The sequence below is a fragment of the Vulpes vulpes genome, chromosome 1 (genome assembly GCF_048418805.1).
Source record: "Vulpes vulpes isolate BD-2025 chromosome 1, VulVul3, whole genome shotgun sequence".
In the NCBI taxonomy this organism is placed as follows: Eukaryota; Metazoa; Chordata; class Mammalia; order Carnivora; family Canidae; genus Vulpes; species Vulpes vulpes.
The window spans coordinates 46,475,643-46,547,731 of record NC_132780.1 but is presented as its reverse complement, the minus strand read 5'-3'; the positions used below and the strand labels follow the sequence as shown (position 1 = coordinate 46,547,731).

The window sequence follows — 72,089 nt, the reverse complement described above, 5'->3', positions numbered from 1 at the left end:
CTGGGAGTGGGGGTGGGGGACAGGTGGTGTTATGAGTGGGAGCTTAGAAGGGGAGCAAATGAGGGAAGAGTGGACGTTCCTTCCCCTGGCAGAGAGCAGAGCGGGGAGGAGAGACAGGCTCAGGGGAAGCAAGATTAGACAGGGAGATTTTTTATTAAAAAAAAAATTTTTTAAGATTTTATTTATTTATTCATGAGAGACACACAGAGAGGCAGAGGCATTGGCAGTGAGAGAAGCAGGTTCCCTGTGGGGAGTCCGATCCAGGACTCAATCCCAGGACCCCGGGATCATGCTGGTGAGCCAAAGGCAGCTGCTCAACCACTGAGCCCCCCAGGCATCCTCCCCAAAAGATTTCATTGTAAAATATAACATGTAGAAAAACACGCAAAATCAGATGGACAACGTATTATAAAGTGCCATCCACATCAAGAAACAGGACATTGCCATCCCTCAGCTCAAATGCCCCAATCCCACACATCTGTCACAACTGCCCCTCTCCCTTGGGGTGACGATGATTCTAACTTTATAGGAATTACTCCCCTGCTTTGCTTTATGTCTAAACTCATAATTATGAATCCACAAGCACTGCTTTTGCCTGTTTTTAAACTTTATGTAAACAAAATTACAAGAAAATTTTGCTTATTTTAAAACATTTATATGGAATTGGGCAAGATGAATCATTTTGTGTCTGACTTCTTTTGCTCATTTTAGTATTTCTGAGACTCAGCCATGGTGTTGTGTGTAACTAGAGTTCATCCCATTTCATTGATATACAGTATTCTCCATAAACATTACACAATTTATCTCTTTTACTGTTGGTGGACATTTATGTCATTAAGCTTGGAGCTTTTAGGAGCTTCTACAAGCAAACGCAGCTCTAAACACTCTCAGACATGTCCCCTGATGTGTATGTAACAGACTTGTTTGGCATTATATTTAGGAGTAGAATCGCTAGGTCATTGGGAATGAGTATACATTTTCAACGTTAGTGTTAATCAACCTGGTTTCCTAAGTAGTTTTTACCAATTTACACTTCCATCCACAGAGTGTGAGTTCTTTTTACTCCAGAGCCTCACTAATTTATCTATTTATCTGGCTTTTTAATTCCAATGATTCTGGTAGATGTATACTAAGTAGTGTAACACTGAGGTTTCATTTTACTTTTCCTTTGTTATTGGCCACTAGATACCAACTTTATGGAATGCTTGCTCAAGTCTCTCACCTGTTTTCTCTACTGGATTTTGTCTTTTTTCCTACTGATTTGAAATAGTTCTTTTTATGTTCCAAAGACAAGCACTTTTTCAGTTATATGGTTTCCAAATGACTTCTATACTTCTTAAGTTGTCTTTCACCCTTTAATATTTGGATGCACAAAAGTTAATTACATTGTGGTCCCAATTATTTATTAAGTATTTCTGTTTTATATATCCTGTTTAAGACATCTTTTTCTGTCTTGCAAGATCATAAAGATGCCCTTCCATATTTTTCCAAAAACTTGTTGTTGACTTCCACATTGAGGACTCTGGTCATCCTGAAATTAGATCTTATGTATAACATAAGGTAGGAATCAAGTTTTCGTTTTTCTACACAGGCATCCAATTATTTCAGCATCACTTAAAAACAATCTTTTCCCCACGTGACAAATACCACATTTATCAAGCATCCATATTTACACTATGTCTTTTTAGAATAGGGCAACTAAAAGTTTTTTCCAAACTCAAAGATGGGCAAAGGATCCAGAGGAGAGAGAGAGTGGAAAATTGACAGCAAGAGAGATCAGATAAAGCTCAGACTTTCTGACGGTGAAAATTGAGGCAATTTTTAAAGAATACTCTTACTAAAGGGTGTTCTTTAGATACATTGCTGAGGTTTCATCCTGCCTATGAGTCAGCATGATTTTAGGACCTGTGGCCTTCAGAGCCACAGAGCCCATGTTCACTCTGAAGTTAGCTGGGTAGTACCCACTTACAAGAGTCTCAACACAGAATTGGATGGGAAATGTGCCTCTACTCTGCACACACACACACACACACACACACACACACACACACACACAAATTGACCTACTCCTTGAATAGCCTGGTGAGCCGGTCCAGTTTGAAGAATTTGTTAAATGGAGGGGAAAATTTGGGAGGTCATCTAAGTGGAAGAATGTTTGACACAGATAATTTGAATAGAGAAGTTCTGAGGTTGGAAGTAATTATGCAAAGTAAAGAGGAAGAGCACTGTTTCTCTCTAAACCTCTGAGGGAGGTCCACATGAATCACACCAGGTGGTTAAGTAGGTTTCCACTAACTCAGGACAAGCTTGGCCAGAACTATTGAGGGGCTTTTTTCCCCTGCAAGTGAATTAAAACACAGAAAACACATGACAATAATTGCCTTTGTGAAGGAAGTTTAAAAAACCTCTCTCTCCCTTCCTCAAATCAGATGATATCTGACTTGTTTCTAACAACCTAGATGGCTAGAACCCAAGGCACTTCCATGATGCCTCAGTGGGGAAGGATTTAGGGATCTAGTTTTGTCCTTTATTCCACAGTCCCTTACTTTCCTTATCTTTTTTTTACAGTCTCTTAATTTTAAATGAAGTTGGTGGCACCTACTGACTCATTTCATCCAGGGGCAGAGACAGCAGCACTGCAAAGAGGAGATTAGTGGTCAGAAGTGAAGAAAGCAGAGACAGCCTGTTGTTCTCGCTTGATGAGAAGCCGGCCCTGGATGCTAGCTGAACTGTCATTTGTCAAACTGGAAAAAATCAGAAGTGGGAGTATTTGGAATTTTACATAGAACAGATTATTGTGAGTAGGAGCCCCGAGTCTCTATCATGCTACAGAAGTTTGGAATTTTGTCTTCACATGGCAGGTTTAGACAGAGTACAGGATGATTTTTGCTCACAGCCAGGATGTGGATTTGGAGGCATCTAATTCTACTCCACATGTGGGCTAAAAGTATTTGACCCAGAAGCTGCTCATAGCTTTGGCATGCCTCATTGTTCTTTCTTTTTCCTGGAAAGGATAAAAAGAGTTCAAAAAGAAAATTTAAAAGATGGTATGCATGAGTTGTGTCTTCTTGAAGTAAATAAAGATGAAGGTTTCTTAAGAAAAAGCTATGCGTCACACAATTAAAGAGCCTCCTGTGGGTATTTAGGAGCAAAGTAGATGATGACCACTGGGAATCAGGGAAATGTACCTGAAGACTTCTCAATGTTCCTTTCAATCTCCTTGTTCTGTAAATTCAAAGCTGTGTTTGCTTTATCCTCCAAGAACCAAAAACTCTTTGACATAAAGCATGACATTTATTGATTCAACAAAAATTTATTGGCAGTGCCAGGCATTATGCAAAAAGCCATAAACAGCTACCATTTGGTTAAAATTAGTTAACAATGGCAAATCAGCACAACATAGTTTGTAAAAAGCGCTATTCATGACATGAGAAAGTGGTCTCACTAGATTGGGAGAGATGGGGAATATTTCCCAAATGTTCCCAAAGAACACTTACAGAATTTCTTTCATTCATTCATTCAACATTATACATATATATATAAATATTTATTGATTTATCTGTGAGAGGGCACATGTGCAGGGAGGGAGAGGTAGGGGAGGGGGAGAGAGAAACTCAAACAGACTCTCTGCTGAGTATGGAGCCCGGCTCAATCTCACAACCCTGAAATCATGACCTGAGCCAAAATCAAGAGTCAGACACCTAACTGACTGAGCCATCCAGGAGCCCCTCAACAAATATATATTGAGCACCTACTCAGTGGATGCTAGGAAGAAGGAAATACCCAGTAGGACACAAATAATTCCCTAAGCTATATGTCAAAAAAACATTTTTTTTCCATGTTACTCTTTGCCAAAAAGTCAAGGCCCTGATTGGGAAGGTATGAGATGCATGTGCAGGGAGACAGAAAAAGTGGTAGAAAGCCAGACAGGAATAGAGGCCAGTTCTGATTCAACTCAGGGGTCTTCGCTGGTTTCAAAACTTTGATCCCAAAAATCTAAGATCAATTATAAGTTTAGGTTTAAAACTGTTTCTATACTCTGAAGACTGAGGAACATTCTAGAATAAACTATCTGGCCATATTCCAAGAAGTTGTAAAAAAAGTAATGGTATAAACTCCTCCATGAAACATGGTCAGAAAACAACTCCTTAATGTGAGGCAAGGCTTTTTGCACCACGAAAACATGTCATAGTTAAAAAGCATCCATGACAGGCATGTCTGCTCCCCTCTGGACTATCTAGTTGCCTTATTCCCTCCACCTGCTCAACTTTGGGAGTGCAGCTGTTCCCCAATGGGTCCTACTTCCCTGTCACTGTCCCTCCCTTTGAATTATATTACTTCTTACAATTTTTCTAGTTTTTAAAGAATTTTTATTTTTCTAATTCAAATTACTGTATCCGAGTTTCTTCTCCACATGAGACCATTGGTTTAGAAATATTTGCAAGGAGGAAGTGGGTTAAAGAGGTCAAATTTGGGCAGTCAGGAAGGTTTGAAACAGAAATTACTTAACTGAAGGCCAGAGCCATACAGATAGCAGATGAGAGCAAAGGTATTGGTACATGGTCTATTGGATCCAGCAAGGAAGGGAAAGAGAGACAAAGACACACACAAAACCAACAAGTGACATTTCCAGGAGCCAGCAAAATTAGGCTTCCCGTTGATCCACATGGCTACTTCTTCATTCCCCTGCAAAGCATGAGGTCTTGAGGTTAGAGAAGTGGGAAGAAAGAAGTAGGCAGGGAAGAATTTAAAAAGCACAGCTGGAAAAAGAGGTGGTCTGTAATGGTCCAAGAACTGACTGTACTGTATGTGACTTTGACTTTGGCTAGAGACAACAAGGAGCCCCTTCTTATGGGGAAATTGGAGAGGGGAGAAAGGGATGAGCTTTTGAGAAAAGCCACACTGGAGTGGGGTGGGGGGGATAACCACAGATGCTAAGGTTAAAAGTGACATACTGAATCACAATAAGGAGGATAAAACATAGGTTCCTCATAGGGTGAAGAGTTGAGGCTTCAGAGCCAGACTGCCAGGCCTACCATTAAGGCAAGTTACCTAACTCCCATATCTATTTCCTTATCCAAAAAAATATGTCCTAATACCCTACCTCGTAGGACTGTGGGGAGATTAGTGGAAAACTCTAGCACCTAGCCAATGCTCAAGTATCAGCAACTATCAATCAAACCATTTAGTTGGGGATGCTATTTTGGTGCAGAGGCCAAACTACTCTTTGAAATCCAAGTGTGAAGTCTGTGAATCTACTGATAGGAAACTATTAAATCTACTGATAGGAAACTATTAAAGATGCCAAGAGGCAACTTGGAATTGTTTTAATGTCAGCCAAAAGTAAACCTCAAGTCCCTTGGGTCCCTACCAGACCTAGAGACCTTGGCTCCCAGCATCTGTGTCTCTTCAAAAGGACTTTATAAAGTTCTTTGGTTTATCCTGATTGATTTCTTATTTAGTCAAATGCATCTCTTAAAATTTTTTTCTAGACTCTAAGTTCATTCCATGTGTTTCTAATTAATTTACATTCAGTCAGTGCTCTTTGGAAAGATGTGCTTGATAACCAAAGTGATTTTAGGAATCGCCAAAAAGCAACATTTTTCCAAATGTACATAAATTCAAATGCCAGGGATCCCTGGGTGTCTCAGTGGTTTGGCACCTGCCTTCAGCCCAGGGCATGATCCTGGAGTCCCAGGATCGAGTCCCATGTCGGGCTCCTTGCATGGAACCTGCTTCTCCCTCTGCCTGTGTCTCTGCCTCTCTCTCTGTCTCTGTCTCTGTGTCTCTCATGAATAAATGAATAAAATATTTTCTAAAAAAATTTTCAAATGCCTACGGCACGCTGATGTATTTTCTTTAATGCCTCACTATATTGTTCTGGCATGAGATAGTCTGATTCAAGGTAAGACTAATACTTAGGAAGTGACCATGATTTCCCAAAATAGCATGAGAGTAAGGCAGGTCCAAGAAACCAAGACTTCATCCTGGAGGTAATTCAGACTTCGGCATCAAATGCATTTTCATAAAAAAAGAGATCTATTATCAATTTGATCCCTTTAGACAGACTGGAGATTTGCCTGCTAAAAACAAATCAGAGAAGGAAATGAGAATAAGAAGAATTTTAGCTTTAATTAATAGATTCAAAGTGATTATATCCTTGTTTACTTTTTCCTCAACTGTGGGAAGATGTTGCTATTAAGAAGATTTCTGTTTCGATCTTAAAAATGTATTATGAACAACTATATGCCAACAAATGAGACAATCTGGAAGAAATGGATACATTCTTGGAAACCTACAAATTACCAAAACTGAAACAGGAAGAAATAGAAAACCTGTTCAGGCCAATAATCATGGAGGAAATTGAAGCAGTCATCACAAACCTCCCAAGACACAAAGGTCCAGGGCCAGATGGCTTCCCAGGGGAATTCTATCGAACGTTTATAGAAGAAACCATACCTATTCTACTAAAGCTGTTTCAAAGGATAGAAAGGGAGGGAATACTTCCAAACTCGTTTTATGAGGCCAGAAATACCTTGATCCCAAAACAAGACAAAGATCCCACCAAAAATGAGAATTACAGACCAATATTCCTGATGAACATGGATGCAAAAATTCTCACCAAGATACTAGCCAATAGGAACCAACAGTACATTAAGAGGATTATTCACCATGCCAAGTGGGATTCATCCCTGGGATGCAAGGCTGATTCAACATTTGTAAAACAATCAATCTTTTACATCACATCAATAAAAGAAAAGACAAAAACCATATGATCCTCTCAATAGATGCAGAGAAATCATTTGACAAAATACAGCATCCATTCCTGATTAAAACTCTTCGAAGTATAGGGATAAAGGAAACATTCTTCAATATCATAAGTGCATTTTAAAAAGTCCATAGTGAACATCATTATCAATGGGGAAAAATGAGACCCTTTCCCCTAAGATCAGGAACACGACAAGGATGTCCTCTCTCACCACTGCTATTCAACATAGTACTAGAAGTCCTAGTCTCAGCAATCAGACAACAAAAAGAAATAAAAGGCATTCACATCGGCAAAGAAGTCAAACTCTCCCTCTTCAGATGACATGATACTGCATATAGAAAACCCAAAGACTCTACCCCAAGATTGCTAGAACTCATACAGCAAGTCAGCAACGTGGTAGGATACAAAATCAATACACAGAAATCAGTTGTATTTCTGTACACTAACAATGAGACTTAAGAAAGAGAAACTAAAGAATCAATCCCATTTGTAATTGCATCCAAAACTAAAAGATACCTAGGAATAAACACAACCAAAGAGGTAAAGAATGGGAGAGGATATTTGCAAGTGACATATCATATAAAAGGCTAGTATCCAAAAATCTATAAAGGACTTATCAAATTCAACACCCAAGAAACAAAAATTTCAGTCATGAAATGCGCAGAAGACATTAACAGACACTTCCCCAAAGAAGACCTACACATGGCCAACAAGCACATGAGAAAATGCTCCACATCACTTGCCATCGGGAAATACAAATCAAAACCACAGTGAGATACAACCTCTTACCAATGAGAATGGCAAAAATTAACAAGAGAGGAAACAACAAATGTTGGAAAGGATGTGCAGAAGGGGGAACTCTCTTGCACTATTGGTGGGAATGCAAACTGATACAGCCACTCTGGAAAACAGTGTGGAGGTTCCTCAAGAAGTTAAAAAATAGAGCTACCCTACGACCCAGGAATTGCACTATTGGGCATTTACCCCAAAGATACAGATGTAGTGAAATGCCAGGATACCTGCACCTCAATGTTCATAGCAGCAATATCCACAAGAGCCAAACTGTGGAAGGAGCCACAATATCCTTTGACAGATGAATGGATAAAGAAGATGTGGTTTATATATACAATGGAATATTACTCAGCCATCAGAAAGGATGAATACCTACCATTTACATAGACGTGAGTGGAACTGGAGGGTACTATGCTGAGTGAAATAAATCAATTGGAGAAACAATTATCATACAGTTTCACTCATATGTGGAAAATAAGAAGTAGTGAAAGGGACCATAACAGAATGAAGGGAAACTAAGTGGGAAAAATTAGAGAGGGAGACAAACCATGAGAGATTCCTAACTCTGGGAAACAAGCAAAGCATTGCAGAAGGGGAGGAGGGGTGGGCGATGGGGTAACTGGGTGATGGGCACTAAAGAGGGCACTTGATGGGATGAGCACCGGGTGTCATACTACATGTTGGCAAATTGAACTTAAATAAGATATTTTTTAAGTATATTTCTGTTTCCCCCATGACTAAAGGGATTGCATCTTTGGAATTTCAGACATGGCTAAGTTAATTCTAGTTAATCTGTAAAAGCATTACAAAGTGTAAGAGTTGAACTTTTTAAGTCTTTATCATGACTATAGTAAAATAATTAATTGTGTAACTTACGGTTGACAGGTTCTCTTCTAAACTCCCTGAGAACAGGGATAATATATGCAGTTAAAGCGACCAGCATTACCTAGCCCATAGTAGCTTGACCAAAAAATATTTGTTAGAGGACTGAATGAGAATGCCTAAGATCCAAGAAACTGTATGTCACATTAATTGTTGAGAAGAAAGGCTGATATGGAACTGGAAAGTCTGGGTGGTAGGAGGAAATTAGCAACATGTGATATCATAGAAGCCAGGGACAAGAGTTGTTTTAAGGGTGAAGTGGCCCATTGTGTAAGATGAAAACTGGATGGAAGGACATCATCAATGGCTCCACCCTCATGACTTAAGCACCTCCCGAAGGCCCCATCTCCTAACACCATCATCTTTGGGGGTTAGAATTTCAAGATGATGAATTATAGGGGTACACATACATTGACCATAGCAACCCATGAGTTCAGACAGAAGACTGATTTTTAACAGGAGGAAAAATGATGCTTATCCATTAATGCTTGGTTTCATGGTAAAAAAAATGATAAAGATGCAAATATCAGAGAAGCAAAGGAAGGAAGTATTGAGTATGGTTGTGGGGAGAAGGAAGTGCAGAGTCCTGTGTCTGGCTCAGGAAGTAAGGAGTCCAGGTATTGTCATATTATTGCTCTAAGGATAGCAGCTTGTCCAGCTGAAATCAGACATTATCAAATACAAATTATCAATATAAATATCAAAAGCTAAAAATAAGAGTGACAGGCAAACCAGCAGGAGAAGGTCAGTGATACCTTGGAGTGCACAATTCTACATTTATGTGACTTTTAGTTAGCTCTAGGCTCAGGAAACTCTGGACGTGAAAAAAAAATTAAAAATATGCATAAGTGCATTTGCAGACATTTAACTCCACTCTTCTGGTGATGACTTGGTTAGGATGGAGGAGAACACCCCACCACTACCAAGGCATGTTTCCCTGTTTGTAATTAGTAAGCTATCTGTAGAGGTGATATTCAAGGCTATGTGAATATCCAGTTGCCCAACACATTTCACCCAATGGTGTTAGCTTCCCTTCCTTGAATCAGTTATTACCTAGGGAGATGCAAAATGAGGGTTTTCATTGCTTCATTGTTCCTACCCTGACATTCTTCTGAAAAGAATACACCTACCATTTTTTTTTTTAAGAATACACTTACCTTTTTGATCATCTTTCTCTCTCTGGACTAATATTCTCTTTCTTTTATTACATATTTTATAATCAATTCCCAACATTTTTTTATTTCTTGCAACATTTTATGATGAGGATTTTTAAACATAAAGGGAAATTGAAAGACTTGCATAGCAAACATCCCTGTATCCACCATCTGTGCTTCATAATTAATGTTTTACCATACTCAAGTTTCTCACATATTTGTTCATCTACACTCCCCTCTACACACCCATCAGTCCGGCTCATTGTTTGATACAAATAAGTTGCAGGCATTATTCATGCTTTTGGCTTTTTAGTGCTCAACTTGTCCCAAACTTGGCCAGTGATCTCAGAATGCTTTTTGACAAGGACTGAATTTACTTATTAGATGCAACTATCCTAAACAATATATGAAATAGACATTTATGGTATATAAAATTGAGGCCGTGTTTTAGCAAATTGATCCTTTTTTTTTTAAGATTTTATTTATTTTTATTTATTCATGAGAGACACAGAGAGAAAGAGAGGCAGAGACACAAGCAGGCTCCATGGAGGGAGCTTGACGTGGGACTCAATTCCAGGTCTCCGGGATCAGGCCCTGGGCTGAAGGCAGCGCTAAACCAGGGATCCACCCAGGCTGCCCCATATTAATGCTTTTAACCACAGCCAGAATCAGAAGTGAACCACATCTTGGCCTTCAAGACACCTGTATTTAGTGTTAGTGGACTGGCGCCACCAAGTGGACATTTCAAGCATCAACCATTAGTGTCTGGCCTGTATTGAGTATGTTTGGTCTGGTCCCACAATAACATTGGAGGCTAATCTGCATTTCGTCTTCTAAACATAAGCCAAGATTCTAATGAATTCTGATGCAAAAAATGACCAGTTTTAGAAAATCATATGACATCCACCTCGATTAAGCAAGAAGCTTAAGCTTCACTCATTAAATGCTTCTTTCAAGAATCTCTATGAACACGATACCAAAGCCTTTATTCCTGGGCATTATTTGTTATCCTCCACTAGTAGACTTGCTGGATGATAAGATGGACAGACCCGGAAGTAAAACCCAAATATCCAAGTGCAAATAAGAAGGAAAGGTATATAAATCTCCCAGATGTATGATGGTCACTCCTAACTATGAGATCCACCAGGTGGACCTGAGAGGGAGAGAGAAAGTCCCATCCCACAGAGGAAGAGGAAGTAGAACTGCTTGTTTGAAATGGAGGTGAAAGATGCAAAATAACCCTCCCTACACTAAGTTAATATATACAAGTAGAGAAAACACTTGGTATCTGTTGCAAATACCTCCAAATAAAATTTACATATATGGCACTGAAATTAAGATAGTTAATAGAACTTGACACTGGACTTTGTTGGGGTTTTTTTCTTGTTCTTTAGAGTGTTAATAAAGATGCATATGCACTATCACAAATTAATTTTAATATTTTAATAACAAAATTTCAATATAACTAGTTCCCTTTTAGTATTATGTATTTAATTTTATGTATTTTGTCCAAGAGGACAAAACTCAAAGATCAAAACACAGTTTGTAACTAAATGCATATGACTTTCACAGAATCATAAAATGAAAGACATGAAGGAATATGAGTGTATGGTTGTGTTTGTTATTCTATCCACCTCAGTCAAATCCATTGATCTGCCAGATGGGTTTATTTGTTCTGAGCTCCACCCATATTTTATATCCTGCTTTCTAAATATCTTTTCACTGTATGTTTTGCATATATTTTATTTTTGTTTGGTTTCTTCTGAAGGCATCTATTTTGTTTTAGTGGTTCCTTTTACAAGCTTAAGATTATAAGACATCACAAAAATAACATATTTTGTAACTACTATTTTCATTCCTCCTCTTCCACCACTTATCTTAGCTGAATATATATTTTAGCATTTACCTTTCTATCTTAAACACTGCAGTTTATAATCTCATTCAGCTTCTAGAAATCTAAAGATAAAGTTGGCATACTCCCCTTCCTCTAATTTTTCTCATTGGGCATAAAACCCTGCCTTTCTTTACACTCCTATACTTGGGGGTTCCATTTGCCCCTGGCTCAAAAATGTCACAAAGAGAGAATGTTATCAGTGTTTTGTGGTCCTGCCTCCTTGCACCCAACTCAAAACTGCCTTCAGAGCATTCAGAGGTGACAAAGAATTGTGCCAGAGAAGTGGGACCATGAACCACAGGCTGACCAGGTGGTTTCCTTTCACCCTACTGCTGCTCCTTCATTCAATCCATTACCCCACACAGGCCAGCAACAAAAACAGGAACCGCTCAGGGTGGAACAGTCCAGCTAGTGTCCACAAACTGCATTAAGAATTCCCTAAACCTGAGACCTGAGGGAGAAAGCCACGTGCAATATGCAAGGAGCAACAGCTTCTGGGATACCGCCTTTGAAAACACAATCCTTCTAAGGCAAAGCCCGTACAAATGAGAGGATATGTGATAGAGAAAATGGCCTTAAAATGTTTGATATTTGTAGTTTTTAAATGTACGAAATAAATAAATAAGGGGGAGCTACATTCCCAAACAATGCAAACTCACCAAACAGATATTGACCTTTCCATGCCAAATTTCAATGGAGTACAAAGTGACTATAAATGCACAAAAGCAAGTGAGTAAGTAGCAAACTCAACCATAAAATTAATCTAAAAGTCAAATGACAAAATTCAATTACTATATGTGGCACTAGGTAAGTAATGAATGCTATGTTTCTATATAGTGGCAAATATAGCCTCAAGAAATTAAATCTCGATGTGAACCCAGAAATGATGATGGAACACAGCTTTTTATCATAATGCAACACCAATTAATATAGATCATTTGTCAATATTCCTGAAACCAGCCATCCTAAGATTTATAGTGAGCCACTTCCTTTTATCTACTCAAGTTGCATTTTGGAATTTTAAGTCACTGTTTGAAGCAGTTGCTCCAATCTAGTCCCAATCCATGTCCATGGAAATGGATACAGAAATATTAAATGGATCACTTGAAGCTTAAAAAAGAAAGAAGTGTATTTCTGACATCTTCATTTAGGCACCTAATGCTTAGAATATTGGAAAATATAGTAATCTTCTTGGAGGAGTAGAGAAAGCAGTCCTGTACCATTCTGTCTCTACTCAGAGGTAGAGACACTATTTCAGCTGCACTATAATAAGCTCAACTGTCCCCTGGACTATCCTTCCATTGCAAAACAGTTACCAAGCACTCCTGTGCCTACCATTGTGTTATGCATGTGGTATTCAGAAGAGAAGAGGGGACAGAGATCTGGCTTCTCAGCTTAGAGTCTAGGGGTATAATCTAGATTTATACAGATCTACACAGTTCCAAGTTTTTGAAGTGACATCATATTCCCATTTTTGCCACAAGTCTTGAGACTTGGGCATCCATAGCAACTTTTAAGGCATCACTCCTCAGAATGTACCTCACTGACTGCTTCTAGAAATATTGCTTTTTTTTTTTAGTATTTTTAATTTATTTTAGAGATAGAGCGCACATACGAGCAGGGGGAGAGGCAAGTAGGCTCCCCAAGGAGCAGGGAGCATGATGCGGGGCTCTATCCCAAGACCCCGAGACCATAACCTGAGCCAAAGGCAGATGCTTAACCGACTGAGCCACCCAGGCACCCCTAGGTAGATTGGTTGAAAGATGTTCAGAATGTGGAGATAGGTAGGTAGAAGGATAGATAAATACATACATACATACATACATACATAGGCAGACAGACACACATACACACATAATACAATAAATAACTCTGATCACCAATCTAAATTTCTTCTGGTGCTATAAAGCCTTCCAGCCAAGGTATATTAGCAAACACTAAAACAAACTTGCTGTGAAGTGTCAAGCTCTAGAATCAGGTAAATATCTCCATAGCAGCTCCTCAGAGTCCTTTGTGACATCATATTTGCCTGGTAGGCCATTCCCATCTGTCATTAACCAACATCATCTATGTCCCATCAAGGCCAAGATGCAAGTCTCTTCAGGGGTGATGGTGTCCGCTCTTGCTCCAAGCTCACGCCCATCAATGCCTCCTTGTCAAGGTCAGTTATGCAGTCAGAGCACACCAGGCCAGAGCAGCTTCCATAAAGAAGCTCGAAGAAAGTCTCCTCTGGCACAATGATGTTCAGCTTGCAGCAGAGAAACCACAACCACAAAAACTGAGAAATGGACGCCACACAGTGCATCCAGGGCCATCATGGGAGGGAGAGACCAATAAGTGGAGCAGACACAGTTGCAAGAGAAAGCGCCAGACTAATCATGGACACAAGACGTGTTCAGAAAAGCAGGAGTGCCCACTTATGCAAATAAAAGAGAGCATCTACTTAAAACCAGTCTGTGAGGGGGAGGCCCACTATTCTGTTTGAGAAAAAACCACCAAAGCTTAGGTATACTTAGAAAGTGGCCACAAGAAATTTCAAGAATCCTTCACAGTGATACACAATGATACAGTAGTTTCTGGTGTACATATAGTGATTCTGCAAGGTTCTATATTGTGCTATGCTCACGGATGTAGCTACAACCTGCTCCCATAAAATGCTATTATCATACCATCGACTTATGCTGTATCTTTTATGCCTGTGACTTCTTCACTCCATGACTAGAGCCTGTATCTCCCACTCCTCTTCACCCATTTTGCCCATCTCGCCACCCTGCTCCCCTCTGGCAACTGGCAGTTTGTTCGCTGTATTTATGGGTCTGATTTGCTTCTAATTTGTTTACTTATTTGTGGGGTTTTTTGATTCCACATATAAGTGAAATCATCCTGTATTTGTTTTTCTCTGTCTGATTTATTTCATTCCACATAACACCCTCTAGGTCCATCCACATTCGAAATGGCACGATCTCATCCTTTTTATGGCTGTGTAATATTCCATTTGCTATACAGATAGACCCCATCTTCCTTATCTATCCATCTATCAATGAACACTTAGGCTGCTTCCATGTCTAGCTATTATACATAATGCTGCAATAAACATAGGGGTGTGTATATCTTTTTGAGTTAGTGTTTTTGTTTTCTTCAGATAAATAACTAGCAGTCAAATTAATGGATCTTATGGTAGTAGTTTGCTTTTTAATTTTTTGAGGAACTTCTATACTGTCTTCCAGAGTGGCTACACCAACTTACATAACCGTCAACAATGCATAAGGGCTCCTTTTTCTCCACTTCCTTGCCAACACTTGTTATTCCTTGTCTTTTTGATTCTAGCCACTCTGACTGGTCTTTTAATATCCTGAGGTCAAATCAGATATTCTTGATGGAAGCAGAATTTAATCTGTAGGTGTACCACTACCTTTTAGACACTCCTGAGGCCAAAGTGTCCTGGCCCAATATTCAAACTCTATAGGCACAATACAGTTTGGGTTGGACAGTCTGAGTTCACATCCCATCTCGGCTACTGTGGTTATATAACCTGAGTCACATAAATGGCTTATCTTGGCCTTAGTCTCTTCATCTATAAAAATGGAGATCACAGGACTTTAAAGAGATTAACCCTGTGTCTTGTGCCGACTACATATTATATCAACCCAGGTGCAAATAAAAACATAAACCAAAAGTAGCAAGAGAGAAGCTTATTTCCTTCAGCTAAAAATCAGGAAGGAGGTAGTACAGGACTGGAGTGGAAGCACTACTCAAGGTTATCAAGGACCCAAGTACCCCGCAACTCACCACGCTGACATCCTCAGGGTGGGGCTCTTGTGTTCATGGCCCAACTGGAACCATCCACCACAAGGTAGCAGGATGTAGGGAAAAATGGAAAGGACAACGGGCATCTGCCGTCATCTCTGAAGGAACATTCTGAGCTGCCCCACTCAGGGCACCACATGTATTTATATTTCAACTGGCCAGAATCTAGTTATAAGTGGAAATGTAGCCTCTCTTCTGGGTGGCTTCATGTTCAGCTATAATTCTATTAAAGGGAAATGGCACAAATAGCGTTGAGGGGATGATTTCCAGAATGTTTTAGAAGTTGTATAGTTTAGAAACTGAATGAACGGAATAAATTAATCATTTTTAAAAACCTTCTGTCCAACTGTACTCCCCACGACACCCACTGTGGATCTGCAGGTGCTCAAATAGCACGGAAAGTGCAGGATCAAAGTCCAGGCACAAGGGACTCCAGGCTCAAGGATCTGCCCTTGAGAATCTCAAGCCAGGACTGAGTACACCCAGCAAATAACAGTAACTATGGAAATTAAGTGATGTGCCGTCAGCTGCCTAGAATTACTCATACACAACCCCACAACGTGGCCACCCACTCAGTGGAGTGACCAGCTTGCATTTAGAACACAATATTGGTTGTAGTTCAGTGCCCTAAGGTATGTAGTAATCTGTACTAACAGATCTACTTAATCTGAAATGCTGAGTATATGTAAGGAAACAAGGAGCTAAGAAGTACTTATGGACACCCATTCAGGCTTATGACTCCAATTTGAAAAGAAGCGATAAAACAAAGCCAAGAGACGTCTTAAGGGTTATTTTTCTAGCACCGACCAACACCCACAACAGCCCCATTATTCCTGTTGGAAATCCTCAAATGGGAGATATTGTTCTTGAAAATTTTTCTTTAATTTTGTTTATTTATTCATGAGAGACAGAGAGAGAGAGAGGCAGAGACACAGGCAGAGGGAGAAGCAGGCTCCTCGCAGGGACCCTAATGCGGGACTCAATCCCAAGACCCCAGGATCATAAACTGAGCCAAAGGCAGACAGACGCTCAGCCACTGAGCCACCCAGGTGCCCCTTTCTGAAAATGTTAAAAAGCCAAGACAAACACTCTACTGGGGGTAAAACAATCTCACCACATGTCACAAAATCCATCCGGAGGTGCCTCTGTCACCACTTACACCTTCTTTACACCATCCCCAAACACACACACACACACCTTCTCTTTCATGGACTTTAAAATCGCAAGCCCCTTCCTTGTGTTCCCCAACTTCCAGCTTCTGCCACCAGGTGGCAGGAATAATCAAGAATTAGCAGGAATTACCAAGGAGGTTGCCCTGGCTTCTCTGGAAACCAGAAAATGTCAGGTTTCTGGAAGGGATCAGATGAGCAAATCTAAACTGTTAGACTGAGGCTGAGAAGATGTGACCTACCCAGCATCACACATGAAATTGGGGACCCCGAAGACCAGCACCTTCACCCATCTGTGTCCTATATTTCCATCACCTCACGCTGAGTTTTATTTTTAATTTTTGGTTAAGGAAATTTCAGCATCCATGTAAGTGAGAATAATAAAATGAGTCCCGAAGTGCCTACCAGCCAGCTTCTGCAATTAGCAACACTCTGTCATCTTTCCATACCACATACAGTGCCCCCGACTATATTTTTTACCAAATACTCGCATGTACTACATTGCAATACCAGTTAATGCAACATTAAAATCACTGTGGTTCATTCATTCAACAAATAACTGTTAGTGTCTGCTATGTGTGGGGAATTGTGCAAAAGTAAGATACACAGCTGTAACCAAAAGGGCAGTATGGCAACAAGGCTTTCATGCATAAATCATGTGTGTGCTGGAAGTTAGAGGTTCTTTTAAAGTATTTACTTATTTGAGAGAGGGAGTGTGCAAGAGAGAGCACAAGCAGGGGGAGTAGCAGAGGCAGAGGGAGAAGCAGGCTCCCAGGACCCCGGATCATGACCTGAGCTGAAGGCAGACGCTTAACCAAGTGAACTAGATAGAGAATTAACCCATGTTGGAACTGTATTATTTTTATAGATCCTTGAGGCCAGCCTGGGATCTAAAGTTAAAATCAAAGCCATAGACTTGTTTTTCTTTCAAAGACAAGGTCACAGCCAACAGGCCTCACAGAGGACATTTCCTGGAAAGTTACAGGGACTTACCTAACACAGTTTATCTATCTTGTTGCCTTACTCAAAATGAAGTACCTGAGGAAGGAAAGTTGGGATGAGATGGGAGAAAGACTGGACTGCCTCAAAAAGGTAAAAGAGAAATGAGCCAGGTGTCTGTCACATCTCGAAATTACTGCTCCGGGGTGAGGACACTCCTCCAAGAACACAGCTTACTCACGTCCTTAAAGTCAAATCAAGACAGCCTGACAAAAGAAGGCATTTTTCTTATTCTCATTACTACCAGAGTTTGCTTTAAACCAAACAAAACACATTTTAGCATCTCAAAAATCTAACATCTAACAAGAAAACTCTCTGGCCTACATTATGCTTCATTTATAAATTGGAAGCCTGTGTTAACATGATATACCCTAGTCTCAGCTATGCTTATTATAAAGTCACATGACTTAGCTGGGGGCACCTGGTCCTCCTTTCTCTCTTTCTCAAGTTAGACCACACCATTCCTTCTCTCAGAACAGAACAAAACAGAAATCATGTTTCATTACGAGTCCAAGATTCACTGGCCTGTCTTTATTCAGCTGATCCATCTGAATACCTTATCTTTGCCGCCCCATTCCTCAAACGTCTTCTAGGTAATATTTATTGACAGATCATTTGGGGTTTTGCTCTAAGATTGTATTTTTTGCAATCTGTACATTTTTCATAGAATGATGAAGACTTTGATGAAAACCAGAACACATCAGGAAACAACAATTCACTAAGGTGTAGAGTTTCAAAAAGCAGAGAACACGAAAACGCCAGGCAGGTACTCCAGTGATGGTTGAGTGAATCTATTACCACGTAACTGCTGTGCAAAAGAGACTGAGCTATGGCGACAGAAAGCGTGTGCTCAGCTGACACTCAGAGGAATGAATTAAATGGTAATTAGAATGTGTAAGGCAGGGTCATGAAGAAGCCACACATGCTCAAAGAAAGAGATGTTGTGTTTATAAACCTGTCCTCAGAGTTTTCTGCTGTGGAGGGTACAGAGGCTTTCTCCGACACTTTGCTAGTACAGATTCCAAGCCCATTCTAAAGCAAAAAACACTGCTTTGAACCAAGTTCATCAATTACAACAAATGTACCACTCTAGCAGGAGACAGTGATAATGGGGGGAAGCTATGGATGCTTGGGAGCAGCTGGTACACGGGAAATTTCTACTTTCCCCTCAATTTTGCTAGGAACCTGAAACTGCTCTTTTAAAAAATGAAGTCTTTTTTTTTAATTGTTTCACAAAATAATCAAAAACAAAAAATAAGATACTTTACAATTATAAACAAGAATATAAAGAGTGAAGAGGAGCCAACAGATTTGGCATCAATGGTCTTTGGGTGACCTTGGTGGCAGCCATCTCAGTAGAAGTCTGACCACAGTGGGCTGAGTGAATATGATGTGATGGTCACTAAAGTAAAGTAATAATTTCAAGTGGTTTGGCTGTGAAGGGAAAGAGAGAGTAGATGGCCCATAACTTTGGAGTCATGAAGATTTTGTTGTGGCTAATGTCATTTTTGGTTTGCTTTAAAGATGGGGATGGGGACAGCCATATGTAGAAGAATGAAACTGGACCAATCTCTTACACCATGCACAAAGATAAACTCAAAATGATCAAAATATCTAAATGTGAGACAAGAATTCATCAAAATCCTGGAGGATAACATAAGCAATAGCCTTTTTGAACTTGGCCACAGCAACTTCTTGCTAGACACATCTATGAAGGCAAGGGAAATGAAACAAAAATGAACTATTGGGACTTCATCAAGATAAAAAGCTTCTGCACAGCAAAAGAAACAGTCAACAGAACTAAAATATGACCTACAGAACGGAAGCAGATATTAGCAAATGACATATCAGATAAAGGGCTAGTATCCAAGATCTATAAAGAACTTATCAAACTCAACACCCAAGAAACAAACCATCCACATGAAATGGGCAGAAGACAGAATAGATATTTCTCCAAAGAAGGCCTACACATGGCCAATAAGCACATGAGGAAATGCTTCACATCACATGCCATGAGGGAAATCAAATCAAAACCACAGTGAGATACTACTTTACACCAGTGCAAATTGCTAAAATTAACAAGACAAGAAATAACAAATGTTGGAGAGGATGTGGAGAAAGGGGAACCCTCTTCAACTGTTGGTGGGAATGCAAACTGGTACAGCCACTCTGGAAAACAGTGTGGAGGTTCCTCAAGAAGTTAAAAATAAAACTATTCTATGACCCAGTGAATCACTGGGACACCTGCACCCCATTGTTCTCAACAGCAATGTCTAGAATAGCTGAATTGTGGAAGGAACCATGATATCTTTCAACCGATGAATGCATAAAGAAGATGTGGTATATATATACTATGGAATACTACTCAGCCATCAGAATACCTACCATTTGCTTTGACTTGGATGGAACTGGAGGGTACTATGCTGAGTAAAATCAGTCAATCAGAGAAGGACAATCATCACACGGTTTCACTCATATGTGGAATGTAAGAAATAGTGAAAGGGATTATAAGGGAAAGAAGGGAAATTGAGTGGGAAAAATTAGAGTGTGAGACAAATCATGAGCGACTCCTAACTCGGGGAAACAAAGGGTTGCAGAAGGGAAAGTGGGTGGAGGAATGGGGTAATGGGCATCACTGGGTGATGGGCACTGAGGGGGCACTTGATAGGATGAGCACTGGGTGTTATACTACATGTTGTCAAATTGAATTTAAATTTTAAAAAATGAAAAAATAAAAATAAAGAAAATAATGATGGGAATGGGAGCTCACTTTGTCAGCACATATACTAAAATTGGAACAATAGAAAATTAATATGGCCTCTGCACAAGGATGACATGCAAATCTGTGAAGTATTCCATACTTTTAACACCAAAAAAAAAAAACCTAAATCAATTTAAAAATGGGAAGACATGAACAGACATTTCTTCAAAGAAGACATCCAGATGGCCAGCAGACCCATGAAAAGATGTTCAACATCAATCATCATAAGGGAAATGCAAATCAAAACCACAAGGAGATATTACTGCACACCTATCAGAATGGCTAAAGTCAAAACAGGAAATGACAAGCTTTGGCAAGAATTAGGACAAAAAGGAACCCTTGTGCCCTGTTGGTAGGAACACAAAGTGGTGCAGCCACTGCAGAAAAGAATATGGAAGTTCCTCAAAACTTTAAAATAGAACTACCTGGTGATCCAGTAACTGCACTACTGGGTATTTATCCAGAGAATACAAAGGGATGCACACACCCTTGTGTTTATTGCAGCATCATCTATAATAGTCAAACTATGGAAGCAACCCAAGCGTCCATCGATGTAGATGAATGGATAAAGAAGAGGTGATAAATGTATCATATATATATATGTGTGTGTGTGTGTGTGTGTGACACTATATATTTATATGCATAAATATTATTCAGCCATAAAAAGAATGAAATCTTGTCATTTGCAACAACATGGATGGTTCTAGAGACTATATCGCCAACTGAAAGAAGTCAGTTAGGGATAGACAAATACCATATTGTCTCACTCATATGTGGAATTTAAGAAACAAAATAAATGAACAAAGAAAAAAAGAGATAAGCCAAAAAAATAGACTTAATATGGAGATATGGCTACCAGAGGGGAGGTGGGTGGGGAACAAGTGAAATAGGTGAAGGGGATTAAGAGTACACTTATCATGTAGAGAACTATTGAAGACTATATTGTACACCTCAATATAATATAAAACTGCGTGTTAATTATATTAAAATTTAAAATCATAAAAAAGTCTGTAGCAATCTAATAGTAAAAATAAACAAATAAATAAAGATGGGAACAGGTTGGGCGGGTGAACAGTTAATGCCAAACATTCCATTGACAGTAAGTAACTTGAAATTTCACTGAAAAAAATAATAATCATGATTATTTAAACCAAATATTTGTCAAACTTTAACTACTGGCTAAGCGAGGTGTTATGTGGGAATGAAAGAAATTAGGCTCATGCCTACACTTGTCCTCAGCAGCTGCAGCTTGGACTTCACTGGTCGGTTTCTATTATTCTCCACCTTCCTAATTCCTGAGGTCCAGCCCAGAAAATGAAGGTAGTCTAAGTGAAACATATAATGGAGTTTGACATCAAAGGACTGTATGATCCTTGGAATCCTTTCAGATTGGATATACGCTTATGACTTTTTTAAAATTTTTATTTATTTGTTTGTTTGTTTGTTTGTTTGTTTTAGAGAGCAGGTATGGCTAGAGAGAGAGAGAATCCTAAGCAAGCTCCACACCCAGCACAGAGTCCAATGCAGGGCTCAGTCTCATAACCCTGAGATCATGACCTGAGCCAAAATCAAGAGTCGGACACTTAACCATCTGAGCCGAGATGCCCCACTTATGACTTATTTCTGAGTTTGCACAGTACAGAGAATCAATGGCTACCTGGGATATGACAGAAAACAGAAGCTGAGATTTGACATTATCCCTTTTAGAACCTGTTCAAAATTGCTCCGCATCTGCAAACTGCCTTGCCACCTGTCTTTGCCATGCTTACAATAGCTGGACCTATTTGAGACATTATTGCAAAATGGAGGGAGGCAGGCAATCCTCTATGCTATCCTGAGAGCAGAATGGGTCATGGATCTTGAAAAGCTCAAATGGTACCTTCAAAGATACCCAGGTATATGCTTCACTCCATTCCTTAGAGCAAGGGTTAGTTGAGAAAGGGCACTACTTCCAAACTTTAGCCCATTGATAGGAGGACACTAGATCCCAAAGGAATGTTTATCAGCCCTTGAAGATACTGGACTAGTGCTCACATCTGCAGACCAAGCCTTGGGCTGCCAGGAAAATAAACTGGCGTTGATCTCTGCCCTGTGGAAATGACGTCTGGCAAAGTATAAAAGGAGACTTATGCAGCCTCTGATATTAACTTCATTGAGCTCATGCCCGAAAACAGCAGGGGTTGAAGGATTAGAGCAGAGACAGGAGCAAGAGGCAGAGATATGAGCCTATTCCCTAAATAAAAAGAGGAAATACTACAGCTCTTTTGGAGAAAAGAGAGAAGTGTGATCCTGTATTTTTCGTGATAAAAGGGAAAACGTCTGCACAGCTAGGAAATAAGAGTTATCTTCTTGCATAATAATTTTAAAAGACCTGTTGTCAATCCTTTGCCAAAATTCTGAGCAAAAATTAGGGGCTGTTATGCCCCGGATCCTCATTATTCCATCTCTCCTGTAATGCTTGATTTCAAGATGAAGAGCAGATCACCACTGAGAAGGATTCTTCAAGAAACAAAGAAGTTAAGGAGGATGATCCAGAGACACATCAAAAAAGGTCTTGCTTTAAATCGAGAAATAACCACATTGATCTATTTGGTTTTCTCATTTTGTTTCATCCACATATAATTTTTTAAATTTTAAATTATTTATTAGCTATTGTCACCACCACCACCAATTCCTCTTCCCTACCACCCACCCAACACCATTTTCAGAAATTTAATGGATCTCTGTGTAATCACTGTGGTAAATTCAAACTACTGATGTCCTGGGAACCCAATATCCTGGCCAGTCACCTAATTAAAGGCATACATTACCAACTAATTGCTCCAGCCCATGCAAAAGTAGTTAATTCATCTTCTCAATGTCAATCAATAAGCAATTGATTTCTCAAAACCCAATCCATATTAAGTCCATTGAATTCACTCTTATGTTGTTGTATCCTGAAGGTATTCCTAGTCCTTATTGCCCCATGAGGTAAGAGAGGCAAATTATTTTCTTTCTTTCTTGGACCAAGAAGATAAAGCTCAGAGAAGTGACTTACTCAAAGTTAGTCAGCTAGAGAGGAACAAAACTACCTTCACAATTTCAGCTTCTGATTCGTAATCCAGGATTGCCTGGGACTCTGTCTTAACACTCAAGTATTTGTCAAGTTTCTGAATGTCCATTTAAATTTCATTTCAATGTCTAAGTCTCTGAGGAACTTTGTTTTTATGCATCAGAAGATATCTCTGGAGTTGGTGAGAATTGGGATCAAAAGCTCTTGTCACATATGCACCATCGAAAATATTTACCACCTAGTAACCTGAGCTTACTTCCATCTTTCATTTTACTTTATGGATCTCTGACCCCAGGGGCTCAGAAATTCTCCTGGGTGGTCAGAGGCATCAGACTTTGCTAATGTTAATGGGATGGAAGCAATCATCAGGAGGTTAGGAGTCATCTAGCCAAGATCACCAAATGGCTGAAGCCTCTATTTTGAGCTACTTTATTTTATGCGGTGTGAGATTGCTATTTGGGACCACAGATATTCCTTGCAATTAAAGAATCTGATGAATCCAAGCTAAAGTACATGAATACACCCAATTAAATGTTGCCTTCCTCCATGGTCACTGTGAAACTCTATCAGAAACTAAGGATGAAGCATCATCCACCTTTCCTAAATTCAACCATGAAAACTTAGTCTCTACTGAACTGGTATTCCCTTAATATCCTCTAGATCAGTGTTTCCACTGCTCAGTACATGTATTCATACATTAAAGTTTTCATGAAATAAGACTCATCGTTACTATGTGTGATATGCTGATACATCCTCTTCTTTCTTACTAAAGATGGGTGTCCTGCAGTGTTCTTCATAACCCACAGATGGGTCCCCCCGCCCAGGGGTAGAATACTGTTCCAGAGAGCAACACACAGTCCCACTTCATTTAACTAGTAATTCAACATATGCTGGGCAAGCAGCCTAATGTCCAAGATCCTAGTGGTATTGGGCTCACATCTAATCTCCAGAAAGTTAGCCAGTTGAGGTTTCATCACAAAATATGATCAAGGAAGACAGTAGGAGTGAAGCACAGAGGAATGCCTCTGTCCCTGTCTGAGGAGATGCAAGAAGGTGTTGTATGAGTGAGGGGCTTGGGCCATGTCCTGAAGCAGGCAGTGGGTGCTGATACTTGGCATAGCTGCTGCAAGGTGGAGAAGTGAGGGTGTTAACAAGTAGAGGGGAGGTCCCAGCTCAGGGATGAGTCCTTTGTGATCCTGGAGATAAGGAATCTCCTTTAGGGACCAGAAGTGACCTAGAAGTGGTCTCAAATTAGCAATGATTAAATGTGTGAATAAATTCCTTCCTCCAGTGGGAGAAGAAGAGGTCTCCATTATAGGGGGCATAGAGAAAAGAGGTGAGTGCAGGGAAGCCAGATTTCAGGGCAGGTGTGGAGGGAACCAGGAGGACCCCAGGAGAAGTAGAGGATAGTCGTCATGTGTATGGCCCTGGGGCCCCTCCAAACTCACTCGCTGATGGACACCATCCTCCGCAGCACAAGTGATCAGAGTCACATATATATATTGCTCACTCACTACCCACGACCCCCTAACAAAGCTCTGAACAGAAACAAAGGCATGCCAACAATGCCAGAACTTTCTGGAAAGCTATATCACAACCTGCTGGTTAATAGCTCTGAAATCCACAAAATCCTTCTTTACATTTCAAGCACCCAGTGAAGTGTGTCAGTCTCCCAGTAAAACATACAGTGAGCCAGGACAGGGAATGACCAACTTACTCAAACTTTGTGAGACCAGATGGCATGAGAGTTTCTAAAATCAGATTTCATAACTGTGGCCTAAAAGCTATCAGAGGCCCCCCTAGTCCAGTAAGAAACATTCTTGTCTCGTGATTTTTTTTCAGCGTCTGGTTAGTTATCCATCTTCCCTGCTCTGTTTCCAGAAGCATGTTTTCTGCATTTCTGTAAGCCTTCAGGGCTTGTCATATCCATGCAGCAAAGATCGACCTAAGCGATGGTTGATTATAGTCTAAAATGAGATCAGTATCCCCCTTCTGTCTTGTAGGACATACACCTCATCAATTTGTTCGTTGCAGGTTTAATTTACAAAGCCTCACCTAGCTCAGTATGTCCGTTTGTTTCTTGTTTTCTGCCAGTCTTTTTTCTTTGTGTTGTTACAGATATCTGGAAAGGAAATATGATACGGTTTGTGATTTTTTTTTAAGATTTTATTTATTTATTCATGAGAGAGAGAGAAAGAGGGAGAGGCAGAGACGCATGCAGAGGGAGAAGCGGGCTCCATGCAGGGAGCCCAACATGGGACTCCAACCCAGGACTCCAGGATCACCCCCTGGGCCCAAGGTGTCTCTAAACCGCTGACTCACCCGGTCTGCCCCAGTTTGTGATTTTTATAATAAAGACAAGACCATCTTTTGGTACTTCTGGGGCATCTTAATACTAGGTAAATAATGAAAGGAGGATAGATGCCAGTATCTTTCTTTAAGAATCCCCCAAATATTAGCTTTCTGTAGAAAGAAAATAAATATTTCTAATTTTTTTGTTCCCCCTGAACTTTGGAGAACTCACAGAAGCAGAGAAGTTAATCAAGAAGCCCCGAATGCTGGGTCTCAACTTGTGTTGCCTATACAGATTGTTTCCCTGTTTGGTTTATGCAGCCAGCAGCTAATTGTTTAGGTCCCCTACTCAAACTATGTCCTTAAAACTTTTGTTTCCATTGAATTCAGTTCTCATCCTCATTCTTCCAGCCTGTAACCCATGATATGGGCAAGAATCCAGAGACATGAAGCCTTCACACGTGACTCAGAAAGCAAACTCCAGTAGTCTTTACTGGCTTTCTGAAAGGTTGACCCAAAAAAAAACCAGTCACCTAATAGGATCCAAAGCCCTTGGCCACCCGCAATCAACATCTCTGCCGGGTTTTCATGCCTCCAATCCCACAGTTCTTTGCAGCCCACTCATCTCCACACCACAAATGAAAGCAGATGATTGTCCATTGCTGCTGCACCCCCTGGGTCTACATTAGAGTTAATTGGTTCCTTTAACAATGAAATGAGAGCCCCTCAACAGGGGGGAGTTTCACTTAATTCACTTACAAATTGTCAGATTAACAAACCTTGGGCACACAGGGAAGCCATGTTCTGCCTTTCCATTTTCCAGACAGAGGAAGTAATTATAGGTCTCTAGTATTTACAGCATGATGAAGAGGACCAGATCTCTCCTCTTTTAGGGTCCCCGCTAAGACTATGCTTTGTGTCTAAGTTATTCTATCAGGCTATAATAGTTACATCTCTCCAGAGGCTGGAGAACTCAGACTCTGGATTTTAACCAGGAAATGCAACCCTGAGATCTGGGGGCATGATTCTATCAAGGGATCCTCTGCTCACAACTGCCTTGGCCTCCCAAAGAAGGTGGCTCATAGGCCACATGTGAGAAGCTTCCAAGGAAATAGTCATCCTCTGGGTTTTTATGCTGACCTTCACATTCATTTTCTAGTAAGATCTATCTGTTCATCTTTCTGCATAGGTTTACTGGAGGCCTGTCTTTTGGGGAATTGGGTTACAATTTCTTCTTGGGCTCTTAATCCTGAGGACTGATCCTGGATTTATGGCTTTGATTGGTTGGGCCAACAAGTTCAGTAAGTTGGGTTCAAATGAATATCTTGCCGATAAGTGATTTTAGTATCCTCAAGACATGTCAGAAATAGGTTCACTATTCACAGCTTGACACAGCTGGCACCTCTGGGGCGGGATGAAAGGGACAATTGGGATAGGAGAGTGATGTCATGGATGATATGGGGAGAGACAACTGTTATATTGATAATTAAACAGATTAACATATTCTACACAAACAAAAATGTAGGTCAACTAATGCAGATGAATAAATCTATTTCTGACATGTCTTGAGGATTATATCCAAATTGACACAGCGGGCTCCTTCTTGAGCATCCCAGAGTCATACTGAATGTCACAAATGAAAGGAAATCCATATGTAATTATAGCTCAAAAATATACTTCCATGCCATCTACTGGAGCGGGGAAAGCTATGAGAATTTACCTTCCACAACTCACCAGCAAGTTTGCTGGGCTCCTCCTTGGTGGACTGTAACCACCAATTCCATGGTTGTAATGATTGTCGGCTCTTCCTTTCTTTAAATCAGACCTTCTTGGATATATTAACACTGGTGCTGAATTTGTCTTCGGTACACCTATGCAGACCACTTACTTGCATTTAAGGTAAAGCCAAATCCCTTTTCAAAGTAGTTACTTCCTTTTCAGTACCTTCTGGATCTTTGTAGATGTTCTGATAAAACCTGACCAGAAACCAGATACACGCCCAACATGTCCTAGATGGATACCACAGCACTAACTTTCTCTACTTACCTGATTTTATCTGAAGTCCGTAGATTACAAACGTTTTTGCTTTGTGACTATAGCACTGAGAGAAACATCTAGAGGAAGTCAGAAATATACCAATACTTTTGAGGGGGCTCCTAGCATTGCCTGAGATACTACTGAAAAAGACATACGGGGTAATAGTATCTGTGACATCAGGGAAAGGAACATTTGGTACCTGGCCATGATCAGGCACGTGGCCACTGATGGCTTCTAGGCCCAGGATCAGTGACAGCTCTTTGCTCAGGAACCCCCTCAGCCTCCCAAAAGGAGGCGGCTACCCACCACATTGACCTCTGTTCTTTTAGAGCCATTTCCATACTAAACCTTTTGTGTCTTCCCTTCAGCACAGCATACCTGGAGGCTGGCCCTTCTCCCAACCAAAGGAGGGACATTCTCCAGGGGAAAGGCACCTGGCCTCCCTGCACTCCTACAAGCCCAGGAAGCACAGTTTCCCCTGTCAAGACCCTACAAATACTTGCTGAGTCCCAAGGGTAAATTTGGCTTTTTTCTACAGCATTCTTTGCAGTGTTATTATTTCTATACTTCTAAATTGTTTTCTCACTTAGGGATTCTGAGTTTACCTCCAAACTACCCAGCTTCAGTTAGGCCAGATTTTTTCCTGAATCTTTCTTTTTAATTGTTGATTTTTTTTAAGCTGCTGATTTGATGCTTTGGTACCAAGATGACTAAGCCGTCTCCAAAAGGCCAAAGGTTTAGAAATATGCTGCTATCAAGAATTTCCCAGAAGTGGGAAAAAGAAAAGTCACAGGGAAAGCCTAATTTGCTACTCTTTAGACTTTTCCTGCCCACCCACCCACCCACCACCTCCCTCTTCCCCTCTTCAGCAGTGGCCTCCATCCTTTCTGCCAAAGCAGAATCCCTGTGGGAACATTCAAGATATAAGCCCTTTTAATTCGCCGAAGCTTTCAGGAAGGTTCTGCTTGTCCATTAAAGCCAATAAAAGCACATAAGTGACTGAGCTCTGAGTAATGGCACAAAATGTCTTTTAATATATATTATTAATAGATATTTCTAAATTAGATCCTGTACGAATTGTCCTTGGTCATTCTATGCGTCTGGTGGCAGCTTGTCCCTGGCCATTTAGCTGGAGAACAGAGGGGAAGGGGTACATAGGGGCAGGAGTGCGGAGGGACCCAGCCCACAGCTCTTTGTGTTCTCTACAGGGTAGAAACCGTTCACTGTGAAAACAAGCTGCATTGAAGGCACTCAAAAACATCAGGGAAACAGGATCCAAAAAAAGACAATTGTGGTATCACAGAAGTAAACTAGCTTCCAAAGTTCATTTTTTTAGAGATTAAAAATATATATATAAATAAGATAATTTTTTTTAAAGCTAAACTAATGAGTGCTTACTAATGGAAGGCAGTGTGTGTAAGCACCTATCATGCTGTATCTGATCGCTGTATCCTTTATAAATAAGGATCTGAGAGGCTACTCCCACTCAATTTTGACCAGAATATTCTGCTAATGAAGATGTTTAATGTCAGAACTTTAAGAATAGCTGCCAGTGGCCTTCAGTTTCTTGATCTACTTATTACAAATCCTCCCAAATGCATTCCTTCTCTGAGTAACTACAGTAAGAAAAGCTCATCTTCTCAGAGAAACGAAAAAAAAGTCGTTTCCTATGAAATATATTCAAACTTATCCAGAGAAAATTCAAATAATAGATTATTGATAGGGAAACTGCCTGATTAAGTGTCATTAATCAAAGAAGAGTTTCCAGTATTTTGATGATATTTCAGCAGGACAAAGGAAGCAGGAGAGAGGCCTGATCTGAAATGTACTAATACTACCAAGGCCAACATCAACCCATGATTGCTTTCATCTCACCCCCAGGTCTTGCCCATTGTGGTTTTCCTCAGCACTGTAAAGTCCATGCTCTACTACCTTGGATTGATGCAGTGGAGCATTAGAAAGGTACTGGGACTTGAAGCGATTGGGTGACATGATAGGTGTACAGCTGGTTATCTGGGGGACAAAGTCTTAAACACCTTTTATCTAGGTTTTCCCAACATGCTTTTATGTTCGTACCAAGATCCTCCACTGCCTCCTCTTCCACCCCAAGTTATGAGAGCCAAGCCAAAAAATCCATATAGCCATAGAGCATGTAGCCATAGAGCAAATTTTATCTCCGGGACTTTTAACGGGGCTTTGACCTGCTGGCTATCTCCAGGAAACCTTAGTAATTACTTCTTTGAACAAAGTATTGACTCCAGCAGAGCAGACATCTGTGGGGAGAACAGCACCCTTCCTTCATCCTGGCTGTGTTTCCCTGTGCCTTACACGGAGTCCCTGTTTACCCTCAGGATGTTGCAAAAGTGGAGACGCCTGCTCTAGTTGTTGTTAGAAGATCAAAGCAAGAAGGGGAAGCTGCTTTGTGTTTCTGAGGGAGTTTGATAAGCACACACAATTTTAAAAAAAGAAGAAAAGGTCTGAAAAGTTAAATCTGCCGCCACAGCATCTGTCAGTTCTACGAGACTTGTGTTAAATCAGAACCTGAGGAAATGTGTAAGTTAGTGCAAATGCACACCCAAACCAGGCGGTGCATAGAGAGATTGGGCACAGCCATAGCCCTCCCTTGATCCTTGTAAATACATAAATGAGAGGGAAGGAGGGACAAAGGGGAAGGAGAGAGAGGGAGTCAGAGAGGCAGAGAGAAAGAGTAGCAGCTGAATTCAGAATTTCAGCAACAGTGTAATTTTCTTTTTTTTTTAAGATTTATTTTTATTTATTTATGATAGACACAGAGAGAAAGATAGAGAGAGGCAGAGACAGGCAGAGGGAGAAGCAAGCTCCATGCTGGAAGCCCGACACGGGACTCGATCCAGGGACTCCAGGATCGAACCCTGGGCCAAAGGCAGGCACAAAACCCCTGAGCCACACAGGGATCCCCAACAGTGTAATTTTCTGATTGTTGACTTGAACATTCAGCAGTACTGGGCTCATGTCTAAGCTGAAAGGAAGGACAGAATGCAACAGGATGTCCCCATTCTGAAGCGGGCACCACAGTCTCTAGCTGGAAGGGCTAGTGTAGAAGTGGGACCATAAACCATGTTCATTTGAAAGTTTAGCACAAAAGGCCAAACCTCAACTACATCCCACTACTTACTAGCTGGGTGATCTTAGACAAAACAACTAACGTGTTCTGTGCCTCGGATTCCTTTGCTATAAAATGGCTATGATTACAGGACCTCTCACAAAGGGTTGTTGTGATCATTAAATTCATTGCCTGAATCAAGAGCTTAAAACAATCTGTAGTGGCTGCTGGCAATATATTCATTAGATGGTAAGCTGTAATCTCTAAAAACAAAACAAAACTCCTGTTTGAAATGGATAATCTTCCTAGAATGTACAATTAAAAATATAACAGCATTATTGTTTTTTTAGTGTTGGGGAGGGGTGTCAAAGTAAGGAACCCCCACCACTGACAATGTCCAGATTCCATAGAGAGAGAAAGGGTGCATGAGAGAGATCCTTCCCAAGTGTCCCAGTGCCCTGCCCTAGTGTCACATTTGGGTTCTTGAAAGTTTATGGAGAGGAGGCAAGATGCAATCATTTTATCTAAGTGCCATATAGATTCTGTACAGATCCTCAACCCATCTTTTCTGAGTTGATTGAATTATTATTATTTCACTGGATAAGCGACTGAATATCTAACTGTTGTGTTTATATTTCGCTTGTATTAAAACTACACTGTAATACCAATAAAAAAAAAAAAAGGGTAGGTCTCAGACCTACCCTTCAGAAGCTACCAGGTCACCCTCTCAAATGAAGTTCACCACTTATCTTGAAGCTGCACAGATGTAACAGGCAGCCTCACTTTCTGTGGTATAATGCTTGTGGTAAGGAAAAAGACCAGAAAGACTTTTCACCAACAAACCTGTGGCTGTATAAATAGTTGCGCTTATTCTCAATGTGTCTGGCCAACAGTCTGTCTTAGATGGGCCTGAAGGAAAATGCCGATGAGCAAAAGCATTTTCATCTTTCTGATCCATCACATGGGTAAGTGCTTGGCCTGAAGGCCATTTAAGCAAGGAAATATGATGCCAAGGCGTGTCATTCAAAAGAGTAGCATTCCTATGGGGTGGATAAATAAGAAATGGTAACCATCCTCATCACTCAGAATATGTAGCTTCAGGCAAAACAGAATCACACACCCAGGAAAGAACATGTGAATGTTTGCCAGCACAGTGGCCCAAGGTAATCAGATCTGAAGCAAAATTCAAGTCACCAAGAGAAACACATAGCTCCAAGTCCAAGGCTTACAACTGCTCCAGGCAGTCTGAGTCTTACTGGTAAGCCCGGCTGCTAGCCTGGAGGATAGTCTTTAGGGATGAGCCCATACTTCCTTCCCTAGGAGTTGAAATTATTATAATTATCATCATAAAATCTCTCAGGACTAATTATTAGAACACCATCTTGACTTGATTACTCCTACCCGCAGGGTAAGAGGGCTCATGTACTGAGTTTCTAGTTAGTCCATGAAGTGAAGCTCAACATATTCCATCCTATAGAACAATAACAAATAATGAAGGGAAAACTGTAAAATTGCACACATGCTTCTGTGGTGCTCAACTGAATACTTACTATGCTAAAAGTACAGCTCTTATTTATGTAGAGCCCCACGTCCCAGGCCACCAGTCCTACTTAATGGGATTCAAGCCCTTACAAATACACTCTCTCTAATTCATTTCCACCTAAGGGTAAGAATGGGGTGTCTGATTCCCAAATGGAAAAGCACCTGTGGGCACCTGTCCTTGTTATTGCTGGTATGTTTTTAGGCATCTCTATTTCCCTCTGGTGTAAGCAAAGAGGTTTATGGTCTGTCAGGATGAAGCTGGAAGATGTGAAGTCACCACAAGGCTAGGGCTTGGTTACTTGGGAAATAGTGTTCCAACCTTAGAAAAGTGTACCTGGCCAGCAGACTCTGATTTTAGGTTAGTAGAGACCTTATATGAATTGGCCTTGTACACTCTGCAAACATTACACATGACTCAATATGCACACTGACGTAGAGTTCAATGATCCAGACATCAATGGTGTGAGTTCCCAAATGAATATGCATCAGAACCACAACTGAAGGCTTGTTCAAACATGATTGCTGGTCCCATTCACAGAGTTTCTGAATCAGTAAGTCTGAGAATTTGCACATCTAGCAAGTTCCCAGGTAATGCTGAGCTGTCTGTGATTCACACTTAGAAATACTGCTTTACATCTGACTCTTGGTTTTGGCTTAGGTCGTGATCTCAGGATGTTAGGATTGAGCCCCAAGTCAGGCTCTGGGCTTTTGTGGAGTCTGTTTGAGATTCTCTCTCCCTCTCCACCTCCCACTTGTGCTTTCTCTCTCTCTTTTTCTGGAATAAATAAATGAATCCCTAAAGAAAAAAAAAAAGAAAGAAATACTGCTTTAGAAAATAGAATCAGGGGCACCTGGGTGGCTCAATCAGTTGAGTCCAACTGTTGATTTCAGCTCAGGTCTTTGTCTCAGGGTCATGAGTTTGAGCCCCGGACTGGGCTCCATTTAAAAATAAAAGAGAGAAAAAAAATTTAAAAAAAAAGAGAGAGAGTATCTTTAGTAGATTGGCACACCCTCTTATGATTTAAAAGAGAGCATTGAAACTTGGCCTTGCTTTGTTTCTAGACAGAGTCTCCACTGCTTGTCCGACCATACTCACCACACATCACCAAGTCTGAACTCCACACAATCATGACAGCTGGGTTCTCTACCATTGCTGGAAGCTTCTTAGGTGCATATACTTCTTATGAGGTCAGAATGTTTCAAGGTAAATTTTGAAAAATTCAACCTCTTTCTTTGCTACTCTTATCTCTGTCTTTGCTTGATCACTTCTGTTGGATTAGGAGGCCATAGAGTGTCCTTTTGCTGTATAGTTGGCCATTCTTCCTCTGGCCTTGGAAAGGAGTGACCCTGAGGACCTTTGTGGCTTCACTTTCAAAATCTGCTACCTAAATATGAATTACATTCAACTGTGGCAGAATGAAATCACATATTGAGGTGATTTGAGCCAAAATTCTAACAATGTAAAATAATAACAAAAACCATCATTACTGTCACTAGTAAAGGCAGTCTAGACCGGGGGTCAGCAAAGTGTGGCTTATGGGCCAAGCTAGATTGCTCCTTTTTTTTTTTTTTTTTGGTAACTAAAGTTTTACTCTAAACCAGCTGCTTCTATTCATTCTTCTATGGTAGCTTTCATGCTACAGAGTTGAGTAGTTGTGGCCTGAAAAAGCAAAAAATGTTTACTCTCTGGCCCTTCACAGAGAAAGTTTTATGACCAGAGGCTTAGAACAGTGGTTCTCAAACCTTACTGCACATTAGAATCATCCAGGAACATTTAAAAACCCCAATGTCCAGGCCCATGCCACAGAGTAATTAAACCAGAAGCTCTTGGGGTGAGACCCAGGCATCAATGATTTTTTAAAGTACTCCTCCTGTACATTCTTACGTGCAACCCAGTTGGAGAGTTGCTGGTGTGTGGCACAGGGCCGCAGAGCATTATAACCAGTGCTCGTGCCCTAAGCACAGAGTTGGTAAGCCCCAGAGAGAGGCAGCCCCCAGTGCAGACATGGAAAAATGAAGAGGTGTGGCCCCAGGTGAGTAGGAGCTCTTACTAGAGAGGGGAGTTTCATCCATCCACCTCATCCAATCCTCGGAGAGCAACCAATAGGAAGAGGGAAGAGCAAAAGTGGAAGAGGGGGCACCTGGGAGGCTCAGCCAGTTAAACATCTGCCCTTCACCTCAGGTCATGATCTCAGAGTCCTGGGATGGAGCCCGCATCCAACTCCCTGCTCTACGAGGAGCCTGCTTCTCCCTCTCCCTCCGCCTGCTTGTACTCTCTGTCCTTCCCTCTGCCAAATAAATAAATAAATAAATAAATAAATAAATAAATAAATAAATAAGGGGAGGAGCTGAAAGAGATCTCAGGAATAGCAGTTTGGATCTGCAGATGGTCCACTCAGCCACCGCTCTAAGAATGCTGCCTGCGAAAATGTGCTGGCTGGACGGGGAGTGGGGAGGGAAGTGCAGATTCCGGCATTCTGAAAATATAGGGAAGAGAATTCAGAAACAAAATAAGCATGTGGGGACGATAGGCAAAAGAGTTTAAGTAGGTTCACAGTGAGGGAAACAGAAATCACTTACAGATTAAAGGGACTCTGGATAAATGAATATTATATAAAGGCACCACAGAATTCAGAAGACTGAAAGGAAGACAGAGAGGGGTGTACCTGTGCCTGCACCCCAGACACTTCCCTTGTCTAAACTGATGATCTAATGAAATACGTTCTTTCGGGACTATTTAAACATTCATCAGGTCCACAGGGAGGGAGAAGAATCTTCTTCGGAAGTTTTTACCAGGATTCATTCTCTTCTGAAATGATTAGATTTTGGTTTTGGGCTTCTCACCAAAGGATGTGGTCAATTAGCACAAATTCCTCCCTTCGTCCTCTGACTCTCAAGGTGATGCTGACATGGCTCACTGAGTGCTCCCAAGCCTCCAAAAATACACTATTGTGAGGCAGGCTCCATTCTGCCCTTCTCTCCCCTTGTAAAGCTTTTGGGCTGTTCATTCTGAGCACAACAGAAAAACTACACTTCAGCTGGCCCTTCTCCCAAAATCACAGGTTTCAGCCTCCCACCTTTTAACTGCTTCAGTGATGTCTGCACCTGCATCGTTGGCTGTGGCTAAACTCTCCTGGCCTGAGACAAACACCTAAAATAACCCTCAAGAATGCCATGAAAATGGAAACTGGGTAAGTGGGATACCTCGTTCCTACAAGCTGGGGAGGTGGGATGGAGGTGTCCAAATTCAAAGCACAGACAAAAGTTGATCATTGGAGAGCCCATGATCTTAAAATGAATGTAATTTCCCAGTGACTATCAGGCTTCAATAGACTTCCAAAAAAAAAAAATCCTTCTTCAATACTTGAAAAGCTTCCTAAATACTTGAATGTCAATACATTTCCTTAACCGTTGAATGTAGACATTTCATTTTAAATGTGGTGTAGTGTTTATTGAGCACTGATTTAAGACGGAAAAGCGATGGGACAACCATTTCTGGAAGTTTCTTACATAATAGGGAGTATGAAGGTATGATATAAATATCTTTAACCCCTCTTCAGTTCATTTTTTTTTTTGCCCTGTGCAAAAGAAAGGAAGAAAGGGTGAAAAGGATAAAGGGGTTCAAGATAGTCAAAAGAATCAAATTCAATAACAGAATCCATCAATGAACATGTTGCTGGGATTCATCCTCTGTTTGTATATAGGTATAGTCAGTAAAAAGCAACTTGTCAAAGAATACATGTATGGAATAGATGTGATTCCACTTGTAAAGTTAAGCAAGTTTGTAAACCTATGCAACATATTATTTAGGTACACACTCACATAGGAAAAGGGAAAAGGAAGGGAATGATAAGCAACTTCTAGGGAGCCAGGTACTTCTGAGATTATAGAGAAGAGGATGAGATTAAGGAAGAGGGGGTACTCAAAGGTGATGGTGACATTCCATTTCTTCAGGCCTTCTTTGATGTATTAGTTCTTATACCATGAATATTTTATAAATATTTTCTGGTAACTACCTTAATATAATTTTTAAAGCCTATAATCTCTTTATCTTTTCCCAAGTTTTTAATTATAACCCTCCCCCAATTAACAGAGTAGTATAACAATAAGATGCCTATATGACAATCACCTACACTCAGCAACTGTAAGCAATTATAAATGATGTCACAGAATATAGGTGAGTATTTTGACCAAGGCATGAGCCTGAGAGTTTGTGTCTCCAATCAAATGAACTCTGATTATGCCATTTCTACACCTGTGATGTCCATCCACTGACAACACCTTGGTAATTCTGGAATTGCTATTTTTTGATAAAGTGATTCAAGGAACCTCCTAGAAGCTGCAAGAAAGAGAGCATCCTCATCCATCTCCCTGATGGCAAATATAGCTGTGAATCTGATTGCCTTCCTGGCCCTGTTGTCTTTTGTGAATGCAGCCCTGTCCTGGTTTGAAAACATGTTTGACTACCCACAACTGAGTTTTGAGGTATAATTCTGTCATATCTCTCCTCTGTTTTGTTTCTACCTATCTTTGTTTAAAAATCAATAGGCTTGGGGATCCCTGGGTGGCTCAGCAGTATAGCACCTGCCGTCGGCCCAGGTTGTGATCATGGAGTCCCAGGATTGAGTCCCACATCAGGCTCCCTGCATGGAGCTTGCTTCTCCTTCTGCCTGTGTCTCTGCCTCTCTCTCTCTCTCCCTCTCTCTCTCTCTCTCTCATTCTGTGTGTGTGTGTGTCTCTTGAATAAATAAATAAAATCTTAAAAATAAAATACGCTTGTAAATTGCCTTCCCAAACCACCTGTAGTATACTCTTAGGCAATGCACACACTCATCATGTAACCCCCATCTTCCCACCACTGCCCCTCCCCATCTCCTATCACCACCTGGAGAGAATGATTGACCTCATGCCAGGAATCCAGGTGACTTCAAATTACTCAATGCCAATCCTGACTCCTAATGGAAAGAAATAGGCAAAACAATGTGAAGAAATATCTATGCTTAAAAAAGACATAAAGGAGGTGGGAAAATCTTGTCACAAGGATGAGGCAGAGGAACAAGAAGCAAATCACCACTCTAATAAGGAATCTGTTTTTGAGTTTTGTAGATTGTATGCTCCTACGTCTTCATGCCCCCTTTCCTTCATGATGGGAGTGGAATGGCAAGACAGCTCATGGTCACCAAACTCATAGGCTATAAGACATTTTTCAATGAATTTGTCGCTTATAAACAGCTCTCAAAATTGATCAGTTTAAGGAAGGGGCTGGACCCTAATTGGTGAATGGTGTGCAGCAATATATGTTCGTGAGTAAATACATTGATTTCTCAATACACTTCTTTCTCACAATTCTACATTGGTCAGATAGTCACTGGTGCTTGTGCATAGTGGGCCAGGCACTTGGGTATACATCAGAGAAAAACACAAACCAAAAATCCCTGATCTCATGGAGCCCATACTGAACACAGCACCTCATAACTTTCAATTATGTTGAATTAATCCATGCGTGTGTGTCTGTGTGATGTATACACAGCTAGTCCTTATTATTAGGATCATTTACTTTTGAGACCTGTGGATCCAAACCTGGAGTCATATGAGTAGGGACAAGAATCAATCAAAAAATATTTGCCACATACCTTCTGTGTGCAATGCACTTATACACTGAGGCCACAACATGGAACAAGTGATGAGGTTTCTGCCCTCATGGGCTCATAGTCTAATAATGTCGAGGGTCTCTTCCTTCCAGCCTTAGAAAGTCTATGAACTCCGAGAAACTGCCCAAGTGCAAAATACTGCCTGGACATCCTAAGGAAATAGTGAGACACAGTTGCTACTCTTCAAGTGGATGAGGGAAGAGAAGAGCTTGGGTTGTGGCCTGAATTTTTGAGACAAGCATCCTATAACTATTTCAGAACTTCAGGTCAGTAGGTTCCAGGGAAATGTTCATGTTTACTTGACCTCAGATGGGACAAGGAAATGTGGGTGAAGCCATTACTTAGGTCATATTTTACAGCTGAGTCTCCAGATTTTACTTTCCCAAAAAACAGAATTGTCCCACTCATGAAAATCTTAGGGAAATGGTGAACATTTCTGACCAGCACCATTACTCATTGAAATAAGCCATTTGTAATTAATGTTCAAGGAACACCTGGGTGGCTCAGCAGTTTAGCACCTGCCTTCAGTCCAGGGCATGATCCTGCAGTCCCAGGATAGAGTCCCACATCAGGCTCCCTGCATGGAGCCTGCTTCTCTCTCTGCCTCTCTCTCTCTCTCTCTCTCTCTCTCTCTGTCTTTTATGAATAAATAAATAAAGTCATTAAAAAAATAAAGTATGTATCTGGCTATAAAAGGGGAGGAAAAGCATGCTGCCCACAGTTCTTTTTTTTTTTAAGATTTATATTTATTTATTCATGAGAGACACAGAGAGAGAGGCAGAGACATAGGCAGAGGGAGAAGTAGGCTCCCTGCAGGACTTGATCCCAGGACCCTGGGATCACAACCTGACCCGAAGGCAAACACTCAACCACTGAGCCACCAAGGTGCCCCAGCATGCTTCCCAAGGTTCTAATTGAGATTGCCTACCAGTGAACAACACTATCATCTCACCGAGTTCTCTAAAGACAAAATATGCAGATTTGTCCCCACATATTACATAAATATAACAGCATACTCCATGAAGTACTGATTTGCATTTTATGGTCAGGGTCATTTGACCCACACATCTGATACAGCGGGTCTGTAGGTTTCCTGTTTCTCAAATGTTTATTCTTTAACTGGCCAGACAGTGGAGTTTGGCCAAATGTCTTCACTGTTTGGATGCCACCATAAACCGGTTTGCTCTTCTGCCAAAAGTAAACAATGGGCTAAATTAAGTGAATTGCTTTCCATCCCCAACTGCCAGTTGTCAGGAGAAAGTCGTTTTTTTAATGAGCAAAGTAAACTCACAATCCTAGCAGTGCTGAGCAGGTTTGTAAACAGTTATTACAAGAATAGAGAGAGAAGAGTAGGAATGATTTCAGTTGGGGGTGAGCCCAACCAGAGGCAGATCCACAGAGGATATTTGAAGACAGGAGCCCAATAGCTTTTGCTACTGTTGAGTCATAATGGCAAAAGCATTTTGTTTTTCCCATTTTCCTATTTACAGGCAACAAAATGGGGATGAGTACCTGCAATTTTTGTTTACCAACCAACAAGTGGTGGGGAAAAAGCACCACATGACCAAAGCATAATATCTAGGTCCATGAGGCAAAGCCCAGTGTTATCCAGGTCAGAATATGTATGTAGCATGTTGTCCACAGGACATGAGCTCCTCCTTACTCCATCATCTTTTCTTTCTTAACGTAAAAGTAATACTGTGCATGTTTGTTTGTTTACACTTAATTTATACACACCCTGGTATAGAACTCAAAAGGCACAAAAAGGCAAGAGGGACAAGTAAGACATCCTCCCTATTTTTCTGTTGTTCAGCTCTTCTCCTTGTACCATAGTATGCTTTTACTCTTGCTCTTTGCACTTAATAACATATTTTGGATGCCATTCCCTATCAGTGTCTATGAGAGTATTCTATACTCTGAACACACCATTTTTAATCTTAACAGTCTCTTGTTGATGGACACTTACCAATTTTCTGCTATTGGAAGCAGTGCTACAATCACTGTCCCTGTATATCCAGCATTGTTGCTCAGGCTCTGGGAGAACCAAATGATATATTGATTTCCCAGTGCAATGCAGTTCTTTCCATCATTCATGTATGGGAAAAGGCAGAGCAGTAGCATTTTAGCCTCCTGTTCCTCTTATTATAAAACTGTACATGGAACCTGCTCTGGAGTAGAGTGGTGCCTCAGATCTGATGGAGTATGCTCAACATAGTTTCAGTTGCCCAAGACCAACTGCAGTTCAGAAGTAGATGCTCCTCCTTCTGACGTGTCATCTAACAGTACATCAGAACACCTACATTATTTGTCTCCCTTTATCACATCACATAAGCATTTTATCATTTCATATCACCACAACAATAAGGACAAAATGACTAGAAGGAAGAATTCACCACAAAAGAAGACCAGAAGCAATACTCTCTGCCACAGAATTGCTGGACGTGGATTTAAATACAATGTCAAGATACAATTCAGAAGTCCAATTGTAAAGTTACTGGTGACTCTAAAGAAGCATAAAGGACTCTAGAAACTCCTACTACAGAATTGAGATATAATCATATGAGAATTAAAAATAGATTAAATGAGATGCAATCAAAATTGGATACTCTAACAGCTAGAGTTAATGAGGTGGAAGAGTGTGTGACATAGAGGACAAGTTGATGGAAAGGAAGGAAGCAGAGGGAAAAAATGAGAAAAATAATTAAGAACTCATGAGGAAAGACTTAGGGAAAGAAATGATAGCCTGAGAAGAAAGAATATTTATATTATTGGGATTCCAGAAGAGGCTGACAGAGAGACAGAGGATCACAACATATATTTGAACAAATCATAGCTGAGAAATTCCCTAATCTGGGGAAAGAAGCAGGCATTCAGATCTAACAGATAGAGAAGACCCTCCACAAAATGAATAAAAACCATTCAACACCTCGACATTTTATAGTGAAACTTGCAAATTTTAAAGATAAAGAGAATATTCTTTTTTTTTTTTTTTTTTTTTTTTTGATAAAGAGAATATTCTTAAAGCAGCTCAAGACAAGAGATTCTTCACTTATATGGGGAGAAATATCAGATTAATAGCAGACCCCTCCACAGAGACCCAGCAGGCCAGAAAGTTCTGGCACGATATATACATGATATTAAATAAGAAGAATATGCAGCCAAGAATACTTACTTTATCCAGCAAAGCTGTCATTCAGAATAGACGGAGAGATAAAGAGCTTCCAGGAGAGGCAGAAAATGAAAGAATAGGTGACCTCAAAACCAGCTCTGCAAGAAATATTAAGGGGGACCCAGTAAAAAGAAAGAGGGAGCCCAAAGAAACAATCCCCCAAAACAGGCACTTAGAATATATAATACAATGACACTAAATTCATATCTTTCAATAGTTACTCTGACCGTAAATGGGCTTAATGATCCCATCAAAAGATGCAGGGTATCAGACTGGATAAAAAAGCAAGACCCGGGCAGCCCCAGTGGCTTAGCAGTTTAGTGCCATCTTCGGTCCGGGGTGTGATCCTGAAGACCCAGGATTGAGTCCCATGTCGGGCTCCCTACATGGAGCCTGCTTCTTCTTCTGCCTGTGTCTCTGCCTCTCTCTCTCTCTCTCTCTCTCTCTCCCTCTCTGTGTGTCTCTCATAAATAAATAAATAAAATCTTTAAAAAATAAAAAGCAAGACCCATCTATATGCTGTCTACAAGAGACTCGTTTTAGACCTAAGGACACCTCCAACCTGAAAATGAAGGGATGGGGAACCATTTACCATTCAAATGGTCCTCAAAAGAAACCTGGGGGAGCAATTCTCATATCAGATGAATTAGAGTTTATCCCACAAGATGGTAGTAAGAGATAAGGAGGGACGCTACATCATACTTAAAGGGTCTATCCAACAAGAGGACCTAATAATCATGAATATTTATACCCCAGTGTGGGAGCCACCAAGTATACCAATCAATTAATAACCAAAGTAAATAGATACTTAGATAATAATACACTAATAGTAGGAGACTTCAACATGGCACTTTCAGCAAATGACAAATCTTCTAATTAGAACATCACCAAAGAAACAAAGGCCTTGAATGATACACTGGACCAAAAAGATTTCACAGATATATTCAGAACATTCCATCCAAATGCAACTGAATACACATTCTTCCCAAGCGCATGTGGAACTTTCTCCCGAATAGACCACATACTGGGTCACAAATCAGGTCTCACCCAATACCAAAAGATTGGGATTGTCCCCTGCATATTTTCAGACCACAATACTTTGAAACTAGAATTCAATCCCAAGAAGAAATTTGGAAGAAACTCAAACACGTGGAGGTTAAAGAGCATCCTACTAAAAGATGACTGGATCAACCAGGAAATTAGAGAAGAATTAAAAGCATTCATGGAAACTAATGAAAATGAAAATACAACCACTCAAAATCCTTGGCATATAACAAAAGCAGTCCTAAGAGGTAAATACATTATAATACAAGCCTCCCTCAAAAATTGGAAAAAAACTCAAATACACAAGCTAACCTCGCACCTAAAGGAACTGGAGAAACAACAGCAAATAAATCCTAAACCAAGCAGAAGAAGAGAATATAAAGATTAGAGCAGAACTCAGTGAAATAGAAACCAGAATATCTGTAGAAGAGATCAACAAAACAAGAAGCTGGTTCTTTGAAAGAATTAATATGATAGATAAACCCCTAGCTAGACTTATTAAAAAGAAAAGAGAAGACTTGAGAAGACTTGTATTAATAAAATCACAAACAGAAGAGGAGGGATCACAACCAATATCAAGGAAATACAAACCATTTTAAAAACATTTATCAGCAGCCATATGTCAACAAATTAGGCAATCTGGAAGAAATGGATGCATTTCTGGAAACTCACAAATTACCAAAACTGAAACAGGAAGAAATAGAAAAATTTGAACAGGCCGATAACCAGAGAAGAAATTGAAGCACTCATCCAAAACCTCCTAAGACACAAAAGTCCCAGCCAGATGGCTTCCCAGGGGAATTCTACCAAATATTTAAAGAAGGAATAATACCTATTCTACCAAAGTTGTTTCAAAGGATACAAAGGGAGAGAATACTTCCAAACTCATTCTATGAGGCCAACATTACCTGGAAATCAAAACCAGAGAAAGACCTAACCAAAAAGGAGAATTATAGACTAATATCATTGAAGAATGTAGATGCAAAAATTCTCAATAAGATACTAGCCAATAATATCTAACAGTATATTAAGAGGATTATTCAACATGACCAAGTGGAATTTATCCTGGGATGCAAGGGTGGTTCAATATTTGTAAAACAATCAATGTGATAGATCACATCAATAAGAGAAAAGACAAGAGCCATATGATCCTCTCAATAGATGCAGAGAAATCATTTGACAAAATTCAGCATCCACTACTGTGTAAAACTCTTCAGAGTGTAGAGATAGAAGAACATTCATCGATACCATAAAAGCCATCTATGAAAAGTCCACAGCAAATATCATTCGCAATGGGGAAAACTAAGAGACTTTCCCCTAAGATCAGACACATGACAGAGATGTCCACTCTCACCACTGCTATTCAACATAGTACTAGAAGTCCTAGCTTTAGGAATCAGACAACAAAAAGAAATGAAATGCATTCAAATTGGCAAAGCAGAAGTCAAACTCTCCCTCTTTGCAGATGACATGATACTGTACATATAAAACCCAAAAGACTCCACCCCAAGATTCCTAGAACTCATACAGCAAGTCAGCAATGTGGCAGGATATAAAATCAATACAGAGAAATCAGTGACATTTCTGTACACTAACAATGAGACTGAAGAAAGAGAAACTAAGGAATCAATCCCATTTACAATTACCCCAAAAACCATAACATACCTAAGAATAAACCTAACTAAGGGGATAATGAATCTATACTCTAAAAACTACAGAATACTTATGAAAGAGATCAAGGAAGACAGAAATAAAACATCCCTTGCTCATGGATTGGAAGAATAAATATTGCCAAAATATCTATGCTACCCAGAGTAATTTACAAATTCAACATAGTCCTTATGAAAATATCTTGGTCTTTCTTCACAGAGTTGGAACAAATAATCTTAAAATCTGTATGGAACCAGAAAAGACCTTGAATAGCCACAGGAATGTTGAAAAAGAAAACCAATGCCGGGGGCATCACAATGCCTGACTTCAAGCCATATTACAAAGCCGTGATCATCAAGACAGTGTGGTACTGGCACAAAAACAGACACACAGATCAATGGAACAGAAATAGATTACCCAGAAATGGAACCTTGACTCTATGATCAACTCATCTTTGACAAAGCAGGAAAGAATATCCACTGGAAAAAGGACAGTCTCTTCAATAAATGGTGTCCGGAAAATTGGACAATCATGCAAAGAAGAATGAAACTGGAACATTTTTCTTACACCATACACAAAGATAAACTCAAAATGGTTGTAAGACCTAAATGTGAGACAAGAATCCATCAAATACTAGAGGAGAACACAGGCAACAAACTTTTTGAACTTGGCCACAACAATTTCTTACAAGACACATCTATGAAGGCAAGGGAAACAAAAGCAAAAATGAATTATTGGGACATCATCAAGGTCAAATGCTTCTGTGCAGCAAAGAAAACAGTCAACAAAAATAAAAGACAACCTACAGAATGGGAGAAGATATTTGTAAATGACATAGAGCTAGTTGCCAAGATCTATAAGAACTTATCAAACTCAACACCCAAGAAACAAACAATCCAGTCATGAAATGGACAAGACATGAACAGACATTCCTCCAAAGAAGGCCTACACATGGCCAACATGCACATGAGAAAATGCTCCGCATCACTTGCCATCAAGGAAATACAAATCAAAACCACAATGAGATACCACCTCATACCAGTGAAAATGGGGAAAATTAACAAGACAGGAAACAACAAATGTTGGAGAGAATTGGGAGGAAGGGGAACCCTCTCGCACTGTTGGTGGGAATGCACACTGGTACAGCCACTTGTGAAAACTGTGTGGAAGTTCTTCAAGAAGTTAAAAAATAGAGCTGCTGTAGGACTCAGCAATTGCACTACTGGAGATTTACCCCAAAGATACTGATGTAGTGAAAGGCCAGGACACCTGCACCCCAATGTTCACAGCAGCAATGTCCACAATAGCCAAACTGTGGAAGGAATCATGATGTCTTTCAACAGATGAATGGATACAGGAGATGTATTCTATGTATGCAATGGAATATTACTCAGCCATCAGAGAAGACGAATACTCACCATTTTCTTCAATGTGGATGGAACTGGAGGGTATTATGTTGAGTGAAGTAAGGCAATCAGAGGACAATCATCATAAGGTTTCACTTATACGTGCAATATAAGGAATAATGAAAGGGATTTTAAGCGAAAGGAGGGGAGCTGAGTGAGAAAAATTAGAGAGGAAGACAAACCATTAGAGTTTCCTAACTCTGGAAAAGAAACTAAGGGTTGTGGAAGGAGAGGTGGGGGTATGGGGTTACTGGGTGACGGGCACTAAGGAGGGCACTTGATGGGATGAGAAGTGGGTGTTATACTATATTTGGCAAGTTGAATTTAAATTTTTAAAAATTATAAATATAACATACAAACAAAAGATAAAATAAAATAAAACCCTACATGGCCACATCTGTGTGTCCCCTTCCCACAGATCCTCAGAAACAGGAAAAAAGAATCTCAAGTGCCTTGTGCCAGATCCCTCCCCATGGTCCCTTAATAAGCCTGCCTGTTTTGAAGCCAATTGAACTAAATGAAAAGCACTAGAGAGAACAGGGAATGAAGATGAGCTTTTCCAACAACAGCAGACTGCTCAAATACATGAAATATTTTTTTCCTGCCTGCTATAGGCACGCTGATTGCAAATGCCAACAAAGGCATTCTAAGAAACCAGAAAGAGAAGAGAGGCCTTACAATCAACAAAAAAATTTACCATGGGCACTTGAGTCTTGAATGTGAGCTTTAACAAACCCAGTTAGTTGGGGGATGAAAAGCACTGCTACTTTTGAATGCAGTGCTTTCCTGGTTTGTTCTTTACTTTTTCTTAAAGATTTTATTTATTTATTCATGAGAGACACAGAGATAGAGAGAGGCAGAGACACAAGCAGAGGGAGAAGCAGGCTCCATGCAGGAAGCCCGACTCAGGACTTGATTCCGGGACTCCAGGACCACACCGTAGGCCAAAGGAGGCGCTTAACCACTGAGCCACCCAGGTGCCCTGGTTTGTTCTTTAATTTTTTTTTAATTTTTATTTATTTATGATAGTCACAGAGAGAGAAAGAGAGAGAGAGAGAGAGAGGCAGAGACATAGGCAGAAGCAGGCTCCATGCACTGGGAGCCCGACATGGGATTCGATCCCGGGTCTCCAGGATTGTGCCCTGGGCCAAAGGCAGGAGCCAAACCGCTGCGCCACCCAGGGATCCCTGCCCTGGTTTGTTCTTTAAACCAAATCATCGATGTTTTAGGATTTTGGAAAAGAAAATTATTGCTCAATTGTGTGGGTGCCTTTGCCAAATTGGGTGAACTTCTGGTGAACAACAAAGTCCACTGAATCTTCTGGGTGTCCTGTGGTCAGCCCTTTAAACTGAGAGAGAATTATCTGGCCTGAGCAACACCTCTTGGTTGTCAGATCAGAACCAGAGGGCTATGCTCACACTTCCACAAATTCACCCTCCATCTTTCTACTGCCCTGTAAACGTGGGCACCTGACATTCCCAGGGGATGGTTAGAGCTGAGGACCAAAGAGAGGCAAGGACACACCACAGCCAGAATGAAAGGAACTCCTATTATATCTGTGAGTTTCCTCTTTACTAAATTAATCCCTTTCCATTTAAGTATAATTTATGTACAATAAAGATCCTTTTTTGTGTATATACAACTTTTGACAAATGTATCACCTGTGTAACCACAACCACAATGAACATATAGAACATTTCTATCATACCTGGAAAATTCCTCTCATGGCCACCTGCAGTCAACAGTACCCTGACCCACCCCCTCATTCCCAGACAGCCTGATCTTTCATTCACTATAGATTACATTTGCTTGTAAAATTTCATACAAATGGACTCACTTAGTTTTCATGTTGCTGCATGCATTATTTTCCTTCTTACTACCGAGTAGTATTCTATTTCATAGATATTCATAATTTGCTTATCCTTTTGTCTGTTGAAGGACATTTGGGTTGTTTCTAGCTTGAAGCTATTATGAGTATAGCTGCCATAAATAGTCATTTACAGTCTTCTTGTGGACAGAAGTTTATACTTCTCCAGAGAAAATTCCAAAGAGTGTTATTGCTGGGTAATGCAGGCTGTGTCTATCAACTTGATAAGAAACTGCCGGTTTATAAACAGGCGTGTGTCAGTTCCCACCAACAATGTACAAGAAATCCAATTGTTCCACATCCTTGTCAACATTTGGTATTGTCTGACTTCTTAGCCATTTTAGTGGATGTGCAGTGTTATCTTACTGTTTTGTTTTGCATTTCTCTGGTGACTAATGATGTCAAACATTCTTATATATATATATATATATATAGTGAAAACTCTTTAGCCATTTTCTATTGGGTGCTTGTCCTATTATTATTAAATTATAACAGCTCTTTATACATTCTAAATAAATCCTTTGTCAAACAAATATAATGTGAGTATTTTCTGGGACCAATTTTATATCTTCAGTAGCTAGCACTAGGCCTGGCGCATTATAGCAGGTGGCCAGGTCATACTGAATATTAGAAATTATCACTGGGGATGCCTAGGAAGCTCAGCTGGTTAAGCAGCTGCCTTTAGCTCAGGTCATGATCCTGGGGTCCTGACCTGAGCCTGCTTCTCCCTCTGACCCCTCCCAGCTACTGTTCTCTCTCACTGATTCACTCTCTCAAATAAATAAAAATCTTTAATAAAAAATTAAAAAAAAAGAAGGGATTCTTGGGTGACTCAATGGTTGAGCATTTGCCTTTGGCTCAAATCATGATCCTGGGGTCTGGGATTGAGTCCTACATCAGCCTCCCTAAGGGAAGCTTGCTTCTCCCTCTGCCTATGTCTCTGCCTCTCCATGTGTCTCTCATGAGTAAATAAATAAAATCTTTACCAAAAAAAGTTTTCACTGGGCAGAAAGAAGCATTTGTAGAGGCTAAGATTACCAATTCCAACTCCTTTGTATAAAGTCTCTGAATCTACACAGCCCTTTTCCCTCTCTCAAAATTCAAGCGGAGATAGAAAAAAAAAGTCTCTGAAACAACAAAAAGTCTCTGAAACAATGCTGAAAGAAAGAAAGAAAGAAAAAGAAAGATCAATGACCTGAGTCTTTCACTTCCATGAAAAAGTCATGCATTGCACATTTACTTGTCAATATTGATTCCATAGTCAGAAAAAGAAGCCTGGTTAGGATGTCAGATTTACTAAGCTAGTCACACCATGTATTCTTCCAAGTGTTTATGCTTGTTTACAGGTTCATTCTGAGACAATTGCCACTTATACTCTCTGTGGCTTTGCGAATATCGGTTCTCTAGAAATAGTGATTGGCAGACTCAGTAAGTGAAAATAATTTTCTTCAATAATGCATGTGACATAAACATACGTTCAATCTCCATCTTGTTCTGTAACATTATTTGTTTCAGGGGAAGAAAAGGCCCTGGGACAGTAGTAAATCCTTTGCAGTCTATTTTTATCCCTGCTCTGCCATATAGTTTTCCTTTGTATACCCAAGCTAAACTCAGAAAGAATTTGTTCAAACGTACAGGGGCTTGTCTACCCAGGGATGACACTAGGTCTCACTTTGCATGACAATTCCGGTAGATTTTAATGGCCCCTGGAGAAGGATTCTGAGGCCTAGTAGATTTGGGAATGTGGGCCTCTGATTAGTGATTAATTAGTCTTCTATAGGCATAGAAGTAGACGGTGACGATGAGTTGAAAATGTTTGGATCTCTCCTTGAAATCCATTTGCCTTGCCATGCCCTCGATACACTGTGGTAAAACTTAGGACTTGCTTCTTCTGTAGAAAATGGAAGTCATTGGGCCTGTGGAAAAATGTCTTCCTTTCCTCTCCCACCAGAGAACTTCTCTAGATGTGAAGCTCTTCATTAAGCTCTTGAATCTTGATTTTTCCCAGCTAATTTGAAGGGAAAAAAAGAGAAAGAAAGAAAGAAAGAAAGAAAGAAAGAAAGAAAGAAAGAAAGAAAGAAAGAAAGAAAGAAAGAAAGAAAGAGAAAGAAAGAAAAAGAAAGATCAATGACCTGAGACCCCCAACCCTAAAACAATTCTCAGGGGCTGGAGATTTGGAATTCCCAAACAATGGCCTCAAAACAAATCTCCTACTTCCATGTTTCCCAGCATCCGTGGCTCCTTCCAGAAAGTGTGATATCACGTCAGGGTCAGTGAGAGCTCTGATTGCAGGGACCGTCGCCTGCTTCATGACAGCCTGTATTGCAGGTACCACATGCCATCCTTTGTGTCCTGTCTTCCAGAGCCCACAGAATGGCAGCTTTCAGGGGGGGCCGTGTCTCCAACCTGCGATGCAGCATATGCTACTGTCGGAAGCTGAAAGGCAGAGCTGCTTCTGAGCATATTGTAAAGTGAAATGTGTGGAACATGGTTGAGAAGCTAGGAACAGGAGGGCACAGTAATGTCGTAAATTAATAAAATAGATGACACTCTATTTCACTTCCATGACTACTCTCCAGCACCCCTGTAGACATCAACTGCCATTACATTTTAGAGAATGCCTTCAACTCTTTGGTTCACCTACGAACACAGCAGATGTGGTATCTTGTCAAACTCTATTGAACAGGTATTGTATTCTTGAGTCTAACTTCTTCATATCTATTATTAATAAACAAATTAGACCTATACAGCCCATCCACTTATTTTTATAACTTTATAACTCTTTTTAAATATAAGAACCTGTGGGACACCTGGGTGGCTCAGTTGGTTGAGTGTCTGATTCTTGATTTCAGCTCAGCTGGTGATCCCAGGGTGCTAAAATGGAAACCCGCCTCAGGCTCAGAGCTCAGGGGGAGCCTGCTTGTCCCTCTCCCTCTATTTCTCCCCCACTCACACTACTCACACATACTCACTCTCAACTAAATAAATCTTTTAAAAAATAAATGACTTGTGCAACAATTTATTTTGATTTAGATCACCTTTCATTTTGACTTTTCTCAGCTGAGACTAGGAACTATAATACTAGCTAGTGCTATGCAAGCATTTCTTATGCCCTCAGCTTTGTGATAGGCACTTTGTATGAATTACGTCATTTAACCCTGTTGTTTGTTTTTTTTTTTTTCAATAGAAACAGGCCTTAAGAAGGCTTTACCACTATCCAAGGGATCCCTAGGTGGCTCAGCGGTTTGGCACCTGCCTTTGGCCCAGGGCGTGATCCTAAGTCCCAGATCGAGTCCCGCATCGGGCTCCCGGCATGGAACCTGCTTCTCCCTCCTCCTGTGTCTCTGCCTCTCTCTCTCTCTCTCTATGTCTATCATGAATAAATAAATAAATAAATCTTTAAAAAAAAAAAAAGAAGGCTTTACCACTCCAAAAAAGAAATGAATGCAAGCACAATAAAGATGCAAACTTTAGGTCTTTCTGTCTACAGAGTCCATGCCCTTAACTAGTACCCAAGCACTAATTCATTGTTACTGCCTCTCTTTCACGGGCATCGAGCAGTGCAGGCTGTCCTGAAAACATGGTGATAGCGATAGTGATGGGCATGAGGTGCCACCAATGACCCATCTGGCCACTCCCACTCTGTAAAGTTTCTATCTGCAAAATCAATACCCCTACCCCATTTGCCCTTCTTAATGAGCAAATGTTTTATAAGGATTGATTCTTGGTTTATTCTGGAAGAAATAGGGGGAGTCCTTGAGCCCAGACAGGATTCAAGAATCAAAACTAATTCTTTGATGCCTCTGTCCTTAACCCAACTTAACTTGAATGTGACAGAGAAAATTGGCTTCCTGCCCAATGCTATGTTTAATGTGTCTTCTGCTTACCCACTTTTTCTGTTCTATGGCCCAACTAACTGCTTTATTTCACTTTTCACCAGCACTATTGTCAACGGTCCTGGTGTCATCATCCCAGGAAGAAACCATAGCTTGTCTTCTTTAAGGGGCTGCTGTAAATTGATGACCCCATGAACACTGAACTGCAGTTGGATCCCTAATGCATTTTGAGTGCAGCTGCTTCTCCAATGGAACTGTAGGTATAGATGCTGAATTTTCTGCTTTGTGGGGGGGAAAAACTATTCTTCATAGATTGATACTTTCATTGTGGAATGAGCTTTAATTGGAAAAAAGGAAAACAGGAGTGAACCTTTCAGATCTTCAGCATCGTCCTCCTCTCCTTCCTTCCTTCCCTTCCACAAACCCTTCCCCACTGAGAACTACTATGGTATCTCATGATGAGCACAATGTCAATGGTTAAGGATGAATTATTCTGTCCCAGGGAAGGATAGCGAGCATTTTGAAAAAAACATGATATACTCCATGAATGCATGATAACCATGTCTCCCTTCAAAGAGTCAACCTGTCCCGTAACAGAAAGCCTACTCATGTGTAAATTTGGTTATGTTCCTGGCGACATTACTGGAAAATGGCACTACTTTTCGATCGAAATGTCCCTTAAGAACCATTGGAGGAAGAAAACTAAGTCCTGGTTGAGATTTGAAGCCTTCCACTGACACTTCCATTGACCAGGAAAGCAGCAGCACCAAAGCTGCTTCCTGGTATCAAATAAGAACCTTCCTCAATGGGTTCTGAGATTTAATGTGTGTCAGAAGAAAATTCCTGAAACAATGGCAGGGTGCTCTTAAATGAAATGCTCATCACCAATTCTCTTAATAACACAAAGACCACATTGTGTGAGGAAACAAGAACACCAATGACTGAGTCAAAAGGTGATTCTCCAGAAAGAGATACGTGAAAAGGGTTTTGGAATACTTGAATTTATTTTAGCTATGGTTTCTTTCTTGCTCGTGCACAATTTTTTGAAATGTATATATAAGTAGCTGGAGTGTGTGTATGTGTGTGTGTGTGGCAGTATAGGTGAACAATGATTTTAAATGCCCAAAGGACTCTTTATCTCTAAAGTATAATATACTAGGATATTCTTAACTATTGATCATTTGAATCAAATTTTTCTTAAAATTTAAATGACCCTTCAGTATTCAGATTTTACTTTAGGAAAATACATTTACATGTCTTTTCCTTCTGTTCTCTATGTTCTTTGTGGCGATATTTAAAAATAAAGTCTTCATTTATGTCAGGTGTTCCAGTTATTTATATATTGGCTCTCTTTGGTTTACTGTGACTATTATCTTTCTAACTCCTTTTTATCTTGTCATTTCTTTGCATTTTTCTATTTTGCTTGATTCCTGAGACTCTCAAAGAGAATTTCTTTCCTCTTTCTAATGTGCTTCTATGGCCAACTAATTTTCAAATTCTGTCTGTTGCCAGTACTGTTCTTTGGATGCTTATAGCTCTTCTCTGAGGTCTCTTATTTCAAGGAAAATGATAATTACTGTCCTGTTTTTAAAGTTTTCTTCTTTTTTCAGTTGCAGAAATTAATATCCATTTGTAATAAAAAGTGACAAACACACACACCTTCCTTCAAACATATATAAATATGTAGAGGATTTGTTGCTTCTATGGAACTAGAAATAGTCCACTTAAATATCTTGTTCAACTTCTTTTCATCTAGCAATATACCTTGGACATTCCTACCAAATCATTTTAAATAGTTGTAGCTCTATCCTTCCCTTCCTACTTCTGTGTGTGTGTGAGTGTGTGTGAGTGTGTGTGTGTGTGTGTGTGTGTGTGTACCATTCCACATAAATAAGGTAATATATATGCTGGGAGAAGGAAGGAATTAAACATCTTACATTCTTTCTTCTTGCTTCCTTCCTCTTCCTTATCCCTGGCCCACCACATACACATAACCCAGGTAAAATAACTTGACATATACTTTCTATACTTTTTGTTCCTGTTCAGGTCCTGTTTTACAAACATATCTTATCGAGGATTGGTATGGTTGTTTTATCATACTGGGATATTCTGGGATCACTCACATTTCTCTGCAGTTTACTTTTCTTCAATAATATTACTTTCTGTAGAATGCCTGGGTGGCTCAGTGGCTGATCATCTGCCTTCAGCTCAGGTCGTGATCCCAGAGTTCCAGGACCAAGTCCCACATCAGGCACCCCATGGGGAGCCTTCTTTCCCACATCAGGCACCCCATGGGGAGCCTTCTTCTCCCTCTACCTATGTCTATGCCTCTCTCTCTCTATGTCTCTCATGAATAAATGAATATAATAATAATAATAATAATAATAATACTTTGTGGATATTCAGGTCCACTGGCAAAACTTTAACTATTTTTGTCAAAGGCTTCATAATATTCCATGACATATTATATATATGTATTAACCATTCCTCTAAGAACAAGCATCCACTTTTGGGGGTTTGGTTTTGGTTTTGGCTACTTGGAACAATACCTGCCCACTTACTTCACATATTATTAGCTTTATTCTATAGCAGTGCTAGCTGATAAAATATAATGCAAGTCACATGTGATTTAAAATTTTCTAGTCACCACGTTAAAAATGTAAAAGGAAACTGGTAAGATTAAATTTAATAATGTATTTCACCCAATATACCCATGATATTATCATTTCAATGAATTATTTCATATTCTTTTTATTGAACTAATCATTTAAAATCTAGTATACATTTTATACTTAGAGCACATCTGAAGACACATTTTCACTGGCAATACTTGATCTGTATTTAGATTTCATAAAATTTAGTTGAAAAGTAAATTCACATGCCTAAATTGTTCCAAACACACTTAAGAGCTTTCCAATAATTCAAATGAGCATCAGTTTTTTAAAGTAAAATTTTAGTTCCTCAGTTCCACATATGAAATAGTTCCATAGTTCAGTTAGTAGCTACCATATTGGACAGGGCAAGTCTGTATGGTGGTTTCCTAGATGGACTGACGGGAGTGTGTATATCTGGTATTAATATACGTTGTCAGATTGCTTCTTGGAGAAATATGTTGTCTTAATTTTTACTGCTTTGTGATCTAATCTTTCTAATGTGTTTTATTCATCTACCTTTGTGTGTGATATTTCTTTTCAAATGCAACCCTGTTCACATAAATCCCATGCTGATTTCTTTTTTAATATTTTCCATCCTTGAGCTGAGGAGGGCATATTATTCTTGAGCCACATGAGAAAGAAGAGTAAGGGCACAGACCAGACAAATGAGCTGATGATAACTTTGGGCTTATGTGTCCAGAAATCTTACCAATTCCCTGTAAATGTTGAATGGGCTCTGGACTGGCAGAAAGTTCCCCTCCTCCCAGTGAAACCACTTATTGGAGTTTTGGGTACATGGTAATGTCTCCACTCATCTTTAGCAAACATAAAAGCTGGAAAGCTGCTTGTTCCCCTCAGTTCACCCTTACATCAACCTACCTGTAGTCTTCTAAGGTGGCCAAGATAGGTAGGGTATCTATGTGCTTCCTATACGTCTGAGGTCCCTCAGTGCTGACAGAACATTGCTGTGAATCTATGCACCCTAAGCCTGTTTCTAGACAAGGCTGTGACAACTATTTTGAAGAATCCTACACTCAGTCTAGGCAGCCCAGGAATACTGAAGCCACCATACTTCTCTCTGTGCCTGTCTTCACATCAGTACAGTTTTCACTAGTCTGAAAGACCTTTTTTAAACACTATATCATGAGTCCAGATATGACTATTTCCTAATTTTAATGAAGATGGAAGCTTGCTTTATTGCTTATTATTCTGTTGTTTTCCACTGGCTTGCAAAAGGAAAGAGGGCCAGAGATGGCATTTCTGTCACCAATACAGAAGCTATGGCTATACTCAAATTCTCTGACCCTGCAGAGGCCTTATAGTCTCAGCAAGAGCAGACTGTAGTCATGGGGTATGGGGAATGTTCTCTGATTTTTCTTCATTAAGCTGGTAAAATCAGCACCCCCAAGCAGTTAGATCTGAGTGAGAAAGTGTCTGTTAACTATACAGATTACCAACATGCATTCATGTTGCAAGTGTTCCCAAATAATTGCTTTAATATTTCTGAGGCTTAATTAGGCTGGTAGGCCACTGTGAAGAGCTTAAGGTGTGCTCTTGCCCATGAGGCTGACTTCCAATTACAGAACAATTCCCAAATCAGGCATGCTTGTAAGGAAGGTATTGAAGGACACAGCGTGCCAGGAAGCATTAAACTACCCTAGATGTACTGGAGGCAGGGATGGGGAGGCAATCATTCACATGTTAAACAGACAGGAGCACAGAAATTAAGAAAGAAACGTCTGGTACGGGTGCACTATATGGCGCTAATGAACCAGTCCTGAGACTGGTCCTGAGAAAAGCAACTTTTTACAACCTGTTACTTAATTTTAAAAATTGTTTTAAGCTCAAGCAGGAAGGAAAGTATACACTTATCTATTCTCTTTCAGGATCTAAGGACAGCATAAGCTTAAGATCATTACGTTTTCTTTTATATTACAAAGGCGATGTGATTGACCTCTGGAGGCAGAGTGAGTAATTTCAACCCCGGTCCTTAGTGGACTACTTGGCATTTTCATTTCAAGGGACTCTAGAAAGTAAACAATGAATCTGCATCAAGCCAGCCCCTCTCATCTGTTATGCCTTTTGCAAAATGGGAGGACAAGTTTCTGATAGTAGGGATGCAGCCTATAATTATGCAACTGAGAACAGTATTTATTTATTTATTTATTTATTTATTTATTTATTTATTTTTATTTTTTTAATGTTTTTTAAAGATTTTATTTATTTATTCATGATAGTCACACAGAGAGAGATAGAGAGGCAGAGAGACACAGACAGAGGGAGAAGCAGGCACCACGCAGGGAGCCCGATGTGAGACTCGATCCCAGGTCTCTAGGATCGTGCCCCGGGCCAAAGGCAGGCGCCAAACCGCTGCGCCACCCAGGGATCCCTATTTATTTTTGAGAAAAGCATTTAAATGACAACCTTTAAATGTAGTCCTCTGGCAACTGAGAAGCAACCAGTTTGCCATGAGAAACCAGGATCAGAGAAAAACTGATATCTTGCGAGCTATATTAATATGCAGAACCAGGTCTACATCCTCCATGTGCTGGGCATGCTTCCAGTAATTTCCATAAGATAAGAGAATTGTAGAATCCTAGGTCATTCAGAAAAGCTTCCATCTCCTCTAGCCACTCCCACCCCAGTCACATAGAGCCACCAAACCCATAGATTACTATGGCTAAAAGCAGGGTTGGGGACAGTATTCCCTGGTCTAATCTAAATCCCTTCATCTGTAGAGTATCTACCTCATTCCATAATTGTTTGCCCTTTATGTCTGTCTGACCACTAGACTACTAATTCCTATGTATCTCTAGTACCTCACACCTGGCATCTCATAGACATTCAGTAAATATTTGCTCATTCAATGAATAAATGAATATTGCAAAATTGCTCACCTTCACATAAGCAGAGATAGTTAATTGGATCACCATTAAAAACTTTTTAAAATCCCATCAAAAAATGCATACTCCTAATAAAAGTTGCAAATGATATGCAAGTGTGTAATTGAGAAATTGGAACTCTTCCTCCCACCTCTATCTTTTCCCCATAGTTGGCCAAAGGTAACACAATGGTGTCACTGCTAATTTTCTCTTTACATGATAAACTATATTAAGTTATAACAAACTGAAGTGGATGGGTCTTCTTTCAAGCCCGATGCCTGACTCACTTTCACATTCCCTTTCTTGGCAACATAGGCACATGGATTTACCTTCCTGATACTCTACAAGGTCAGTATGCAATTTAGTAGTGTTTTCCATGTTAAAGCTAAATGGAATCATTAAGAGCATCCTAATACCCAATATAAGTAGGTGTATTTTAGGTAAGCAGATTCCTTCTGCTTAAATGTACAATTATTGTGCTATTGGATTTGGAAAAGCTCTTACAGAAAATGGAAAGCAACAAACTGGTTGCTCCTTCTGTTGAGGGTGGAAGTATGTTTCAGCAGCTAGGAGTCCACCTCTGGAGGTGAGCTGCCAGGGTTCAAACTCTGGCCCCAGGCACTAGTTCCATTACCTTAGAAATTTATAAAACCTCTCTATGTCTCATTTTCCCCTTCTGTAAAATGCAAATAAGCCTATTTCTGGGATTGGGCAGGGTGGCTGAAGATTAGAGTTCCTCACCTAAGCTAGTCCCACAAACTTACCTAGATAACTTTCAAAACATCCTGAACACCTACAGATTCGATCTGAGATATAAAGAGAGAACAGCTGAAATGCTACCGAGAATAAAGTTTTCACTTCTATCAAGGTACGAAGGTGAAAAAAAAAAACTAAAAAGAAATAAAGTGGGGCAGGGGAACCATGAAGAGCAGGGCTAAAGCAGAGTGGTGAAAGCCTCCAGGACACAAAAGCCCAGCCCTGGAGAAGAGGGAACTTTAAAAATCTGCGCTTGAGTTTTCCCTGACAGGTAAGTGCTTAGCAGGGAAATCGGTCAGAATTGCAGGAGGGGCAGTGAAGCATCAAGATTCCCGGAGTCACTATAAGAGGAGGGATACCCGGGGGAAAGCTCACCACAAATCTGGGTCCAATATTGGTAAAGGGCTGGAGAGCAGCAGCATTCCAGGGCATTTGGGGGAAGAACACTGGTTACACAGGCCAGCTCCAGAGCTGCTTTTACACTAGAGCCCGGCAACAGACAGAGGTGGCTGTCCTCTGTTCCCTTCAGGAGAGGCGATCCCTGGGATCCTGGGTCCAGTGGTTCAGTGCCCTCCATCCGAGGGCACCGAGGCAGAAAATCCGGCTTACCTCTGATCCCCCTGGATCAGGCAGAAGTGGGTAGGGCACAGGTAGCAAGAACTCTCCTGCCATGGGGCACCCCGCAATCTGTGCAGATCAGTGCAACCGTGCCTGCTCCCAGGAGCATCTAGGCGGGTGTGGACTGGGAGATTGTGGTTGGGTACTTGAGAGGAGATTGACTCCAGAGCCAGTAGTCTGGCCGCCACCATTTTTTTCCCCTCTTGGTTTCACCTTGTGCCTGAGAAAGGCAGGGCCTCTAGGGAACAAAGGTCTCACAGGATAAACAGCTCACACAGAGCCCAGCACCCGGCAAGGGGTGGGGCATCTCCAAGCTGGCACCGACATCTGAGAATCAGCACGGCAGACCCCTCCCGCAGAAGAACAAAGAGGAGCAAGGGAAGAGCAAGTTTACTGAAAAAGCAGCACTGGAAAGCTCCAGGACTTAGAGAAAATAGCATAAAGAACTAGAGGGGCCTTTTTTTTTTTTTCATTATGACTCATTTTTATATCTGACTAAAAATTTCCAATATTTTTTCTCTTTCCCACCTTTACTACAATATATTACCAACTCTATGTTTTTAAGTTTTTTGCTTTTTATTAGAGTTTGACTTGCCAACATATGGTGGAACACCCAGTGTTCATCCATCAAGTGCCCCCCTCAGTGCCTGTCACCCAGTCACCCCATCCCCCTGCCCACCTCCCCCTCCACTATTCCTTGTTTGTTTCCAAGAGATAGAAGTCTCTCATGTTCTTTGACTTCCATATTTCTATAATTACATGTCTTAGATATATTTTTCATTTCTGGATTCCCTTCAACGTATTCAAATTACTTTTGGTAGATATACAAGATATGCATATTTGTTTTTGTTTTTTCTACCTCATTTTGTTTTACAATGGTGGAAATTAGTACCTTCTAACACACAACAAAAATACACCCAGAACCAAATGGGACACTGTGTTGGTTCATTCTATGAGATTATATTCTTGCTTCCTTCCCATTCTGCCCCTCCCTTTTATCTTGTTTAGATTTTGTGGTCAATCTTGGGTCTTTATTTAAGAATTTCTCGTTTATATACATTTGGAATTGAGCACCTTCTAATATACAAAAGAAAATACACTCAGAAACAAGATGATCGTCCTCTAGGACCCAACAGGTAGACTACATTCTCTCTCCACTACAACTTCTTCATAACCACCATTTCCAGCCCTTTTATTTTCATTTCTTTTCTTTTTTCTTTCCTTCTTCTTTGTTTTTGGTTTTTAGTGCTTTATTTTTGCTACTTTGTTTTAAAATTTGTTTTTCATTTCAGTGGTCCATTTGTTTTATTTTGTTCTGTTCTTTTGCTTTTATTTTCTGGACAATGACCTCTTTGGAATCATCTAGGGTGTGTTTTACTTAGGTCATGGTTGATTTTTTTGACTCCGCTCGCTCATATAGCCACTGTGCACTGGATAAAATGACTAGAAGGAATAATTCACCACAAAAGAAAGAACCAGAAGCAATATTCTCTGCCAAGCAGAGTTACAGAATTTGGATTTAAATACAGTGTCAGAAACTCAATTCAGAAGTACAATCATATGGGGAGCCCTGGGTGGCTCAGCAGTTAAGGGCCTGCCTTTGGCCTGAGGCGTGATCCTGGAGTCCCAGGATCAACTCCCACATCGGGCTCCCTGCATGGAGCCTCCTTCTCCCTCTGCCTGTGTCTCTGCCTCTCTCTCTCTCTCTCTCTCTCTCTTTCTCTCTCTCTCTCTCTCATGAATAAATAAATTAAATCTTAAAAAAAAAAAGAAGTACAATTATAAAGCTACTGGTGGATCTGGAAAAAAAGCTTAAAGGACTCTAGGGACTTCATTACTGCAGAATTGAGATCTCATCAGGCTGAAGATAAAAATACATTAAATGAGATGCAATCAAAACTGGATGCTCTAACTGCTAGAGTTAATGAGATGGAAGAGAGAGTTAGTGATATAATACACAAGTTGACAGAAAGGAAGGAAGTTGAGAGGAAAAAAGAGAAAAAAAAATTAAGAACCCATAAGGAAAGACTTAGGGAAATGATAGCTTGAAAAGGAAGAATATTTATATTATTAGGATTCCAGAAGAGGCTGACAGAGAGACAGAGGACCACAACATATATTTGAACAAATCATAGCTGAGAAATTCCCTAATCTGGGGAAAGAAGCAGGCATTCAGATCTAACAGATAGAGAGGACCCGCCACAAAATGAATAAAAACCATTCAACACCTCGACATTTTATAGTGAAACTTGCAAATTTTAAAGATAAAGAGAAAATTCTTAAAGCAGCTCAAGACAAGAGATTCTTCACTTATATGGGGAGAAATATCAGAGTAATAGCAGACCCCTCCACAGAGACCCAGCAGGCCAGAAAGGTCTGGCACGATATATACATGATATTAAATAAGAAGAATATGCAGCCAAGAATACTTACTTTATCCAGCAAAGCTGTCATTCAGAATAGACGGAGAGATAAAGAGCTTCCAGGAGAGGCAGAAAATGAGAGAATAGGTGACCTCAAAACCAGCTCTGCAAGAAATATTAAGGGGGACCCAGTAAAAAGAAAGAGGGAGCCCAAAGAAACAATCCCCCAAAACAGGCACTTAGAATATATAATACAATGACACTAAATTCATATCTTTCAATAGTTACTCTGACCGTAAATGGGTTTAATGATCCCATCAAAAGATGCAGGGTATCAGACTGGATAAAAAAGCAAGACCCGGGCAGCCCCAGTGGCTTAGCAGTTTAGTGCCATCTTCGGTCCGGGGTGTGATCCTGAAGACCCAGGATTGAGTCCCATGTCGGGCTCCCTACATGAAGCCTGCTTCTTCTTCTGCCTGTGTCTCTGCCTCTCTCTCTCTCTCTCTCTCTCTCTCTCTCTCTCTCTCTCCCTCTCTGTGTGTCTCTCGTGAATAAATAAATAAAATCTTTTAAAAATAAAAAGCAAGACCCATCTATATGCTGTCTACAAGAGACTCGTTTTAGACCTAAGGACACCTCCAACCTGAAAATGAAGGGATGGGGAACCATTTACCATTCAAATGGTCCTCAAAAGAAACCTGGGGAGCAATTCTCATATCAGATGAATTAGAGTTTATCCCACAAGATGGTAGTAAGAGATAAGGAGGGACGCTACATCATACTTAAAGGATCTATCCAACAAGAGGACCTAATAATCATGAATATTTATACCCCAGTGTGGGAGCCACCAAGTATACCAATCAATTAATAACCAAAGTAAATAGATACTTAGATAATAATACACTAATAGTAGGAGCTTTGATGCAAAAATTCTCACCAAGAAACTAGCCAATAATATCTAACAGTATTTTAAGAGGATTATTCAACATGACCAAGTGGAATTTATCCTGGGATGCAAGGGTGGTTCAATATTTGTAAAACAATCAATGGGATAGATCACATCAATAAGAGAAAAGACAAGAACCATATATCCACTCAATAGATGTAGAGAAAGCATTTGAGAAAATATAGCATCCATTTCTGATTAAAAATCTGCAAAGTGTAGAGATAGAGGGAACATCCTCAATACAGTAAAAGCCATCTATGAAAATATTCTCAATGGGGAAAACTGAGAGCCTTTCCTCTAAGATCAGAAACACGTCAGGGATGTCCACTCTCATCACTGTTATTCAACATAGTACTAGAAGTCCTAGCTTCAGCAATCAGACAATAAAAAGAAATAAAAGGCATTCATATTGGCAAAGAAGAAATCAAACTCTCCCTCTTTGCAGATGACATGATACTGTACATAGAAAACCCAAAGGACTCCACCCCAAGATTGCTAGAACTCATACAGCAATTCAGGAACATGGCAGAATACAAAATCAATGCACAGAAATCAGTAACATTTCTGTATACTAACAATGAGACTGAAGAAAGAGAAATTAAGGAATCAATCCCATTTACATTTCCCCCTCAAACCATACAATACCTAGGAATAAACCTAACCAAAGAGGTAATGAATCTATACTCTAAAAACTACAGAACATTTATGAAATAAAGTGAGGAAGATGGAAAGAAAAACATTCCATGTTCATGGATTGGAAGAATAAATATTGTGAAATCATCTATATTATCCAAAGCAATCTACACATTCAGTGTAATCCCTATCAAAATATCATGGACTGGGGATCCCTGAGTGGCTCAGTGGTTCACCATCTGCCTTTGGCCCAGGGCATAGTCCTGGAGTACTGGGATTGAGTTCCACATCAGGCTTCCTGCACGGAGCCTGCTTCTCCCTCTGCCTGTGTCTCTGCCTCTCTCTCTCGAATAAATAAATAAAATATTTAAAAAATACCATGGACTTTCTTCAGAGAGTTGGAACAAATCATCTTAAGATTTGTATGGAGCTAGAAAAGACCCTGAATTACCAGAGAAATAATTGAAAAAGAAAACCAAGGCTGGGGTCATCACAATTCCTGACTTCAATCTGCATTACAAAGCTGTGATCATCAGGACAGTATGAAACTGGCACAAAAACAGACACATAGATCAATGGAACAGAACAAAGAACCCATAAGTGGGCCCTCAACCCTATGGTCAACTAATATTCGACAAAGCAGGCAAGACTATCCACTGGACAAAGTACAGTCTCTTCAATAAATGGTGCTGGGATAATTGGACAGCCACAAGCAGAAGAATGAAACTAATCCACTCTCTTACACCATACACAAAGATAAACTCAAAATGGTTGAAAGATGTAATTGTGAGACAAGAATCCATCAAATCCTAGAGAAGAACATAGGCAACACCCTTTTTGAACTTGGCCACAGCAATTTATTGCAAGATACATCTATGAAGGCAAGGGAAACAAAAGCAAAAATGAACTATTGGGACTTCATCAAGATAAGAAGCTTTTGCACAGCAAAGGATACAGTCAACAAAACTAAAAGACAACCTACAGAATGGGAGAAGATATCTGCAAATGACCTATCAGATAAAGGGCTAGTTTCCAAGATCTATAAAGAACTTATTAAACTCAACAGCAAAGAAACAAACAATCCAATCATGAAATGGGCAAAAGACATGAACAGAAATCTCACAGAGGAAGACATAGACATGGCCAATAAGCACATGAGAAAATGCTCTGCATCACTTGCCATCAGGGAAATACAAATCAAAACCACAATGAGATACCACCTCACACCAGTGAAAATGATGAAAATTAACAAGACAGGAAACCACAAATGTTGGAGAAGATGTGGATAAAGGAGAACTTTTTGCACTGTTGGTGGGAATTCAAATTGGTACAACAACTCTGTAAAACAGTGTGGAGTTTCCTCAAAAAGTTAAAAATAGAGATACCCTGCTAACCAGCAATTGCACTACTGGAGATTTACCCCAAAAATACAGATGCAGTGAAGTGGTAGGACATCTGCACCCCAATGTTTATAGCAGCAATGTCTACAATAGCCAAACTGTGGAAGGAGCCATGATGTCCTTTGACAGATGAATGGATAAAGAAGAATCTGGAGGGTATTATGCTGAGTGAAATAAGTCAATTGGAGAAAGACAATCATCATATGGTTTCACTCATACAGGGAATATAAGAAATAGTGAAAGGGATTATAAGTGAAAGGAGTGGAACTGAGTGGGAAAAATTAGAGAGGGAGACAAACCTTAGAGACTCCTAACTCTGGGAAACAAAGGGTTGTGGAAGGGGAGGTGGGTGGTGGTATGGGGTAACTGGGTGAAGGGCGCGGAGAGCATCTGATAGGATGAGCACTGGGTTATATTTTGGCAAATGAATTTTGGCAAATGAATTTAAATTTTAAAAATGTCCAAAAAAAACCTTATTTCCTCCCACATGTTTTTGTGAGATAAATGAGTTAAATCATGTACATCACTTAAAAGAATATTTCACTTGGGGTGCCTGGGTGGCTTGGTCTGTTAAGTGTCTGACTCTTGATTTTTGGCTCAGGTCATGATTTCTGAATCATGATACCAAATCCAGCATCAGGCTCCCTGCTCAGTGGGGAGTGTGCTTGAGATTCTCTCTCCCTCTTCCTTTGCCCCTCTCCCCACTTGGGTGCACTCTCTCTCTCTCAATGAATAACATCTTGAAGAAGAAGAAGAAGAAGAAGAAGAAGAAGAAGAAGAAGAAGAAGAAGAAGAAGAAGAAGAAGAAGAAGGAAGAAGAAGAAGAAGAAGAAGAAGAAGAAGAAGAAGAAGAAGAAGAAAGAAGAAAAAGAAGAAGGAGGAGGAGGAGGAGAACAAGAACAAGAAGAAGGAGGAGGAGGGGGCGGAGGAGGAGGAGGAGAGGAACAAGAACAAGAATAACAAGAAGGAGAAGAAGAAGGAGGAGGAGGAGGAGGAGAAAAAGGAGAAAAAAGAGAAAGGCTATAAAATATACTTTTTCTTCATTGAAATATAATTTACATACAGTAAATGTACAGACTCTAAGTGCATGGTCTGAATTTTGACTAATAGATACACCCATGTGGCCATCATCCCAATTGGGATGGAGCATGTTTCCATCATTTCAGAAAGATCCTTGGTGCCCCTTCCTAGTCAATCTCACCGCCTCCCCTCCCAGATAAACCTGAACTGATTTTCCTTTCTCCAGAGATGAGTTCAGATAAGCAGCTCAGACAGAACTTCATATAAATGGAATCACACAGCAAATGCCCCTTTGTCTCTCACTTCAGCATAAGGTATGTAGGTTTTACCTAGTAGATCACTCTGTCTTCATTGTGGAGTACTATTTTATTGTATGAATGTACCACTATTCAACTCCTAATAGATCCACTCAACTCCTAATAGATAGACATTTAGGTTATTTTCAGTTTTTGCAGAATATGTGTTTTTGAAAGAAATTTCTATTTGCCATACACTCTTAGGTGCTTTGGAAGACTTTAAAATTAGGAAATATAAATGGGGATGTAAAGAAGGCATTGTGTAGCCACATGGGGGTTTAATCCTTATCATTCTTTATCTCCTTCATAATTTTGCTGAGTCTCTTTATTTATATATTGTTTTTCACAGGGATCTTCAAGGTTATTGCCTTCAGGTCACTAACTAGAAGATCAGTGATGACTGAGCCTCCAAAGGGAATAACAAGGAAGCTAGGGCATCAAGAGGTCACTCTGGATTGAATAAAGTGTTGATCTGCTTGCTGCTACACACTATATAATGGCACTTTCACTGTACTGCATTTTGATAGAATTCACTCAGCTTTTCTAAATCTCCAATAAAAGTAAAAGTTACATTAGCATTTGACCCCATAGAACTATGGTGCAGGAGCATGAATTTAAAAATATATAAGAGGGGCACCTGGGTGGCTCAGTTTAGATTTGGACCCTTGATTTCAGTACAGGTCATGATATCATGGGTCCAGAGATGGAGCACCACATGGGGCTCTGTGCTCAGCAGGGAGTCTGCTTGAGATTCTCTCTCTCTCTCTCTCTCTCCCTCTCCCTCTGCACATCCCCCCACTCATGTGCCAGCATGTGAGCACACATTCTCTCCCTCTCTTTCTTGCTGTCTTTAAAATAAATAAATAAATCATAAAATTTTTTTTACTATATAAGGAATATAAAAACCACATTATACTTTGAAAGTATTGTAGGAAACCTGATGAGCATGCAAGGTGAGCTCTGATCATACCATAACAGATTTTGGCTCCAGCAGCTTGCAAGGTACAGAAGCATCCATTAGCTGAAATTTTTGTAACTTGGGAGCTATAGTAAATTTAATCCCATTGATGGGAAAGGTTAATCAGCTCTTAAAAGCACTTGTGCAAAACAAAGACTCTAATTCTCATTAGAATTCTCCCATCAAAATACAACTTGACCTTTCTAGAAGGACATCACAAACAGTTAAGGATTATTTGCTCCCTTTGACCATCCATTCATCAATGTCTGGCCATGGAAATGGGTTATTCAGAAAGTGAGGGTTTCTGTGTCTACTTAAACCTAACAGAAGAAACAATATGTTCTTGGGCACTCAGGAGAGATCCTCTTGTGGCAATCTGACTTGATTATTGTTTCCATAGCAACAGACTCCACAAAGTTCTCAAACAAGCACCATGTGCTCCCAGGAAGCTGCAGCTGGACACTCAAGAAAGTTCTCTCTCAAAAGCTACTGAAGTATTCAGAAAGAATTCAATCAAATTCTACCTGATATTGGCAGGGGGCTGGTCTTCTAGATGACCTGAAAAGAAAATTAATTTTTTAACCATTTTCTCCTTGTTCTTACTAGGAATACCAGGAATTTGCCTAGGGGGAATTTTATTCAGGTTAGAAGTTTTTACACGTGTCTCTGCTCAGGTACACAGCATACAGACACTGTCCAAACAGCAATAGCAAGGAATGGGGCAGAGATCTAGATAGCTACACAGCAACTGGTCAAAGCCCACATGGACCTGGAAAGACAAAACAGAGATTCTGGTTCTGGAGGTGGGTTCTGACATCAACTACTGTGGCTGAATTGGAAGAGGTACTCACAGGCATTCTTGCCTGTAACCCTTCTCATAATAGCTTTCATCAGATGCTTGATTGCAAATGTAATCATATTTGCTTTAGAGAAATATTCATAATCTTAAGAAAAAACAGAAACTTTATCCATATCAAAAAATACAAATACTAATAATCTGTAGTTATAGCCATTCAGTGTGTGTGTATGTGTAATACTTTTAAAATGAGATCACTATTGTGATTTGAGGCCAGCTTTTCCTCCCTTAATATACAGTGAACACTTCTGCATGTTGTTAAATATTCCTATGTCATCATTTTTAAATAGCTGCAGAACATTCCATTATATGACTGTACCATAATTTAATCTATCTCCTATGGCTGGCCATAGGGATGTTCCCCATTTTTCATTATTAGTAACACATTTGCAATAAATATTTTTGTAGTCAAATCTTGGCACAAATTCACAATGATTGCCTTGCAAGACATTCAAAAATGCTACAGACACATAGAGATTTATCTCCCAACAGAATGCTTCCCATCTTATGCTAAGTCTTAAGGCAAAGCCAAATAATCAATCTTTGAATGGGCTATATATTTCCAGTACAAAGCTAGACTACCTGTAGTCAAAATCCCAGATTCTGCTAGCAATCGAGAAGGTAGTTGAAACATGAAAGAAAGCCTGGGCTTATCAGGATTTCATACACTAAACACTGGTACCCGCTTTGTAGAAAAGCCCTTGGTAAATTACATACCAGGTTATCCTTATCTGATTAAAGATGAATTTTCTAGTCCCAAAGTTGGAACTGAAAGTCATTTCTCTATTTCCTCAGTGGGCTTTTATAATGCCAACATAGACTAATTGGGTATGAATAAACTGATAGTAAGTACAGATGCTAACTCCTAACAATCCTTAGACACCCCACACACGTACATACACCCAGGAGTAAAGAAGTCCTAGTCTAAAAAGAATCAAAAAGTATGGTTCTCACCAGTATAGTTGGATATAGGGCATGCTGAGGGTGAGGGGGAAGGGTAAACACTGCATAGGTCCCTGAGGATCTGGATCTGTTCACCCAGTTAGGAGAGGACCAGCAATTTCACCAGCAAAAGCAGGATCCAGAATCATGTGTTTTATCTCCTCAGGCTGCCCAGGAGAGCAGCCATGGGTCCTCCATTGCTGGGAGAGGGAGTCAACTCCCCATACTCAGGATTCACAAATGGCAGCATACTATGCACACTGTTCTGTACCTGGCTCTTCTTCACTTAATAATATATTCTAGGGCCCTTTCTAAATCACTATCTACAGAGTTCATTCTTTGTACATATCATATGGATTTACTACTATTTATTCAGTAGTCTTCTACTTATGTTGTATCCCATATTTTACAAGAAAAAAAAAGGTGTAGTAAAGAGCATCTACATGTGTTACTTTACACATGCGTGAGTGTACTTGTAAGAGAAATATCTAAAAATAGAATTGCTGAAACTTAGGGCACATACATTTAAAATTTTGAAAGACCAACAAATTACCCTCCATGGAGATTAGACTAATTGATATTCTCACTTGCCAAACACAATGCAATATTGTATTAAACTTTTGGATTTTTTGCACAATGCAAAGAAAATGGCATCTCAGTGTTGTTTCAATTTACATTGCTCCTATTAAATGAGGCTTAGTAACTTTCTGAGTGTTTAAGAGCCATTTGCATTTCTTCTAGAAATAGTCTTTCCTTCATCCATTTCTCTAGGTAAGTTTTCTTTTCCTCAGATATTTGTAAATATTCTTTATCTATTAGGGAATATAACCCCTTGTCTATGGTATGAATTGCAAATATTTCTCTAATACTGTCATTTGTATTTTTATTTTTTGTGGTATTGGTATTTTTTGCCATGCAAAACTATGTCCCAACATCACTTATTGAATGCTGGCTGTTTATATGTTCCCCATTTGTTTGAGATGCCACTTTTTATCACATAACAAAGCTCCGCATAGTGAGATATATGTGGACTTTCTGTTCAGTTCCATTGATCTATCTACTTCAGTGAGAATATCAACTGTTTGATCTAGAAAGGGATCAAAGTATCCTATCCCAAAAGATGTCACTTTGGTATTAGGATTGTTTTCAGCTGCAAGCAATTAGTTCTCTGTCTCCCCTTTCTCTCTAAAAGCAGAGCATTAACTACCATTTGTAAAGGAGTCTTTCTGTCCTGTACCAGCAAAGGAGCAAAACTCAACCACTGAAGATGGCTCTTGTCAGTGAGAAGGACACCAACTTGAGTCTGTGTGACAAATCTTGCTGAATAATTCTTTTCTTCCATTAGCTCCCTCATATATATACCTTCTACAGCTTACTTCCCCTGGAAGTATAATTTACTGCCAGTTTCCTTCCCACAATTTACTCCCCTCCTTTGTCTACTTACTTCACAATTGATCACTCTTTGTTAAAATGGTATAATCCCAGGTCAAACCACTTATTTAGGTTTTCACATCTTTCTTCTGAATCCCTTATATAAAGAGGAAATAAACTGTCTCTATCGTTAATCTATCTTTTATAAGTTTAATTCATGGGTTCCAGCCACATAACCTAAGAGGGTAAAGGAACAGATGTTTTCCTTTCCTACAGTCTCTAAAATGGAGATTATAATAACTACACCAGAGAATTAGCCATAAGAATTAAATGAATGTGAAATGTTTGGCCCATAGAAGAACTCACTGAATTTCAGCAATGATGATGAAGGGGAAAAAAATATTGCCTCCTTCACTCTTGTGCAAAGAAAAGTAGATCCCCAGAGGGTTTGCACATAACAGTAGTCCAAAGATTATTAGCTTTTCATTATACTCTGAACTAAAGACTCCTTTACACGTGGAAAATTATATTATCAATGACTTTGATAGTAGGTTTGAGATTATTTTAGTGAATTTTTCATTAACCCAGTTGAAAGGGAATCTCAAGTGCTATTACTCCTCCTGAATGTCAGATAAGACCAGATTTGAATTCTAGTTCAGCCACTTATCTCTGAGACTCCCATTTTCCTATCATTAAAAGAGGGATACTTTCACCTCCTACTCATTCTGACTAATAATGAGATAGTAATATAAGAGAAGTGGCTAGCGCTGCACTTGTTGTATATGTTCAGTAAATGGTAGTTCTTTTTGTTGTTATCATCATGTTCTGGTTGTAATCATTAAAGAGGATAACTTTGGGTGGATGAGGATAAATGAAGGGAACAGAATAACACCAAAATTGGAAGAAAAGAAAGGAGGAAATAATAATCATATTAGAATCAAAACTATCCCAAGAAATAAGATGTGTTGATTGTGGGAAGGTTTGCTGTATATTTGAAAAAAAATTTTATACTAAAATGTTGGGGAAACACAAGGCTACCAACCCTCTCTCCTTCTAGTCCTAATTTTACCATAACCCCACACACACACTCAAAGGCAAAGGATGATCGATTTTCCTTGTGTCTGAATATTTCATATAGAGGGAAGAACTTGTAATTCCCTTCCTGGCCTAAATTTCAAGCTGACTTTATGAATGTGATTCACTCCCTGCCCTTAAGACTCATACTTCTTATTTCCTGCTGGTCCAACAGACAGCTCCAATTTACACACATCTGCCACCAATAGCTCATGCCCCCAAATCCCTCCCCACCCTCCACACCCTATTTATCTCAGGTCCTCAATGCCCAGAGTCCAAACAGCTTTGCACGCAGGAAACTGCAGAGGAAGAAGTCACAGCCTGGGAAGAACACCCTGTTTCCAGGGCACCTGGAATACCAAAACCAACTGCAGTGTCCTCCTGTTGCTATGACACAGGTGACCCTATAGAGTTGCCAGCCTGGAAATTGATAGACACAGAGCAGTATGTACTGGTTGCCATGGTGAGGAGGGACCCAAGGATGCTTTCTCCAAGCCCATTGGTGCCTGCCCAGTCAGGTGCCCAGAGCTGGAAGCAAGCGCTAAAGGCCTTTTGTCAAATCATTAACATTTAGGCAGGAATTCTATTGTGCTCCATTGGTCTGAGGGTCTTGTTTCACAAAAGAAATGGGAGTTGAGGGAGGGAGGAGAACTGCTGGTCCCTTTAGAAATCTAGAAAATTAAGTAAAGCAAACTCTGCATTTTTTTCAATGACTTGCTCTTCTTCTTCAAAAGAAAGTTTAATTAACTCCATTTAGAAATGTTTAACTTCAGACAGTCATCATAGTCTAGCCGTATTCGTCAAAATGCTGTCCCCAAACTACCTACTCAGAATCTCTGAGGGTGGTTCCCAGTTATCTGCAGTTTTAACAATGATCCCTAAAGTCCTACACACGCTAAAGTTTAAAAGATGCAGCTGTCATATAGCTGGATAATTTTAACATCTCCCAACAAGATGACTATTCCAGCAAACACCACCCAAAATCTTTTCTCTATTCTGAATCCTTTTGTCATGTTCTTCATCCCCATTGCACCTCAACAGCCACACTGTTTGAAAGATATTTGTCTACCAAACAAGTTACATGTATTGAGTAAAAAGATTACCCCTCGTTTATCAAAGATTTATATAACCCTCAACATGATTGGCAGGTTTATCAGCTATTGCACTGATAAAAATTAAAAATTCACTTCAAATCAAAGAAAATTTCTCTTACTTTACATCCTCAGCACAGGTGAATGTGTATTGTTCATTAGGCTTCCAGAGATAAAAATAATAATAATAATCCGAGCTCACCGGTGCTACCTCTGCCCACACTTCGTCATCTGAGCATCCCAAAGTGGGATCCACAGAAACTGTTGAGGAACTCCATCGCATCAAAGAGCCCATCTGAGATTCTGACATTTGCAAAACAGAAACAATAACAAGATCTACCCTTCTTCTAAGGACTGTAACCTTATTTATTCCTTCGTTTACTTGTAACTGCTCCTCCCCCAGAATGGAGACAATTTAAAGTGATTCACAAAGATCTAAGTTGCCACTGCTTGCTACTTGTTTTCCAAATGACTCATCTCCCCTTCCTCATTTTTCACAAAAATACATGGCTAAGGACATTTCCCAGCTGTCTTCACAGCTTGGTGAAGTCATACACAAAGTCTGGTCAATGGGACCTAAATGGAATTTGTATAACTTCCAGGAATATCCTTAAAAGAGAGGATTTGTTGTGTCCCTTTTCTCCTCTTTCCCCCTAACTGCTGCCTGGATGCGGACATGACAGACATGATGGTGAGAGCCCAGGCAGTCATCTTACACCATGAGCTGGAAGCTGTGTGTTGAGGATGGCAGAGAAACACATTAGTCTGGGTTCCTGATTATCCTGATTATCAGCATGGAGCTACCATTCCAGACTTGGACCACCTAACCAGAATTTAACCAATTTCAATTTTCATTTAGAAAATGAAACTTCTGTCTTGGTTAAGTCACTGATATTTGGGGTTTTCCATTCTTCAGAGCCAAATCTAATTTTTACTAATAATATAGATGGGAAAGGAGTGTAGAAACATACTAAAAGTGAGAAATAAAGTTAACACAAAAATATATACCATAGAGTCTTTATATTTGCTATGAATGAGTTGCAAATTTAGCTTCAGGTTCACGGTGGCTAATGTGACAGTAAAACATTTAAGGACACAATTCTAAGTGTCATAGATTTATTTTTTTTAATTGTCCAGGAGAAACACAACTGTTCCTGATGCCATGAACAAATTAATTTATCCTAAGAGTCTTTGTAAAGATGACATTATCATGTGATGTAATTAACAACACTGCAGCAACTTCCTTATGGGAGAAATGATGTGTTTTACGATGTTCTTCAATACAGGCTGGAAGACTCAAAGTGAAGATAATTTGAAATCGCCCTGTGTATAAGTTTATATAGTATACTGGATTTAATGCTCCTTTCCCATCCC

The 72,089-nt window shown here is 40.0% G+C and overlaps 1 non-coding gene and 1 pseudogene across 1 annotated transcript; both read left to right on the top strand.

The window, feature by feature from the left end:
- The first annotated feature begins 20,228 nt into the window (after positions 1 to 20,228).
- LOC112911633 (U6 spliceosomal RNA) lies at positions 20,229 to 20,331 on the top strand. Its single transcript, XR_003233400.1, has one exon. It is a non-coding gene; the product is annotated as a U6 spliceosomal RNA (small nuclear RNA).
- A 4,363-nt stretch (positions 20,332 to 24,694) lies between these two features.
- Positions 24,695 to 51,086, top strand: LOC112911628 (solute carrier family 28 member 3-like; annotated as a pseudogene).
- The last annotated feature ends 21,003 nt before the right edge of the window (positions 51,087 to 72,089 follow it).